Below are 72,089 nucleotides of genomic sequence, written 5' to 3'. Positions count from 1 at the left end.
GATGATCCTACAAGGAGTTATAATTTAATTCCTTGCGAACACATTCATAAGGACCGAAAATTCCCATCTGCATCTTTTAAAGATTCCGAATATTGTATAAATTGAATGGGGTACCCCATTTCAAACCCAGCGTCTTGGAAAATCTCATCTAAGGGCACTAGATAATGATTAAATTTGTAGCTATTAGATAAGAATACATGGATTTCTGGCGAAAACATTTATAACGGCCGAATTTAAAGTTTGTCTTGGCTGATAGAAAAATTTTCACAATAAAAACTGAAACGCAAAAACGCACAAACGCATAAAGATGTTTATTCAGGACAATAACTTTTATACAAAAAAACAGCAGAAATATATATGAACTACCATCAATGAAGGTTGTAAAATACTATAAGTGATACTTAATGCTTTACGTAATGTTCTTTTTATCTTTTTTTTTTGGTCGTTAAGAGCAAAAATTGCACAAAAATAAATGAATCATCCTTTAACGAAAACAACTCTTGAAAAGTCATCGGCTATTCGTTGATGGCTAAAGGCTATTTATTTCTGAAATCTAAATTTTGTTTCGCTGTTCTGAGTGTTCAAGATGTTACATGCAGCTAAAATATTGGTAAAAACAATTGAAAAAAAATACTGGTCTGTATAAAATGTACACAAAAGTGAATGAATGAATGCCGCTGGAATGCAGTCCAGGACTCGGATAAGCACATTTAAAAAAATGACAGCTTACATGAACTGAGTGCCAATAAAAGCGCAAGTCCAACAAAAATAAAATCTATAATCAAAATGATAATCTTAAAAAAAAAAATTGAATATGAAAATTCACAATTCAAACAATAGATCGATATCAAACAAAAATGTTTCATTATCATTTTTCGGCTACAATGGGTATATGAAACATCCAATGTCGAATTATCAACATAAAGTCCTAACAAAGAATGTTTCTGTCATGTTGTGCAACGAAATCTCTACAGCACATGGTAGTGACAACACTAGATGTTTAATAGGATCCCGCAAAAAGCCAGACTTTAGTCCTGGAAGGTAGGAAATTGTCAGTGTGACCATAGCTGACGGCTTTTGGTACACAAAAGATGGTTGTTGGTTAACAGATATTTTTTTTACGCCGGACGGCCATTAAAATATCACCAAAAAAAGGTCGCCGTGCTTTTTTTTAATTTTCACGCAAGCTGATATAGCTCCAAAGGTTTTACCATGAACACCAATGGATACTCGTGTCAATTAGAAAGCCACGCAGAACCAATATCGGAGATGTTTAAGACAAATGCATCGGTCCTGCTGGGCGTTTGTTGCTTTATGTCTCCCTCCATGGCCTATCATTAAAAGATCCCTTTTCCGGAATTTGTGGATTATTTGGTCTACTGTAGAGGGTAAATATACAGTCTACGAGCAATTTCATCCTTGGAAAAGCCTCCTTAAATTAAGCCCCAAATATTTTGTCACTGGTTGTCAGAAAGACCTGGCATATAGTCTGCTGTTTATTGAAGTTTCTTCACAATAAGGGCGTGAAATTCATGACATAAGCTAATCTTTAAGGCTGTAAGGTCGTTGATACAAATCAGAATTAAGAAACTGAATGGGTCTATCAATACACATGCTACGTCAATCTTTAAAGACCCAAATGTTGCAAAACACTTGTCCTACCTCCATGACAAATATGTTGTTGTCCCCGCAGATAACGCCCCAAATAACATCGTTTTTGTGTGTAAATCTCATTACATAAACTGCTTGATAAATGAATTAGGTATTGACAATTCACTTGGAAACTCAACATATACCCTCACGACACTTACCAAAGAGGAAATCCTGGATAATCATAGGTTTGTTCTATGTTCCTTTGGAATTTCAACCAAAGATGAAGAACTGGATCTTCCCTCATTGTATTGGATACCTTAACTACATAAGTGTCCTTACAAACAACGGTATATTGCTCGGTCTTCCAAGTGCTCCACGAAACCTCTTTCTAGATTATTAACTACTATTTTATCAGCAATAAAAGCCGGGCTTCAAAATTATTGTGGAACTGAGTATTCTAGAAGTGGCGTGAATCAGATGTGGATACTAAAAAATTCCAAAGATCTTTTAGAGTACATGCAATCTAAGACTCCTTCATCTTGCAATAGTATTAAAACATTTGACTTTTCTACCCTTTACACAAGTATTCCTCATTCCAAACTAAAAGACAAATTGAAAGAGTTGGTATTGCTTTGTTTCATAAAAAAGAATGGCCAACGTAGCTACAAGTATCTTGTCTTAGGGAGGGATAAATCTTCCTTTGTAAAGAATCACTCTGATTCGAACATAAAATTCTCTGAAACTGACATTATCAAGATGCTTGATTTCTTGATTGACAACATATTTGTTACGTTTTGGAGGACGTGTTTTTCAACAAACTATCGGCATTCCCATGGGAACCAATTGTGCCCCTCTTCTTGCCGACTTGTTCCTTTATTATTATGAGGCTGACTTCATACAGGAACTTCTTAGGAAGAAAGATAAGAAGTTAGGAATATCCTTTAACTTTACGTAAATATAGATGATGTTCTCTCACGAAATAATTCAAAATTTGGTGACTATGTTGAACGCATCTATCCCATCGAACTAGAGATAAAGGATACAACAGATACAGTTAAGTCTGCCTCATATCTTGACTTACATTTAGAAATTAATAATGAGGGTCGGTTGAAAACAAAACTTTACGACAAAAGAGATGATTTCAGTTTCCCAATAGTGAACTTTCCATTTCTATGTAGCAACATTCAAGCATCATCTGCATACGGAGTATATATCTCCCAATTGATACGATATTCCCAGGCTTGTATTTCCTATCTTGATTTCCTTGATAGAGGGTTGCTACTCACAAGGAAACTATTAAACCAAGAGTTCCAAATGGTGAAGTTGAAATCATTCCTTCGTAAATTTTACGGACGCCATCACGAGTTGGTTGACCGTTATGGAATATCCGTTTCACAGATGATATCGGATATGTTCCTTATGTCGTAACTACAATCCCGTTCCCTTTTCACGAATGTGACTTACCGAATTGGACTATTAACCGGGTTTGTAATAACATGAGCAACACGACGGGTGCCACATGTGGAGCAGGATCTGCTTACCCTTCCGGAGCACCTGATATAACCCCCAGTTTTTGGTGGGGTTCGTGTTGCTGAGTCTTTAGTTTGTATATTGTGTTTTGTGTACTTATGTTTGTCTGTTTGTCTTTTTCTCTTTTTAGCCATGGCGTCGTCAGTTTATTTCCGATCTGTGAGTTTGGCTGTCCCTCTGGTATCTTTCGCCCCTCTTTTCCTTTACATGTCGAAAGTAAAAGCGAGAAAGTCATACTTGAGTTAGAAAACGTTCGAACTCGAATTACGTCCGTTCAAATAACCCTGTACTTCACATCTGTCCAAAAATCTATCAAGCGAAAAGTATTCGACATTGGTCTTAAAAGTCATTTTTAACCAACTATACATAGTTCTAATAATATTAACTAGAGGCTCTAAAGAGCCTTTGTGATCACCTTTGTCTATGATCATATTCAACAAAGGACACTCTCCAACATTGTAAACATGAATAGAATTAATGACAAAATCTGTTTTGTTGATCTTGTATTGCTGGTAATGTGCTGTTTAGTTTCCTTCTATGTTCTTACGTTTTGCTCAAAACACAAAAGAGGATAAAAAAATCCTTATTTAAGGGCAATAACTCCTATAAAGAGTCACAGTCTACTTAACTATGTCGACAAAATTTTACTTGTTAGTAGATCTTGACTTGCTGATCATTTTTGTGATTTAAAGTGTATTATCTATTATAATTGTCTATAATATATGACAAAACGCAAAAAAAAAAGGTGAAAATCGTCTTTAAGGTGGTATGGGAGTATAGATTAAAAATGATAGAATTTGTTCAGACTTTGCCAAAGCGTAGTATATATTGTGAAATGTTCAAAAATATAATAGATATGATAGGTCACCGCGCATTTTCTCAAGCTACAAGGTTGTGACAAAATGACACATTTTGTATGGATTATACGGGGAAAAACAGCATTATGTGATCAGAAGCTAAACTAAATGATAGAATTGAAAACAAAATGCGAGAAGATAGCTTTTAGAAAATGCTTTGAGAATATCAATAGATAAGATAGGGTCACCGTGCGTTTTTTCCTGCTAAAATTTAAAAAAGCAAAACTCTTTCAGAAAATGCACTATTTCAGAGTTATCTCCCCTAAAAATGATAATTTAAAAACATTAAAAATCAAACAAATAAAATCTACGATTGTAAAAATATTAATATTTATAAGTTCAAATCTTATAAATTTGTTCTTTTAAATGAAAATTCACATTAGTTATCTGCATTTCTGCATCAAATTTTGCTACATTGATTAAAAATTGGACCTTAGGTTCTCTGTTATTTACAATTCAAGAATGCGAAAGACACTACATTAAAAGGCAATAACTCCAATAAGAAGTCGCCTTCATATTGTCTTTATTGTAGATTTAAGATATAAGGCAAAAAACGCCAAAAAAAAGTCAAATCATCATCAAAGGACATTCACTGTAAAAAGGAGTCGATTAACGATTTCGACCATGTTGTCTCATTTGTAGAACTGATCTTGCTGATCATCATAAAGTTTTTCTGTATCTATTATAATTTTCAAGATAGTAGGCAAACAAGAAAAATAAATGGTAAAATTTGTCATTTAAGGGCAATAAATCCTACAATAAATGGGAAATGAGTCCATGGGACACAGATAATGCCCCCGCTTGCATATAACTTTATAAAGGGACATAACTTAAAAACGGCAAAAGTATAACCTATTACCATATACCAATTTTTTGAAGTTTTCCTGGACTGTTTGTTTTGAAGCAATTAGTTCATATCTGTACGCATGTTTTGTAAATAGCGCTTTAAATCGGAATTTTCATTTGATTGATATCCAAAATTGTAAGAAATAATGCCATTCAATCATCAATTAGTATACCTTACTTAAGGCAGCAAACAAGTTGGTACAGCCTAGTAGTTTTTTTCCCTTTTGCCAGAGGTGCTTTTTATATTAATTTCAACATTTTTTATTTGAATTTGTATTACTTTTTAACTTTCCATTTAAAGTTTTTGATATGATGTATACAAATATTAACTTTTACGAATTTTACTTTTTATAGAGATTTATGTAGAGGTTATCAAATTTTTTTTGGAACCCCTTATCATAAGAAGATAAGACGGAGAAATTTTAAATTTTACTACCTTGTAGGATCTTGTAGATTACACCTACCGGAATCCAAAAAGGACTTGCATATACTAGGTATAACATTTAAGCTAAAGTGAATGAATTTTCAAGTATATTTAGCATTAATCTGGTCATTCAAAAATTTAATAGTTTCTCTTTAATGGCATTTAATACAGTTTCGATCCCATGATAGTTTTTTTTTTACGAAAATTTGCATACAAGCTATAGTTTTTTACCTAAGCAATTCAATTATGCAATAAAAATATACCTTCATGTTCTACTTTAAGAGATAAAAGGGGTCAAAATTTCGGTTTTTGGGACATTTCTATCCTTTTGATAGACACACCTAACTTCTTTTATTTCAACAGATAAAGACAAGCGGATTTTTGTACAAAAATTATGAAAAACTCGTATGTTCAACAATTCTTTGAAAATAGTTAATGTTTCGGAATCTTAGGAAAAACGGCATTTTTGCGGTATATTTATCAAATTAAAAAAAAAAAATCAATGTTGACTTTTTCATAAAAATTGGTACAAATAATCTTCATACGTAATCAAAATAATGCAATTTTAAAAAAGAGGGGTCCATGTACTCGTTTTCAAGTTAAATCAGTTTAAATCACACAAAAAAACAGTCATTTCCCGATATGTCACAGTTTGAACTCACGAAAAATTACATTTTACGTTAGCAACGCCATTACCTCCCCTGTAATTTTATTGTATGCTTTTAATGGCAGAGGGTAGTCGTGAAAGTATGGATTACTTGTACAATTCATTCAAACGTTTATAACATTTAAAACAATAAGAGGGATTTGTATATTTAAGAACACATATCAATGTCATATCATTTTCACAATTCTTTTCTTACCAATTTGACTATACGTTTTGACTTTTAAGGAAAGATACCTCTGAAGGTGGTACAGAAGACACTTTTCTAAATGTATTTACCGTGTTTTTACACATCAGAAAGATGTATTTTTCTTTCATTAAAACTTTTTTATCAGAATTTTTTATTTCTTATGTTTTGTATTTTAATCTATACATGCAAATACTGTATAGCGGAAAGTTTGACTTCTTATTGACTAAAAAGCAGAAGACATCAGAAATTTCATGCCAATCCAATGGTTTCGTGTAAAACTTGTGTGGTATATTTGCACATTAGATGACTATCCAGTAAAGCCAATAATCAAAAGTGTGATCATTATAAACCAGTTTTCGCTCGGCTTTTAACAGTGAGTAAACCCCATACCACAGAAAAAAAGCTCGCTCAAGCCCTGGAATGATCGATATTTAACGCCAATGGCATTTTCTGAGTTTGCAACCACGAGTTCGTTAGTTTATGCATGAAAATCGTAACAATACTTTTATCTACATATTTTCAAAGTTTCTTTTTTCAAGGGCCATAACTAAGGCAACAAATCACTAGTCTGAAACGAATTCAAAAATAAATTAAACAACTCAAATTAATTAATAATAATTATGCCTCGATACAAAAAAAAGATGTAAAATTGACATTCCAAAGCAATTATTTATTTCAAGACCTTCAACTTTAGCAAAAATTTCTTAATCTGAACGAAATTGAAGGATGCTATGCATTTTCTCAGGATAAAACCATACACAATATTTCAAGCTTACAGATAGATAAGGAAAATGGAAAATCTAAGGTTTCAAGCAGAAATGTTCCATCTAAAGAGGGAGGCGAAGGATACCAAGGGGGCATTGAAACTCAGAAGTCGAAAATGAACTGACAACGCCATGGCTAAAAAAGAAAAAGACAAACACACAAACACACAAACAATTAAAGTACACAAAACATAACATACTGAGCAAAACTGGGGGTGATCTCAGGTGCTCAGGAAGGGTAACATGTATGTTTTCTGTCCCAAGTCAGGAGCCTGTAATTCAGTGGTTGGTGTTTGTTGCTGTTGTTTTTTTTTGTTAATTTATTTGTACAATAATTAGGCCGTTAGTTTTTCGTTCGAATTGTTTTACATTTGTGATTTCGGGGCCTTTTATAGCTGACTATGCGGTATGGGCTTTGCTCATTCTTGAAGGCCGTACGGTGACCTATAGCTGTTAATTTTTGTGTCATTTGGTCTCTTGTGGATAGTAGTCTCATTGGCAATCATACCACATCTTCTTTTTAAAAGCAGTTCCTGCTACACACGTGGCACTCATCGTGTTGCTCATGTTAGTACAAAGCCGGTAACAAGTCTAATTCGGTAGGCCACATTCAGGGAGAAGGGGGCGGGATTGTAGTTAAGACATTTGAAACCTATCCGCTATCATCTGTGAAACAGATATTCCATAACGGTCAACCAACTCTTGATGGCGTCCGTAAAACTTAGGAGGGATGATTTCAACTTCACCACTTGGAACTCTTGGTTTAATAGCTTCTTTGTGAGCAGCAACCCTCTATCAAAGAAATCATGATTGGCAAATTGGTATTATTGTCGGCAAAATAGGGAAACGCGAGTTTGGAGAATACAGTTATACATCTGCATGGTATCTTTCATGAATGATTTAATTATCATCCGAGATACAGACCAATAACCACCAATACTTAGAATTGACCAATGAACTATGAAACTGAGGTCAAGGTCAGATTGCCACTTCTTGTCGGATATGTAAATCATACATAAATTAAACGGAGTGTCTATTCGTCCGGCTAGCCGGACGAATAGGTAAACATTTCTATTTGTCCGGCCTTCCGTTTGCGGATGCGCAAATCTTTAATATCAATAAAAGTGTCATGTGGCGCTGAAAGTGTCCCGGATGAGGTGTCGGATAACAAACGTGCGTATGCAATGGACGTTTTGAGAATTGGAGATCGTGATTTATATTTCAAGATGTCATAAAGAAAACTAGAGAGAATGTGATTGCTTTAAAACAAATTTTTATATATTAGTGACTCCAGAACAATAGCGTATATAGTATGTAAACTGAGAGGAATAAAGCCTGACATCAAACTGAAATTGCTAATTTACTACATGGAGGCAAAACGCATTCTGATAATGACTAAATCAAATATGCTTGGATGCATTATTTCTAAGTTCTACTACAACGGCGATCTATGAACACGCACTGATGTACCGTGACTATGAATAGGATACCAGGGTTGGGGTAACCCCCCTTTTTTATTCTGTTTAACTTAATACACATTTTTTTCTATATTTTTCTATCGTAAACACAATCTTACTTTTGGGGAAGGTTACACGTGCCTACTGTTCTCTCTTATTTCCTATAAGTTAAAAATCCCCGAACATTTTAAATAAAAAAAATCGTGTCTGAAAATCATTTGACGACCTGATTTGAACCAAACTTCAAGGAAACAATAAATTCGGAATCTTCTTTTGCAATCATAGATGTCTATTGAAGCCAATAACCATTGGTCATACTCTTTACCTTACATGAAATTCATAGGTAGAACAAATAAAAAGATGAGAGTCTTTTTTGCCCCTCCCCCAAACTCCTTTAGAATAAAAAAAATCTGAATAAAATGTATACTTTGTAGTCTATTCATTTGCATTTTGATTTGTTTTAGTGAATGAATGGAAATAATTTGCACATTTTTTTGCCAAGACACTAAGTAACTAATTCAAAAGTGTATTTGCTGCATATATAGATGTTGATATACAATTTTAGACAATATTTCTCATAACTACTCAGCGTTTATTTATCTCCTTAAAGCACGATGTTATATCTTCACCATTATATTTTTGGCCGGACAAATAGCAAAATACCGTAAAAATGCTATTTGTCCGGCTTGCCGGATGAATAGACATTTTTGACTATATGTCCGGCTAGCCGGACGAATAGCTACTGCCAACAATTAAATCTAGCCTTTATCGAGAACTTATGATTGATCGATAAATGACGAAAGTAAGGACAGTGTCAGTTTACATGCATTTAGACATCTATTTATTGCAATCATCCAATACAACCAATATTGTCCACCTATTGTATTTTTTATCTAAGATACCACACTCATTAAGACAAACAAATAAACCATAAAAATGTATTAAATTTCAGACATGCTGTTTGCGAATAGTATGTTCACATTACAATCATTTCAGAAAATATACTTGGTCTACTATGAGATTATTAAAATAAACCCACCAAAATCTATTGAAAAATAAGCATCGACCAATAGCACATGAAAATAAGGTCAATGTTAGATGAACTCCGTTCAATATTCTAGTAGAAATAACAAGCCCTGCATACGCTAATTGTAATTGACCCATTGCTTAAAAAGCATCAGAAAAAAAACCGAACCATAAAAATAGAACATTGACAAAAGATAAGTTGAAACCTACCGGTCGGACATGTCCACCCTACAATCAGCCTATACACAAACGAAACAACGAAAATTAAATCGAGGACAAGCTCTTCTCAGGCGAAACTAAATGTATGTCAAAATTATAAATGATCATAAATGCTCATAATAACAATCTTCTAAAACTTTCCAATGAATCATTTTAAAAGTAAGTGAGCGGTAAATTCAGAACATATTGATCATACTAAATAGAGAGTTGTTTCATTGGTACTCATACCACATCTTCTTATATCTAGTGAAAGAAACGAAAATTTCATGTACAAATCATTTATAAAGTGAGTATGGTCTGTATTTAACTCCAAAAAAGTCATGGTGTTTCGAAGTTCAAAATGAAACCTGCAAAAAATATACACATTTTTATATCGGACATAAAGCAAAATCAGCGGATAAAAAGCAAAACGGACCAAAAGCAACGGACAAAAAGCAAAAGTGTCGGACAAAAAGCAAAATTATCGGACAAAAAACAAAACGGACAAAAAGCAACGGACAAAAAGCAAAAGTGTCGGACAAAAAGCAGAATTATCGGACAAAAAGCAAAACGGACAAAAACCAACGGACAAAAAGCAAAAGTATCGAACAAAAAGCAACGGACAAAAAGCAAAAGTGTCGGACAAAAAACAAAATTATCGGACAAAAAGCACAGTATCAAACGTGGCTAACTGGGTTATTTCTTACTGAATAATACACTTTAGAAATTTCACCCGTTGTCCCTCAATAATATCGCACTATCATAGTCGTCAATCAAAACAACTATTTTGCAATTTAGACAAAAATATGTTATGTTTATAAACATCATCTTTCAATCTTTTTTTTTCTTTGCTTCGGTAGGTTTCATATTTACAATAACTTGTGAGGCGTTGGACAAAACTATTTAGTATATAACTACAATTTGTCATGCGGTAATTGTTATGTTTCTCTCTGAAATATCACTTAAAATTGTCGATAAAAATAAAATGTAAACGAATCTTCAAAAAATATGTCCGTGTTGCATTTAACAATGCAAAATGCTTGTTGTGAGTACTTTTTGAGACATTTAAAAAAAACAAAAAAATTAAAACAATTTTCCTCTAGTATTTCTTGACGATTATCGTAGAAGACAATATTATAAACCATATCTCAGATACATAACACCTTCGAAAATTAATTTCAAAGACCCTTTTCTATCATTAGCTACCTGTACTTCACAAAAGTTCTATCGAATGTCGATAAGTCTGGGCTTACCCGGAGTAACAAAACATATAGTGAAAAATGATATTAAAGGAATTGCACCTGTTTAATATCAGCTTTGCCAATTCAACAAAAACCCGTTTAATTCCATTGGAAACAAATAATTTATTAATTTATGTATTAATGAAATGCACCTCTTTACCCCGAGATATTAACGGCATATAAATAAAACTGTTACGATACAAATGTTTTGAATATTTACCAAAGGCAAAAAATAAAACTAATCGTTCAATTGAAATAAGCTAGCAATCCCGAAATATATGGCAAAATGTAATTAAAATATAGTTCTCTGATTTCGCTTTACTTCATTCGAGTATGAAGTATAACGTAATCAGGGAACTATATATTAAATAGATTTGGATGTTATAACTTGTTAGTAAATGTAATATGAACAGCATGCAGAATAGGTCTTATTCTTATGCGAATATTTCATTAGTGCATGGCCAACTCTTGATGAAGGGTACTAGGGACATATTAAAAATGTCAATGACCAATCATTTTGTTTGTTACACTTAAAACCTAAATAAAAGCAACAGTAGTATATCGCTGTTCAAAAGTCATAAATCGATTGAGATCAATCAAATCCGGGTTACAAACTTAAACCGAGGGAAACACCTCAACTATAAGAGGATAATAGCTATCAAAGGAACCAGGCTTATAATCCAATACTCCTGTTCCTGACTTGGTACAGACATTTTCCTATGTCGAAAATGGGGGATTGCACCTGATTTTATAGCGTGAAACCTCTCAGTTTTACGTTAAAATTAAAGAGCATTAAACCGAGCTCAAAAAAAGATGTGACAAATACGGCTAATATAGAAAAAAAAAGAAGTGGTATGATTGACAATGTGACAACTCTCTACAAGAGACCAAATGACACAGAAATTAACAATTATAGGTCACCGTACGGCCTTCAACAATGAACAAAGCCTATACCGCATTGTCAGTTATAAAAGGCCCCGAAATGACAATGTAAAACAATTCACGCGAGAAAACTGTGGGCAAATTTTTGTTAAAAAAAATGAACGAAAAACAATAAATGAGTTATGATTAACTATTAACTAAAATCCAATGAATGGTTGATGATTCTTCCATTGAATATATTTATAGGTGGTGATTTTTAAAATACTTAGTTAAACATAAAATTGTTTACATTTCAGTTTGATGTTAAACAATAAACACTGAATTTATACAAACACCTAATCGAAAGCTGGAAATTATAAACCCATTATTATCATATGCAAGGTACAATGTACTATATGCCAGGGATATGAAATCCATTAGTTTTTCGCATTCTTTATACTTTTGCAAACAGTGAATTTATAATAATGACAATTTATTTGATATTCATGTGGGCTAGTGAAACCCTATGGGACGAAACTTCACAAGCAGTGGCATAGACCTAGTGGTGTATATAGTTATTAAAGGAACCAGACTTACAATGTTATATGCCAGACGCACGTTTCATCTACATAAGACTCATCAGTGACACTCAGATAAAAGAAGTTAAAAAGTCAAACAAGAATACATTTGAAGAGCATCAAACCGAAATTCCAAAAAGTTGTGCCAAATACGGCTTATGTAAAAAATGGCTCGCATAAGAACATCATTCGTATTTCGAATAATTTATACTTTTGCAAACAGTCAATTTATAAAGATGACAATTTATTTGATATTCATGTTAACACTCAAGTGCTGACTACTTGGCTGGTGATAGCCTCAGGGACGAAACGTCCACAAGCAGTGGCATCGACCCAGTGGTGTAACCGAATTTGTTCTGCTTTGTATACAATATTGATATAAAAGATTGGATGTGAAATACCTGTACGTATAAGATGTGGTGTCTTCAACATGGTTTTTCGGGTACAGACGTGCATCTGGAAATCTAACCCAAATTCATATATAGAATGATTTATCAGGCGGTACTTGTAATGTATCTCTTTGAAATATCACTTTAGATTTTCGATTAGAATAATATGTAAAACAATCTTCAAAGATTATGTCCGTGTAAACAATTGAAAATGCTTGTTGTGGGTACTTTTCTAGACATTTTTAACACAAACATAAAAATGTATTCTCAAGTATTTTTTAAAGGAATAAAGTAGAAGATAATATAATTATTTCCACATCTCAGTATCTTCAAAAACTATGCCTGTCTGGAATTAAACAATTGAAAAATGTTAGTTGTGAGTTATTTTTTTTTATACATTTTTTACAAATTACATAAAATTATTAATTTTCTTCTCATGTATTTCTTGATGAATATATTATAAGAAAATATTATTTTTTACACATTTCAGATACTTAACTCGAAAAATAATTTAAAGGTCCCTACCAATCATTACCTACCTGTACTTCACAAAAGTTCTATCAAATGCAGTTTCGTCATTGGTTCCTGTAATAAGTGTTCTACAACTGACCTTTCTGTCCTGTTGACTAGTTTTCTGACAACGGCTACTTACAAACTGAATATATTTTGCATTAAAGCAGATAAGAATAATGATATTCATTATTTCTGGAGTGTAACAAACTCTTTTGAAGTTTAAGATACGGTTAATGGTCCTTACAATTGAATTGACAGTTCTGACTTTTTTACTCTGTTTTAGTCAAATATAAATGTACCAACATAACCAAGGAAATCATTGATTGATCAGCACAGAAACGAGTGTGATGCGTATATGGTTCAGTATTTTATTCATTGGACTTTTTTCAACCTTTGTCTTGTGATGTATTTGAAATAGTTGTAAAGAAAATAGGAATATACAAATAGGCCAAGCTTATTACAAAAATATGTCAAAATTAATAAAAGCTCATTTGGTATTATACATTTTGTAGAACAGACACTCCTCAATGTCTCCATTTATGAGGAACCCGGATTATTTAGTCCCCATTCCGACTGCATGAGGAAATGATAACAATTTACAGAAAATTCTTAGTTGTTTCCCTTCACGAAGAATCAGATTTGTGTCCCAATTCCGACTGCATGAGGACATGTTAGCCATGAACAAAAACTTTTTACATAGGTCCCTTCATGAGGAATCAGATTTTGGGCCCATTCCGACTACACAAGGACATGTTAGCCATGAACAAAAACTTTTTACTTGTCTCCCTTCATGAGGAATCAGATTTTGTCCCCATTCCGACTGCATGAGAACATGTTAGCCATGAACAAAAACTTTTTACTTGTCTCCCTTCATGAGGAATCAGATTTTGGGCCAATTCCGACTACATGAGGACATGTTAGCCATGAACAAAAACGTTTTACTTATTTCCCTTCATGAGGAATCAGATTTTGTCCCCATTCTGACTGCATGAGGACATGTTAGCCATGAACAAAAAGTTTTTACTTGTCTCCCTTCATGAGGAATCATACTTTTGTCCCAATTCTGACTGCATGAGGACATGCCAACCGTGAACAGAAACTTCTAACTTGTCTCCCTTCATGAAGAATCAGATGTTCGTTCCTATTCTGACTGCATGATGACACGTTAGCCATGATCAAAAATGTTTAACCTGTCTCCCTTCATGAGGAATCAGATTTTGTCCCCATTCCGACTGCACGAGGACATGTTAGCCATGAACAAAAACATCTTAGCTGTCTCCTTCACTAGGCATATGATTGTGTTCCCAATTCCTACTGCGCGTGTCTGCGTATTTAAACATCCCACATTACCAAACTGATAATTAATGGGTTTACGAAGATGGGATGTGAGAATTCCATGGATAATAACATTTGATACAGAAGCAATATTTTATAAAAGAATTTTGTTTACTGTTATAAGGTTCTGAATAATGTGTCGACCGGAAATTTGGGATTGCCACTGCAAAGATTGTTCAAAGTTCTCTCCCTCACTAGGCATAAGATTGTTGTCCCCATTCCGACTGGTTCAGAAATATGAACCCATGTTGATGAACTGGTTCTTTGTTGTGTAGAAAGTGTGTAGACGAGGAGCACAGCCACTGTCGACTACTGTTGAAATTAATGTCCGCCAACAAAAAAATTGTTATCTCAAACTTTAGAGGACTTTTTTTCCGTACCATAAATATTTAAAAACATCACTGGGTCGATACCTCTGCTGGTGGACTGTCAGTCCCCGAGGGTATCATCAGCTCAGTAGTCAGTACTTCGGTTCTGACATGATTTAACAAACTTTACTAAAATTATTATGAAACTAAGGTTTCAACTCCCTCAGGCAAAGTTGGCTTTAGATCAATTTGGCTATTTATTTTAGGTATTTTTGACATATAGCTCTTCAACGGTTTCGGTACTTATACATCTTCGGATTTCAAATGTTTGGCTTTGAGTGTTCCTGATGAAGGTAAATCCAGAAAAGCGCTTCGGACGCAAGAAATTATTAAACGTGTTGTTTTCAATTTTTTACATTACTGGGTCGATACCTCTGCAGATCATACCAATCTAGCTAGGATATTTATTACCCCCCACCCCCACCCCCCCTCTTTATTTTCAGAACATACCAGACTAGGATATTTATTTCCACCCCTTTATTTTCAGAACATCCCAGACTAAAATATTCATTACCCCCCTCTTTATTTTCAGGACATACCGGACTAGGATATTTATTACCACCCCTCTTTATTTTCAGATCATACCAGACTAGAATATTTTTGTCCACCCCTTTATTTTCAGATCATACCAGACTAGGATATGTATTACCACCCCTCTTTATTTTCAGATCATACCAGACTAGGATATGTATTTCCAGCCCTCTTTTTTTTCAGGACATACCAGACTAGGATATGTATTACCACCCCTCTTTATTTTCAGATCATACCAGACTAGGATATTTATTACCACCCTCTTTATTTTCAGAACATACTAGACTAGGATATGTATTACCACCCTCTTTATTTTCAGATCATACCAATCTAGCTAGGATATTTATTTCCACCCCCCTTTATTTTCAGATCAGACCAGACTAGGATATTTATGTTCACTCCTCTTTATTTCAGATCATATCAGGCTAGGATATTTATGTTCACTCCTCTTTATTTCAGATCATATCAGGCTAAGATATTTATTTCCACCCCTGTTTATTTTCAGATAAGACCAGGCTAGGATATTAATGGCACATGTGGATCTGGATTTGGTTACACTTCCTTTGCAACTGTAAAAACTTTGCAATACTTTGAAGATATCAGTGCCAAATGTTTTATGAATAATCAGTAAACAAAATTGTTTACAAATAAAATTCAAAGTTGTCAAATTGGACGCATTTCCATTAGCGGTTACTCGGATGATCTTTCGGTCGACTATAACCGGTTAATCGGTAGTTCAGTTGATGTTTAAATGCATTAGGTACTGAGTCTGAGTACTCTACAAATGCACGATTATATGATACGATGAATTGATGTTTGTCTTTGGGCATTCTTGGCTTGGGGCAGTGACATTCCCGGTGAAGTTTTACTTTTGATCCAATCATACTATATCTACTATGATATTTTGTAATAACTTCAGATTGAGAAGATGAAAATATTTTTAATCACTGTGAATGACAAAGTCTGAAACCAGTGATTGTGTCATTTCTTCTGGTGTCTCAGAAACCCTATATAGTGTTTCAATTTGAGATGATAAGGGTGATATTTGTAGCTCCCGGTTTACATTAAATCCATTTACATAATGTTTTAATGATTTCAATACATATTTATATCAAATATGTTAAAATTTAAAAAACATCCGGTTAACCTTTTAGTGTTTTAAGTATTCGATATTAGGTCCTTCCGAAGGTTAACCGTTGGCAACACTGAAATAAAACTAATTGTTCGGAATATAGAGTGGTTTGACAAGGATAAATGACGATGTCGTGTTTCCGGAAATAGTACATATGTGTTACGTCTTTGATTTCTTTTACATGTTTTATACACTCATGATTAAATCCGGCATGTTCGCCAATTTGTCAAAGCTCAATTGTTTTCTTTGAAATTTTGTAATTTCATGACACCAAAACGTAAGTTAACATGCAGTATATTTTTCATGGTTCTATTCTTGAAATAAAAGATGACTTAAGTTTTACTCATGAGTTCATATGTACACAGGTTTCTTTTATAGCAAATGATAACGAATGACTGTTATGAAGTATTTTTCGTGGCTTGGTACTTTGAATTTCATTTGAATGTGTAATTCTATTCATAAAGAATAAAATTTCATATCCAGCAATTAAAACACCTTAATTGGCATTCACAGAAATCAACCTTAAAATAGAGAACCATGTGTATTTTCTTTTGAACGGAAAATCATTTTTTCATTCCTTTCAATCTGGGTTTTGATTTCTACCTACACTAAATCTGACTGATAACGTTGCAATAGTTTACAAACATTTCTGCCCATTCATTAAATGTCTACATTCCCCTTTTCAGGAGGGGTAGCTGTTGAATGCGGGGGAAAATACTATTGCCCCAAGTCAATAAATTGTTTTTGATTCTGTCTCTTTTGAATCGTCCCTGTGTATGTTGCTGCTTCTGAATCTCCCAGTTCCGGATCTTGTCTAACATGCCTAGGCTATATAGGAGGGTATGGATGGGGTATACAGAATAAAGAATAATGGACAATAAAAATAAAGAATAGGGAAAAATGGAAAAATAAAATAAAGAATAAAGAAGAATTAGGTGCTAAAACATAATGTGCAAATGTGTATAACAATAATATTAAGTATGGTTTAAATATACTGATAACAACACATATCTTTTTTATCAATAAAAAACAATATTCAACGATTAAATTACAGTGTTGAATTGGTAACAGTCTTGGACAAAATTTTCCAAAGATTTTCCGATCTGTACAAAATCTAAACCTTTATACTTTATTCATTTGGATGATGACTAATGAAGATCTTTATATTTGTGTCTGCTAGTATTTTTTTAAAAAACCTTATTATTAAATATAAATGTTACCTCTCACTTAATATTCATGACTATGGTTAGCATGTATATGTTACATGTAGATAAACAGTGATTTTTGTGAAGAAACATAAAACAAGAGTTATTCCCCTTCATACAACTTGCTGTCTATACCTCCTGTTGATTTTGGATTTGATGTGTTTTATGTACTTTCACGTAGTGTTGTTAATTTAGCTGTAAGTCATTGTCGTATAAACTAGAGGTTATGTAAGACATAAAACCAGGTTCAACCCACCATTTTATTCTTAAAATGTCCTGTACCAGTTCAGGAATAGGGCAGTTGTTATCACACAGTTCATTTCTATGTATGTTTGCGTTTGCTTTTGTTGTAGTTTAGTGCTTCTTGTGTTCCGCTGTTTTCCCTCTTATAGTTGATGAGTTTCCCCCGGATAATGTTTTGCTCTATCGAATATTATGACTAATTGAACAGGGTATACTACTGCTGCCTGTATTTATGTAATTAAAATGAGTCTTAATTAGTTATGACTCATGATAATGGTTGAAATTGTTTTTATTTTCCCCAATATGTGATTAATATTTATTGAAATGCTCTATGTGCATAATGAAATACATCATGATCAACTTCAACGTCGGAAAAGATGCCAAGTCAGTAAACGCTCTTTTAAAACTTGCAATCAGAACCGTTAAGAACAACAGTTTGAAGCAGCCCATGAGGATCATTTCTATTATATTGGAACATGCTATTTATGCGTGTAATTATAATTATTTATCAATTGATTGCGGTACCTTTTAACTGGTTGTTATTAATTGGGTCTTACTGTTAGATTGAATGTGTATGATAATCAACAATAAGGGGGGCATTTTATTTTCCTATGAACTTGTTCATTGGTTACTCTGCCTGTCCTTCCCGTATGAAAAGTTTTCAGTAGTGAAAAATGGACTAGTACGCATATGTTCAATAACATAAACGGTACCAATTTTTCTGCACCAGATGCGTATTTCGACAATCAATGTCTCTTCAGTAATGCTCGAGGCCAAACTATTTGAAAATTCAAAGATGATGTTATCTTTTTTAAATGCATGCAGAATAAGAGTTTTAACCCAAATTTCATCGTTCTATTAATGTGTAATTGTGAAACAAGGAGTGGTGTCTGATGCACTACACATTACTTGTTAGTGCCTTATGTTTGAGATAATAAATCCACGTTCCATGCTGAAACAATACGTCAAAGGAATAAAACGGGCAAAGTTTGAATATTGAAAACTAATTCAAAGATATTTCACATGTAATTACAAAGACTTAACACTAATTTCTAAATTTGCAGTACATCTAATGGAATCTAGTCAAATAGATATAAATAAATGATATGCAACATAAATGAGATAGCAGTCCAACGACTCAAGGCAACAATAGATCTATAGACTTCTTTAAATCAAATTAAATGTTATGATCAATGACAAAAACATATTTTTCCTGTTCACTGTGGCACCTATTATTCTCGTCACGTTTTATATTTTTTTATAAAAACAATTAACGGTCACCTTAGTATATTGATTGAAATAAAAATATTTTGAATGTAAGCAAAGTATGCACCCAAAGATTTCTTGATATGTATTTTCAAATGATTTTATAATTAAACTACTACAGAGATTTACCCAGCGTGTCTAATTAATTAAATCGTGCTTGTCAACGTCTTAATATCAAAACACATCTTTGAATATTCAAATGAATGATTTTTTATCAGAAGAAGATTATTTAAATCATGTTCTTTTGTTTCGGCAATTTGTATATTAAGAAAGGCTGGTGAGGCGTTAAGAATATTCAAACGATAAATACGGTTTGTCATGCGGTAATGGGATTCTCTTAAAACATTAGATAGATTGTCTGAAAGAATATAATTGTAAACAATATTTACCATGTTACGTATAACAACGTATTTGAATTTTGAGCCGTACTCTATATAGCACCAACAGTTAGAAAACTTCATTGAAAGAGATAAGTTAAAGGGGACGGGTCAACTTGGTTCTACTAATGATGAAATAAATTAAAAAATAATAGTTCTTATTTTTTCATATTCAACTCTTGAGCAATAAGAGAAAATATTATTCAAATGAATAAATAAGCCGACTATTTGATGTATTTATAGTTTATTATTTCATCGTATAATAGATTTGTGTACACCGTTATAGACAAAAATCCACACGAATAATCAAAGTGACTTCCTTAATATTAACTATTAGTTGAATATAACTACCATTGTATATTTAGATTTTTGTACTTTTGAAGTTTCAACCTTCAATGAAGTACAATAATATAACACACGTCTACAAATTGAATATATTACAGAACTGAATTGTTTGCTGCAGATCTGCAGCAGACTTGCTGCATGTTTGCTGCAAACAAAAAGCTTGCTGGAACCCTTGAAATAATGTTTGCTGAGGTGTGCAGCTAGCTGCACACCTCCTGCAAACATTGCAGCTCTTTGCTGCAAGCTTGTGGCAAGTTTGCAGAAACAATTATGGTAGCAGTTAGATTGCAGGAAAAACTAGAATATGAGGGATGTTCGCAGCTAGATTTCAGAAATCTTTGACAATTCTATATGTTTGCAAGAGCATTGCAAGAACTACATAAAATGACTGAGCTGCATGCCTAGTGGTAACTTCCTGGAGGATACAGATTTGAAATATGGTGTTTGAGTCATATTATATATTAGTTTTCATGGAGGGACTTTTGATTGGAAATTAAAAGTTTATTTTTTAAAGACATTATTTGTAAGTACAAAGTCTCCATAGAGTGTTAACTTACGAAATTCGTCCCCTCCTAAAATATCTGCATGAAGGTTTGAAAAATATTTTCAAACATGTAACCATGCAATATACAGTACTCTCTAATATGTTTGGAGATTGTTGATAATTAAATGAAAAATCGAAGCGGAATAATATGTACTTATTAACTAATTTTTCTCGAATTAACTAGAAGTATGGGCAACTGTGGGAATATCTGCGTGATTTGAATTGTACAGGGATTCAACTATATGCTAAATAAAACAACAAGTCTTTGATTTGAAAATCGTTCATTGACTACAAACATCGGGAAATACAAATGCTGGAAATTCCTATTTTCTTAAGTTGGATGTTTGCTTGGCTTTCATTGTTTTATTCCCCTTTAACAAATGACAATTTTCTATATATAGACATAAGAAGATGTTGTATGAGTTTCTATGTATGTATGTAATCAATATCGATTTTTTGAAATGATTGGACCGTTATAGACCATCTGTGTCGTAGATGGACACACGTTTGTTCCGTTTGTCAAAGCCACCATGTTGTCCTTCATTTTTCTGGAGGTATAAAGGATTTCGGTTGAGTGCGTATTACTTTATTTGTAGTGTTCAATTTTGTTTTTTTTCTTTTTAAATATTGTTTGTCTTTTAATTTTAATTTGAAGAAAATGAAAACGACAAAATTAACTCCCTATATAGATACATCGTCCTTGTTAAGAAATTTGAAAATCGCAGCGGTATTTTCCTCTTTCTTGCCTCATGTTATATGTTATTTTTCTCACATACCAAAACAATCACTTATTAGCTTAGTATATTGATAGATAACAAAAGATTAAGATAAAGTAAAGTGTGTACCCTACGGCTTACTGATAATATATCTTAAATAAATTATGAATCAAGCAACTATGATATTCAACCTTGTATCTTTATAATTAAATCGTGCCTGTCAGAGTTTTATATCAAATTCCCGCAATTAAGACTAAAGTAGCCCGTGTTAAAAAGAATAATCTTTAAATCATCTTCTTTTGTTTCGACAAGTTTTATATTCAGTTCAGAATCACTGTTGGGGCGTTGAAAACATTTAAATGATAAATACTGCTTGTCATACCGGTACCTGCGACGAAGTTTTTGTTTATATACAACTCAGATAGTCTGTAAGAATATATTTGGTAATTGTTCAAATAATTTCAATGTTACAACAATATTACCAGTTAAACATAAATGTCATTGATATATGCATCTAAACCCTGCTGTGTATATGATCGACATGCTGAGCCTTATTAATAGCATGTTATATCATTTGGTTCTTGGTGGAGAGTTGTCTAATAGGCAATCATACCACATCTTCTTATTTTCATATATTTCAAAGGCAACAAACCGCAAGAAAACACATTCCCCTATACTGACACATTTGTTTGACTCCGACCCGACTAACCTTCTTTACTAAATCCTCCTTCTTAGCGGAGAAGCAGCAAATACAAATGTTCAAGTTTTTACTTTTACCCAGACAGCGATCAAACAAATGATCCCCGCTCTCGAAGAGAGCACACTTACACGAGACCATCGATTTGATTCTTAAATTGGCACATGTAATCAACATTTCTAAAAGTCAATATTATAAAACTTATATTTATCAACAGGCCCATACTTCTCAGATCAACAGACCCATACTTCTTAGATTAACGTACTGATACTTCTTAGATTAACCTACCCATACTTCTTAGATCAACATACTCATACTTCTTAGATAAGCGGACCCATACTTCTCAGATCAACGTACTCATACGTCTTAAATTAACGTACTCATACTTCTCAGATCAACGTACCAATACTTCTTAGATCAAAGTACTCATACTTCTTAGATTAACGGACCCATACTTCTCAGATCAACGTACTCATACTTCTAAGATCAACGTACTCATACTTCTTAGATCAACGTACGCATACTTCTTAGATTAACGTACCCATACTTCTAATCGACGTACCCATACTTCTTAGATCAACGTACTCATACTTTTCAGATCAACGTACTCGTACTTCTTAGATTAACGTACCCATACTTCTTAGATTAACGTACTCATACTTCTCAGATCAACGTACTCATACTTCTTAAATTAACGGACCCATACTTCTCAGATCAACAGACCCATAATTCTTAGATTTTACGTACTCATACTTCTTAGATCAACGTACTCATAATTCTTAAATCAACGAACTCATACTTCTTAGATCAACGTACTAATACTTCTTAGATTAAGATACCCATACTTCTCAGATGAACGTACTCATACTTCTCAGATCAACATACTCGTACTTCTTTGATTAACGTACCCATACTTCTTAGATTAACGTACTCATACTTCTCAGATCAACGTACTCATACTTCTTAGATTAACGTACTCATATTTCTCAGATCAACGTACTCATACTTCTTAGATTAACGTACTCATACTTCTTAGATTAACGGACCCATGCTTCTTAGATTTACGGACCCATACTTTTCAGATCAACGTACTCATACTTCTTAGATTAACGTACTCATACTTCTCAGATCAACGTACTCATACTTCTTAGATTAACGTCCTCATACTTCTTAGATTAAAGTACTCATACTTCTTAGATTAACGGACCCATACTTCTCAGATCAACGTACCAATACTTCTAATATTAACGCACTCATACTTCTTAGATTAACAGACCCATACCTCTCAGATCAACGTACTCAAACTTCTTATATCAACGTACTCATACTTCTTAGATTAACGGAACCATAATTCTCAGATTAACGTTCTCATACTTCTGAGATCAACGTACTCATACTTCTTAGATTAACGTACCCATACTTCTCAGATCAACGTACTCATACTTCTTAGATCAACGTACTCATACTTCTCAGATTAACGTACTCACACTTCTTAGATCAATGTACTCATACTTCTTAGATTAACGGACCCATACTTCTCAGATTAACGTACCCATACTTCTCAGATCAACGTACTCATACTTCTTAGATCAACGTACTCATACTTCTTAGATTAACGGACCCTTACGTTTTAGATCAACCTACTCATACTTCTTAGATTAACGGACCAATACTTCTCAGATCAACGTACTCCTACTTATTAGATCAACGCACTCATACTTCTTAGATCAACGTACGCATACTTCTTGAATTAACGGACCCATACTTCTCAGATCAACGTACTCATACTTCTTAGATCAACGTACTCATACTTTTTAGATTAACGGACCCATGCTTCTTAGATCAACCTATTCATACTTCTTAGATTAACGGACCCATACTTCTCAGATGAACGTACTCATACTTCTTAGATCAACGTACTCATACTTCTTAGATTAACGGACCCATACTTCTCAGATTAACGTACTCATACTTCTTAGATCAACGTACTTATACTTCTGAGATAAACGGACCCATACTTCTCAGATCAACGTACTCATACTTCTCAGATCAACGTACGCATACTTCTTAGATCAACGTACTCATACTTCTTAGATCAACGTACTCATACTTTTCAGATCAACGTACTCGTACTTCTTAGATTAACGTACCCATACTTCTCAGATTAACGAACTCATACTTCTCAGATCAACGTACTTATACTTCTTAGATTAACGCACCCATACTTCTCAGATCATACAGACCCATACTTCTTAGATTAACGTACTCATACTTCTTAGATCAACGTACACATACTTCTTAGATTAACATACCCATACTTCTCAGATCAACGTACTCATACTTCTCAGATCAACGTACTCGTACTTCTTAGATTAACGTACCCATACTTCTCAGATTAACGAACTCATACTTCTCAGATCAACGTACTTATACTTCTTAGATTAACGCACCCATACTTCTCAGATCATACAGACCCATACTTCTTAGATTAACGTACTCATACTTCTTAGATCAACGTACACATACTTCTTAGATTAACATACCCATACTTCTCAGATCAACGTACTCATACTTCTCAGATCAACGTACTCGTACTTCTTAGATTAATGTACCAATACTTCTTAGATTAACGTACTCATACTTCTCAGATCAACGTACTCATACTTCTTAGATTAACGTACTCATACCTCTTAGATCAACATACTCATACTTCTTAGATTAACGTACTCATACTTCTCAGATCAACGTACTCATACTTCTTAGATTAACGTGCTTATACTTCTTAGATTAACGGACCCATACTTCTTATATTTACGGACCCATACCTCTCAGATCAACGTACTCATACTTCTTAGATTAACGGACCCATACTTCTCAGATCAACGTACCCATACTTCTTAGATTAACGTACTCATACTTCTTAGATTAACAGACCCATACTTCTGAGATCAATCTACTCATACTTCTTAGATCAACGTACTCATACTTCTTAGATTAACGGACCCATACCTCTCAGATTAACCTACTCATACTTCTTAGATCAACGTACTCATACTTCTTAAATTAACGTACCCATACTTCTCAGATCAACGTACTCATACTTCTTAGATTAACGGACCCATACTTCTCAGATTAACGTACTCATACTTCAATTCACCCAATTTTCTTTGGTCTCTCATTATTATGCCATGATTATGTGCTTAACACTCTAGCATTTCACTTTGCAATAAGTGCGAGGAGTGATAAAAATTAATGCATGCAGCTTCCTCACATTACTTCCTCCATTTTTAACAACTGCTACCCTTGAAATTTAAATAAAAAAATTAGATCACTCAAATGTTTGCGTTATATCGTAAAGGTTCGCGTTATAAGTAAACGCTGACATAGGCAGAAACATAAAACAAGTTTGCATGGCGCTAATACGTTTTCGTACAAAACAGTATTAAAGTTGATCTTTTGTTATTGGTTCAATAAACATATATTGCATTGCATTGATTGGTATTGTATTACATACTAGATACCCGTATGTTGAAATGACTTGTCGACAATCGGTAATGTTTATAAAGGAAACGAAAATGGAAATTATTTTTAACCAATAGGACTATTTTTAAAGGTAATTTTAGTTAGTTCTGTTAAATACATATATAGTTCGGTATTTTTTTCTTTTACTTTTCATTATTCAAACAGTAATTTAAGTATCGTAAAATCTATATTTGTGTGTTACATTAAATGACCTTTATGAGAAAAAAATATTATTGTAGATTTTCGTGAACATGGGCGTATCAGGGATGCACTGATCTTATGTAAAAAATATGTGTTTTTAGTTCATTTCTTTTTTTAAATTTTTGACCGCCTGTTTTTTTTTAATCTACTCCTTTGTATCCTCCTCCCGTTATGAAAGTCCTGGATCTGCCACTGGTGAAAGATATCATATGTTACACGTATATAAAGTCCTGGATCTGCCACTGGTGAAAGATATCATATGTTGCACGTATATACAGTCCTGGATCTACCATTGGTGAATGATATCATATGTTACACGTATATAAAGTCCTGGATCTACCACTGGTGAAAGATATCATATGTTACACGTATATAAAGTCCTGGATCTACCACTTGTGAAAGATATCATATGTTACAAGTATATAAAGTCCTGGATCTGCCACTGGTGAAAGATATCACATGTTACACGTATATAAAGTCCTGGATCTACCACTGGTGAAATATATCATATGTTACACGTCTATATGTCCTGGATCTGCCACTGGTGAAAAATATCACATGTTACACGTATATATGCCCCCTTTGATGACCTCATTCTGAAATATAAGAAGACAACTTTTCAATTATAACTATTTTACCAAGTTATTAAATTCAATTCATAGTAAACCAAATAGAAAAGCTTGACTTCATAATACAAATTTTCTAAGCCTTGTAAGATGCACTCATTTATTAGTTTAAAATAAACTTGTTGTTGTGTTACATATTTGTTTTTCGTTCATTTTTTTGTAGATTAATCAGACCGTTAGTTTTCTCGATTGAATTGTTTTACATTTGTGATTTCGGGGCCTTTTATAGCTGACTATGCGGTATTGGCTTTGCTCATTGTTGAAGACCGTACGGTGACCTATAGCTGTTAATTTCTGTGTCATTTTGTCTCTTGTGGAGAGTTGTCTCATTGGCAATAATACCACATCTTCTTTTTGTCGAGCCTTCTACTTTAGTCGAAAAAGCGAGACATAGCGATCCTACATTCCGTCGTCGTCGTCGTCGGCGGCGGCGGCGTCCAAAAATATTCACTCTGTGGTTAAAGTTTTTGAAATTTGAATAACTTTCTTAAACTATCTTGATCATACGATAGCATCCAGAAGTAAATTTTGTAAAAATAAAATTCCATTTTTCCGTATTTTACTCATAAATGGACTTAGTTTCACTCTGTGGTTAAAGTTTTTAAAATTTTAATAACTTTCTTTAACTATCCTGGGTTTGTACCAAACTTGGACAGAAGCTTCTTTATGATCATAAGATAGTATCCAGTAGTAAATTTTGTAAAAAAATAAATCCATTTTTTCCTTTTTTTTACTTTTAAATGGACTTAGATTTTTTGCCAGGAAACAACACATTCGCTCTGTGGTTAAAGTTTTTAAAAATTTAATAACTTTCTTATACTATTTTGGATTTGTGCCAAACTTGGACAGAAGCTTCTATATGATCAAAAGCTAGTATCTAGAAGGAAATTTAAAAAAAAAATAAATCCTTTTTTTCCGTATTTTACTTTTAAATGGACTTAAATTTTCTGCCAAGAAACAACACATTCACTCTGTGGTTAAACTTTTTAAAATTTTAATAACTTTCTTATACTATTTTGGATTTGTACCAAACTTGGACAGAAGCTTGTTTATGATCAAATGCTAGTATCTAGAAGGGAATTTTGTTTTCTTCCAGTTAACATTACATTCAGTCTGCAGTTAAAGTTTTTAAACATTTATTAGATTCATAAACTATCCTGGATTTTTACCAAACTTGGACAAAAGCTTCTTACAATCAAAAGATAGTATCAAGAGGAATATTTTTATTGATTTATTTCCTCATTTTTGTTGAGCCTGCGATTAACAGAAAAAGTAGGCGAGACACTGGGTTCCGCGGAACCCTTACGAATTTTTTATATTATAAACAAGTCTTACAGGTTTTTCAATCGCCTTTGTTTATCGCTCCGTAACTAGCAGTGCTCTTTCAATGGGTAGCTAACAAAGATAAATCTATTTAAAGGCCCATCTAACAAAGACTACAATAGAATACAATACAATACAATATTTTTATTTTTCTAAATTAAAGGGCCCACTAAGAGCATAACATTAATAACAACATGACATAAACATTACAGAGTGATTAAAGAAACATAAAATAATAGTTCAAATGCATGAGGAAAGGGTCAGTGGTCAAGGGGAGATAATTTTGCTATCTATTAGAGTTTTAACTAATTTTCTGATTTTCTAAGTTGCAGGCCTTTGTCAAGGTATGCACATAAAATAGATAAAAAACTGCTATCTTCATTACTCATGATTCATGTAAAAAGATCATTTCTGTTTAAATTAACTAAACTGGGGTATTTTTTGATATAATCAGTCATATCTCTTCTGAGGTTATTGTAAAGAGGGCATTCCAGAAGAAAGTGCATTTCATTTTCAATAGAATTTGAATTACAATATAAACATATCCTCTCATGTCGAGGAAATATTTCATATTTACCACATACATTGATAAATCGTTCATGTCTGCCAGTTTCTATTTTTAAACAGTGATTGCTGAGTTTGTATTCTGTAAACAAATGTTTTTGGGGGTGCTTTAAATCTTAATAATTTTCATAGTCAAATGACCTCTTGAATGAAAAATAAGTGTCCAGTTTGCCTTGATTCTGTAAATAAAAATCTCGCATTTTCTCCCAATCATTTTGAAAATTTAATTTGAGCTGTTTTTTTAGGAAATTTTTAAATTTATTTTTGCATAAATTTTTACATATATTTAGGTCAATACCCAATTTTTCGCTGTAGAAAATGATATAAGAGAGCCATGACTTATTGGAGCTAGTTGGAGCTTTACTCTCAATCATTTTTAACTCAGCATAAGCACTTTTCAATAAATCATTTGGGGAATTCTCTAGTCTATGCCAATACATAAACATATATGTTAGCAAATTTATATAAAGAAGATATCTACCCAGTTCAGACAGGACTGCTACATTTGTGCACATCTTTGTAATACCAATAATATACTTGCAAAATTTTAAATTTAGCCTCTCAAACTCCCAATCTTTAAATATGTCATAAAGGGATAATTTTTTCCTTTTCGGAGTAATGTTAATAACACACCAATTTTCACAACCATACGTAACAATTGGCTGTATACAATGATCAAATAAATGCAAAAGAGTTTTAATTGGAGGATTTGATGATTTCAAATCTTTATAAAGTTTAAAACTGCCCTTTTGACCTTTTTGGAATAATTGTTTCCCTGGCTTCATTAAAGTTTCCAGTATTTTGGATGACTATGCCAAGATATTTGTATTGTTTAACACATTCGATAGAATTATTTCCTACATTGAAATCGTCATTAAGGAGTCTACCACTCCTATTGAATATAATAATCTTTGTTTTCTTCACATTTATTTCCATACACCAATCTTTGCAGAATGTGCACAAAGTATCAAGTCTCTTCTGAAGCCCTTCTTTTGAGTCAGATATTAATACAAGATCATCAGCATATAGTAGACATGGTATCTTTTCATTATCTAAATTGACAGTATCATAATTGTTTGACAATATATCTGGCAAATCATTAATAAATAGTTTTAAAAATGTGGGACTCAAAACGTCACCTTGTCGTACACCAACATTATATCTAAAAAAATCAGTTATTTTGTCTTCTACTTTGACACACACTTTGTCATTACTATACATAGATTTCAATATGTTATAAAAAATACCATTATTTGTATGTTGTAATAATTTGTATTATATACCAATATAAATAACCATATCAAAGGCCTTGCGAAAATCTACAAAGCATACATATAATTTACCTTTGCCTCTTTTAACATATTTTTCTATGAGACTCTTTAGTACAAAAGTGTGATCCGAAGTGCGTGCTTTCTTAGAAAAACCAATTTGAGTTTTATTTATGATATTATTATCAGATAGAAATTTATCAAGTCTGTTATACAGAATGGTATTGAAAAGTTTGCCAAGACCATTATTGATGGCAATACCTCTGTAATTTTCAGGGTTCTGTTGGTTATCAGATTTGAATATAGGAGTAATGTAACTCTCAGACCATTTGCTGGGATAAATGCCAGATAGAAGTATGGCATTAAAAAGTTTAAGTAAGCAATCTTGCATATAACTCTGTGAAACTTTTAACATTTAATTTGTAATAGTGTCTAAACCTGGACTTTTCCCAGATTTTAATTGCCTCAGGGCTTTTTGAAGTTCACCAGGGGTAATTTTAAAGTCAATTTCACTGAATCCAAAGTTTTTATTTTCTAATAGTTCAAGTTTACTCTTTATCTCTTTTATCCTTGACTTTATATGTTCAAAACATGTAAATTTACCGTTGCTATTACCACACATACGCCCATTCAAGATACGTAATTGATTACCTATACAAAATTCTAGCAAGTTTTTCCCTTTGGAATCTGTTATTAAATCTTTACTGACCCTTTCATCTGCAAAACAGTCTATATCATAATTTTCATCAAATATAGGAACATGGGAGGTGCTGTCACCATCAATATAGTCTTTTTCTGAGCCAGTTCTGGCATTAAGATCCCCTACTAGCAGGATGTCCCCCATAGACCCAAAACTATCAGTTATATCCTTTTCTTCATTCTCCAATAGGTCTGTTTGGCTTTTGGGGGCATAGTATATCAAGCACAGATATATATCTTTGTTTAAATTGAAAAATTCTCTCTTCAATTTTAGCCATTGGTATTTTGAGGTCCCATTATTCAAAAAATTCACACCATTACGAATTTCTTTGCGTATACTTCCTTATTCATTGTACACGCACATGTACCATTGATTATACCATTTGAATGATCCAGTCAGGTGGCCTAGACGTAAATTATTTTCCTGAATGTGACCTACCGAATTAGACTTATTACCGGGTTTGTACTTACATGAGCAACACGACGGGTGACACATGTCAAGCAGGATTACCCTTATGGAGCACCTGAGATCACCCCCAGTTTTTGGTGGGGTTCGTGTTGCTCAGTCTTTAGTTTTCTATGTTGTGTTTTGTGTACTATTAATTTTCTATTTAGGGATCAACGACACTTGACCCGAGAATCTGCGACACTTGAACTATTGACGTCAAACAACAATCACTTTTCCTTTGTGGCGTCAGACATTTTCTATTGTGACGTAAAATTTTACCGGAACCTAAGACTATGTGATGTCCAGTAATGACGACAAAAAGCGATAACAGTAAAGGTGTATTTATTAAGAGCGGAATTTTTTTAACGATTATTTGTTAAAAAATCATATAAATCGTGAAAAACGATGAGAAACTGTTTTGACGATCAAAGTGCAGCGTACGCCCTCCACGTACCCTTGGATGAAACGGTATGACTGTAACTTGTGACCTGTCTGACTTATAATCTTATCATAAAGAAAAAATTCCTGAAACAAGTCCTGAAACGAGTTGTATATTATGCGTAATAGATATTTGTTCCCGCCGCCTGTCAAAGTATGTTTCCTGTTACGATTGTGAAAGAAATGGTAAGAATAGACGGTTTTTGTCAAACATACTCAAAGATATATCCAATATGTAGTCAATACACAAAGAAGTATGTTAAAATAAGACGTGCATGTTGAAATGTTGGTCCCAGTTGTTCCTAGTTCCAAACAACAGTGAAACACAGTGGCTTGTTTTAATAGTGGGTCAGACGAGGTTTTACTGTAAATGGCGGTCGCTATCCTATATAAGATACCACTTAATATAGGATAGCGACTACCACTTTAATCGTCTTTATATAGGCCTAGATAGCGACCGCCATTGTCATCACCTGACCCACTAAACAAGCCCCTGTGAGTGAAATATTCACATTTGATAGTTATAGAATAACTAATCGAAGAATTCAAATAGAGAAAAATATTCAACGAGTGACCGAACAACACATTAATTCACGAATGCGCGTAGCGCATGAGTTAATTATCAGTGTTGTTCGGTCACGAGTTGAATATTTTTCGATATTTGAATTCTTTGATTAGTTATTCTTTTTATTACATTGGCAAATGGCTTTTTTTACTGAAATTAATGTAGAAAATGTAAGGAACTATGTCTTTTTTCTACGCATTCACAATTTGTTTTGATCCGACGTTATCGACGTCTTGACAACGCCTATTGTTGTATGACGTCAGAGAGTGAAATAACCACGTTTATTTCACATGTGAAATTATCGGTTTTTATTTGACTGGGAAATCAATGTAATTCAATGCTACCAATGTAATAATCAAAATTAACTAGTATACATACCTGTCAACCTCTGAAACTGAAAATGCAGGTCATGATCTGCATTGAAGAAGAAAATCTCAGGTCATAACGAGTACAAACTTTTTCGGTCCAATTTTAGTATTGAGAGTTTTTTTTATATACGATAACATATGCATGTAGCCTAAACCATCAATATAGTCTAAATAAACTCATCATAGATACCAGGATTGAAATTTTATATTTACGCTAGACGCACATTTCGTCTACATCAGTGACGCTCGAATAAAAAAATGTTAAAAAGGCCAAATAAAGTACGAAGTTGAGGAGCATATAGGACCAAAAATTCCTAAAAGTTTTCCAAATACAGCTAAGGTAACCTTTACAAACTTACTTTTTAGCTTGAATTTCTTCCTCTAATTCATCAGCATACATTTTCATCGCTGGTCTCTTTTTAGGAGGAGATTTCAATAAAACTTCTAATTCTTTCTCTATTGATATTGCTTCCTGATTAACATGTTTGTCCTCAAATAATCGTTTATCAGATCTCATGGAATCATGATAATCATTATCATCAACATCCTCCTCAGAACTTGCCCCTAATTCTCTTTCATCCATATCCTGCAGTGGTTTGATATTCCCTAGCCTTTCCTCTACTGTCTTCTGATCAGTCACAGATATACCTGTTGTTAGTCAGGAATATTTATAAAATGCAAAAATAACATTTATAATACATGATATATATATATATATAGATTCTACCACTGCATCGAGTGTGATACGATATTTATCCACTCGAGACAGTTAAATTTTCAAATTTAAAACGCGAGGCTCGCCGAGCGTTTTAAATATTTAAAATTTAACTGTCGAGAGTGGATAAATATCGTATTACACGAGATTTGGTGGTGGAATCTGTTTCTCTAATGATTGTCAAACAATATGCAGGCAAACTTATTCCGTCTTTTCGAATGATCTGTAAAAAGATGTGTTCTTTCTATGTGACGTCATCAGGCATGGTCGCCTTTTTCATGCCGTCGCAATAGGAAATTCAGAGGAAAGCAAGTAAATTCGACGTCATAATCGGATTTTAACCAATGAAGCACTGAGATCAAACGAACCACACGTTGATTAAATTTTTTTATACAATGGGTACAGAAAGGGATAAATTGACGAAGAATTAGAGAAATATATATGTTTTCCACAAGAATGTCAACTACTTATTCCTTTTCTCGATATGCATCATAAAATACAATTGTGTTGGTATTAAATAAGGTTGCCACCATGCCTCATTTTTAACTTAAAATTCTAAAATGGGAGTTAAAAAATTATTAATGAAGGTCCAAGGAAGGAAAAGAAGAATTATATGAAAGATTCTTGTAAGGCCTGTCCAAGGATGTTATTTGCCTTTTATATTGCATTTGTTTTGATGTGTATGATGTAATAATACTTAGTCTGTTTGACTGTGTTGATAAAAGTGTGGTAGGCCAAACATCCAGATGCAACAGGAGTGGGGGTGTACAGTACATCCAATTTAAAAGAAATTTCAATTACTGGTACAACCAATTTAACCATGTCAATCATTAAAGAAGAGAAATGATTTTTGTACTTTTAAAGGTTGCCATAGTGGATTCTATTCAAGTTTTGCTTTGTTCTAACTCCCACTGTTTACAGATGGATTGATATTGTTTAACACTACTTGTAGCACTCTTGGCTATATCGTGGCAGCAAGTTTTGCTTATTTGTTCTAACTCCCCACTGTTTACAGATGGATTGATATTGTTTAATACTACTTTTAGCACACTTGGCTATATCGTGGCAGCAAGTTTTGCTCCTTTGTTCTAACTCCCACTGTTTCCAGATGAATTGATATTGTTTAACACTACTTTTAGCACATTTGGCTATATCGTGATAGCCAGTTTTGCTCCTTTGTTCTAACTCCCACTGTTTACAGATGGATTGATATTGTTTAACACTACTTTTAGCACACTTGGCTATATCGTGGCACCAAGTTTTGCTCCTTTGTTCTAACTCCCACTGTTTCCAGATAAATTGATATTGTTTAACACTACTTTTAGCACATTTGGCTATATCGTGATAGCAAGTTTTGCTCCTTTGTTCTAACTCTCACTGTTTCCAGATGGATTGATATTGTTTAACACTACTTTGAGCACATTTGGCTATATCGTGATAGCAAGTTTTGCTCATTTGTTCTAACTCCCATTGTTTACAGATGAATTGATATTGTTTAACACTACTTTTAGCACACTTGGCTATATCGTGGCAGCAAGTTTTGCTCCTTTGTTCTTACTCCCACTGTTTCCAGATGGATTGATATTGTTTAACACTACTTTTAGCACATTTGGCTATATCGTGATAGCAAGTTTTGCTCATTTGTTCTAACTCCCACTGTTTCCAGATGGATTGATATTTTTTAACACTACTTTTAGCACACTTGGCTATATCGCGGCAGCAAGTTTTGCTCCTTTGTTCTAACTCTCACTGTTTCCAGATGGATTGATATTGTTTAACACTACTTTTAGCACACTTGGCTATATCGTGATAGCAAGTTTTGCTCCTTTGTTCTAACTCCCACTGTTTCCAGATGGATTGATATTGTTTAACACTACTTTTAGCACTCTTGGCTATATTTTGATAGCAAGTTTTGCTCCTTTGTTCTAACTCCCACTATTTCCAGATGGATTGATATTGTTTAACACTACTTTTAGCACTTTTGGCTATATCGTGGCAGCAAGTTTTGTTCCTTTGTTCTAACTCCCACTGTTTCCAGATGGATTGATATTGTTTAACACTACTTTTAGCACATTTGACTATATCGTGATAGCAAGTTTTGCTCCTTTGTTCTAACTCTCACTGTTTCCAGATGGATTGATATTGTTTAACACTACTTTTAGCACATTTGGCTATATCGTGATAGCAAGTTTTGCTCATTTGTTCTAACTCCCACTGTTTCCAGGTGGATTGATATTGTTTAACACTACTTTTAGCACTCTTGGCTATATCGTGGCAGCAAGTTTTGCTCCTTTGTTCTAACTCCCACTGTTTACAGATAGATTGATATTGTTTAACACTACTTTTAGCACACTTGGCTATATTGTAGCAGCAAGTTTTGCTTCTTTGATCTAACTCCCACTGTTTACATATGGATTGATATTGTTTAACACTACTTTTAGCACACTTGGCTATATTGTAGCAGCAAGTTTTGCTCCTTTGTTCTAACTCCCACTGTTTACAGATGGATTGATATTGTTTAACACTACTTTTAGCACACTTGGCTATATTGTAGCAGCAAGTTTTGCTCCTTTGTTCTAACTCCCACTGTTTCCAGATGGATTGATATTGTTTAACACTACTTTTAGCACACTTTGCTATATTTTAGCAGCAAGTTTTGCTCCTTTGTTCTAACTCCCACTGTTTACAGATGGATTGATATTGTTTAACACTACTTTTAGCACACTTGGCTATATCGTGGCAGCAATTTTTTACTGCTGGAGGAGATAACTAGTGAACTTAGGCAGGAAAACTAGCAATCCTAGTCAACTAAGATGAGGGTGGAACTGCCTAATCCACAACCTCAGTGTTGACAGGCTAGTAATACTGTAAAGGAACTACTTCGACCACTTGTGTTCTTTCTTTAAGACATAATTTGGCAAGGTAACTTTTCTGTCAGATGCAATGATGGTTGCTTAACTAGTGGAAGACAAGTTAAATTCATATCATTTTAGTCAGAGGAGAACTTTGATTGAATAGTGTTTGATTTACACAGCATCAGTGCAAAAAGGTTTTATCACAGCAAGAGAACTTTAAATTATTTAACCACATGTTGACTAATATCCCGAAAATTCAAATCAAATTTATAGGATTTGCAAATTTACATATCAGATATCAACCCGTGTGTATTTTAGACCAAATATCTTAAAATCTAGTTTACTAAAAAGTTTCCCATAATTACCAAAATCAGTTTCTGCAGTGTCTAGTTTCAGATAATCTCCAAATATATCAACATCATCATAAGTGTTTGCATCTTTCTTGGCCCTCACAGCTTCTCTGGCCTCTTTGATTTCATCTTTATACTGTGTGGCCTTTAACCTACGTTTTCTGTAAATATAATATACATGTATAATCATTATTAGATAACAGCTGCCATATATAATAATACACAAAGGATGAATGGATTGTTGTTTAAAATCCAGTGGCGGATATTTCATGTTGTCGGTTCCGGAAGGTGTTTATTTGATATGCTTTATACTAGACCGACAAGCTGTGCTAAATTTATAATGTGGTAGTTCACAAGGTAACAGTCCACAGGAAAACATATAAACCAACCTGACACAATATTTTGACTCCAAGCCGACAAGAAATTGCACTCCTAAATGCTCCATAAATACTTCATGCTGAGCAGAGAAGTGGCTAATACAATTTTCCAGTCTTTGGGTTGACATAGAGAGAGAGTATAGACCCATGACTTTCACGGAGGGGAGCAAGCTTTGATATCACCAAGGCCGTTCACAAAGAAGGATGCCTGTTGTCCAGTGGTTGTAGTTGTCTTCATGTTTAGTTTGTATTCTGTTTTGTCATCTTGACTTAAATGTTCATGAATTATCAAAGATCTTTACTAGACACAAAAACATGAAGGGTGTCTCTAGTGGAGGCTCATGATCACATTAGGATTTGATGGGGCTTGTGTTGCTCAATTAGAACAACAAGTTGTACACAATGTCATTCAAAGTATACCTCCACTGGTAAATGTAAATTCAGAAATGTTTGCATACATTTAAAACTGCTGTTATTTAGGAGATAACTGTATTGTATTTTAAGCTCCGACGGCATCAATTGGTGAGTTGATGGTCGCAAATTAAGTTTACTGGCGACGCATTAGCGGAGACAGTAAACAGGTATTTGCGACCATCAAATCAACAAATAATACAATCAGATTCTGCATTTCGCATTAATAGAAATATTGCAAAAATTTCAGAATTTATAGTATTTGAAATTGAAGAAAAATTTAATGCTCAGTGTGTATAATTTGGAAAAAGTCAAACGAAAGCCCTGCAGATCTATAAACCATCTTGTAAATATCAATGGTAAGAAAATAGTAACTTACTTTGAACTACTAATGATTCCTTTCATACCTGTAAGAATATAATGTATACAGATTATTATCAATTTGTCAGTTTTACCTTAATTCATTACATTTTGTTCGTCTATTTAACATGTATAAATTGATTTGAAACTCAAATACCTGTTTTTAACTGAGATGATTATTAAAGACTGAGCAATATATATAAGTGATACAAAAATATAATGATTGAAAAAAGCTTCACAAAACGTTTTATACAGTTACCTATAATTGCTTACATCCACCGTATTTGAACTTTGGTGGATAGTTGTCTCATTGTCAATCATACCACATCTCCTTATTTATATGAACACCATTATTTACAGTCATTTCCATTAATGTTAAGGTAAACAATAAGAGTTTGAAATAAATTTTAATCCCAGAGTTGAAAGTCAGTCATAGTTTCTAGGTTTATAATAAATGGAGAATGTGTCCCCATGGACACAGATGATGCCCCCGCTTGCATACAACATTATAAAGGGACATAACTCAAGAACAATAAAAGTGACGCTACCCAAACTTGTACTTGATCTGAGTTTTGTGGTAATACGTATTGTGTATAGGTTTCATAATGTTTGGTTGGGTCAAACTTAAGTTACAGAACGGAAACTAAATATTTTGCAATTTTTCCATTCATAAAGGGGCATAACTCGATAATGATTAAAGTGACGCCACCAAAATTCAACTTGATCTATGTTTTGTGGTAACAAGCATTGTGTATAAGTTTCATAACATTTGGATGAGGCAACTAAAGTTAGGGAACGGAAACTAAAAATTTTGCATTTTTTTCCATTTATAAAAGGGCATAACTCGAGAATGGTTAAAGTGACCCCACAAAAAATTCAAACTTCATCTTTATTTTGTGTTAATAAGCATTGTGTATAAGTTTCATAACATTTGGTTGAGGCAAACTTAAGTTAGAGAACGGAAACTAAATATTTAGCAATTTTTCCATTTATAAAGGGGCATAACTCTATAATGGTTTAAGTGACGCCACCAAATTCAAACTTAATCTGTGTTTTGTGGTAATAAGCATTGTGTATAAGTTTCATAACATTTAGTTGAGGCAAACTAAAGTTAGAGAACGGAAACTAAAAATTTTGTAATTTTTCCATTGATAAAGGGGCATAACTGTAGAACGGTTAAAGTGACGCCACTAAAATTCAAACTTGATCTGTGTTTTGTGGTAATAAGTATTGTGTATAGGTTTCGTAATGTTTGGTTGGGTCAAACTAAAGTTACAGAACGGAAACTTAAAATTTTGCAATTTTTCGGTTTATAAAGGGGCATAACTCGATAATGATTAAAGTGACGCCACCAAAATTCAACTTGATCTGTGTTTTGTGGTAAAAAGCATTGTGTATAAGATTCATAACATTTGGATGAGGTAACTTATGTTAGAGAACGGAAACTAAAAATTTTGCATTTTTTTCCTTTTATAAAAGGGCATAACTCGAGAATGGTTTAAGTGACCCCACCAAAATTCAAACTTGATCTTTATTTTGTGATAATAAGCATTGTGTATAAGTTTCATAACATTTGGTTGAGGCAAACTTAAGTAAAAGAACGGAAACTTAATATTTTGCAATTTTTCAATTTATAAAGGGGCATAACTCTAGAACGGTTTAATTGACGCCACCAAAATTCAAATTAATCTGTGTTTTGTGGTAATAAGCATTGTGTATAAATGTCATAACATTTGGTTGAGGCAAACTTAAAATTTTGTAATTTTTCCATTGATAAAGGGGCATAACTTTAGAACGGTTAAAGTGACGCCACTAAAATTCAAACGTGATCTGCGTTTTATGGTAATAAGCATTGTGTATAAGTCATAACATTTGATTGAGGCAAACTTAAGTTCGAGAAAAGAAACTTAAAATTTTGTAATTTTTCCATTTTAAATATAAAGGGGCATAACTCTAGAATGGTTAGAGTGACGTTACCAAAATTCAATCTCGATCTGTACTTTGTGGTAATAAGCATTGTGCATAAGTTTCATAACATTTGGTTGAGGCAAACTCAAGTTAGAGAACGGAAACCAATTTTTGAAACGTACGGAAGTACGTACGTACAGACGGACAAGGGTAAAACTTAATGCATCCTCTGCTGCAGCGGGGGCATAATAAAATGTTTATTTTGAGCACTTTTTCAAGTGTTACAATAGAAAAGAAATACCAGTATTGTGTTTACACAATTGGGATCATCAGTTGGGGAATTGAAGGTACCAAATGCAGTTTTAAATTTTTCCTACTGGTCTGTAGTGGAAAATGATTCATTATGTTAAAAGGAAATAAGACACTGTGTTATCATCAGGACAGATATTTCAATGTTTAAAGAAAAAGGGACACAAGATTTTTTTTTATATTGTAAGTGTTGATGATAAAACATCAAAGTACAAACACATCATTACTAAGTTGATAAAAACTTAACCAATTTAAAGGCAAAAATGACCTAAGATGGATTTGGCTATTTATTGGGGTATTTTTTGTCATAAAACTCTTCAACTGTTTCAGTACATGTGTACTTATACATCCTTGGCTTTCAAATGTTTGGCTTTGAGCGTTCCTGGTGAAGGTAAATCCTGAAAAAGCGCAAAGGACGCATGAAATTATTTAACTTGTTGTTTTCATTTTAAAAGTGAAATGGATTAATCTGTGGATAAAAGTCAATCAATGATTTTATATTTAAGCATTACGCAACAAAGTCCACTCATAATTTTTTTTTTTCAAACAGATAATTACAAACTCCAGGGTGAGGAGACAAGACATAAAAATAAAATCAGTATGTTAAACCTTGTAATGTACCACTTACCATTAAAATTAGGATTCCCATATTTCACATAATTTTTCACTCCTCTTCTCTGCACCAGGAAGTTTTTTATCAGCTGCGAAAAGAAAATTTTTACAACTGTATACATCTTTTCCTACTTTTATTCCCTAGAACCATTCAGTCGGTTTAATAAGAGTTACTTCCCATTATTGTCAGTGTTCTCATTCTATAACATTAGTTCAACATTTTATAAATCTTTTTAATGCCTTGATACAGTAAATTCAGACTTTGTTGTCCCTTTTTTGCTTTCTGTTTTGTCTTTAGATGATGTATCCATTTCCTGTTCAAATCAAAATGGTTACATTCATGTGTACAAGTCTATTTCAAAGGTGTATTTTCTACTTGGATAAACGAAGAACCTATAGTGTGAAGGCTCACAATTTTTTTAACTATACTTCGTAGTAAGCTTTCAATCCCATACATTGTATTTGATTTAGCATGTTTTCTATAAACCTCTTTTTGGCTTCATTTTTTGTAACTATGGCCTTAACCTTTAAGTCAATAAGATCTATTCATTAAATGAGACCATATATCTAAGTTTCCATTCCCATACAAGTCTTTAAGCATCCAGAAACCACTTTCCTGCACAAATAGTGTTTTAGTTTTTAGTAACTTTGACCTTGATCTTTGCAGAATTGACCTTAAAATTAAAAGGGATCTTCCTCTCATTATGTGTGACGATTTATCAAATGAGGATGCGCTGAAAAACCTTCATCACTTATGCTCAAGACATAAACTCTGAGGTTCATCTATAGATCTGATGCTCAAGACATATACTGCCTGAGGTAAATCTGAGGTTCATCTATAGATTTGATGCTCAAGACATAAACTGCCTGAGGTAAATCTGAGGTTCATCTATAGATTTGATGCTCTAGACATACACTGCCTGAGGTAAATCTGAGGTTCACCTATAGATCTGATGCTAAAGACATAAACTGCCTGAGGTAAATCTGAGGTTTATCTATAGATCTGATGCTCAAGACATAAACTGCCTGAGGTAGATCTGAGGTTCACCTATCATGCCTATAGATCTGATGCTCAAGACATAAACTGCCTGAGGTAAATCTGAGGTTCATCTATAGATCTGATGCTCAAGACATAAACTGCCTGAGGTAAATCTGAGGTTCACCTATAGATCTGATGCTTAAGACATAAACTGTCTGAGGTAAATCTGAGGTTCACCTATAGATCTGATGCTCAAGACATAAACTGCCTGAGGTAAATTTGAGGTTAATCTATAGATCTGATGCTCAAGACATAAACTGCCTGAGGTAAATCTGAGGTTCACCTATAGCTATCATGCCTATAGATCTGATGCTCAAGACATAAACTGCCTGAGGTAAATATGAGGTTCATCTATAGATCTGATGCTCAAGACATAAACTGCCTGAGGTAAATCTGAGATTCACCTATAGATCTGATGCTCAAGACATAAACTGCCTGAGGTAAATCTGAGGTTCACCTACAGATCTGATGCTCAAGACATAAACTGCCTGAAGTAAATCTAAGGTTCATCTATAGATCTGATGCTCAAGACATAAACTGCCTGAGGTAAATCTGAGGTTCACCTATAGATCTGAGGTATATATCTGAGGTTCACCTATAGATCTGATGCTCAAGACATAAACTGCCTGAGGTAAATCTGAGGTTCACCTATAGATCTGATGCTCAAGACATAAACTGCCTGTAGTAAATCTTAGGTTCATCTATAGATCTGATGCTCAAGACATAAACTGCCTGAAGTATATCTGAGGTTTACCTATAGATCTGAGGTAAATCTGAGGTTCACCTATAGATCTGAGGTAAATCTGAGGTTTACCTTTAGATCTGAGGTAAATTTGAGGTTCACCTATAGATCTGAGGTAAATCTGAGGTTTACCTATAGAGCTTAGGTTTACCTATAGATCTGAGGTAAATCTGAGGTTTACCTATAGATCTGAGGTAAATCTGAGGTTCACCTATAGATCTGAGGTAAATCTGAGGTTCAAAAAAAATATTAAACCAGGGTTTTTGATATCACAAACTAGTCTAAACATTTACTAAATTTTATCATCGGTACAAGGACATCATTCGTAAATATAAATCAACATGCAGACATCTTATACGTTCAGGTATTTCACATCCAATATTTTATGGTAATATTCTTTACAAAGCACAAAAATGTCGGCATTCACCTCAAAAGCTAACCAAACGATACTGTTGTCAAGTCATTAAGGAGTGTATATTTTGGTATTTATATTGATTCACTCATAGGGTCTTTGCATCGGAAATAAACACATTTATTCTAAAACCAGTTGTTTGCATAATACGGGTTATGTTCTTCTCATATATTTTATGATGGTATGATACTAAACCCCTAACGGAAGGGATTGTACTTGATTTTCATATGATGAAGACATAATCTTTTAATCAGTTTAATTGAGGTCTGGAGCTGGCATGTCAGTAACTGCTAGTAGTCCTTTGTTCATTTATGTATCATTGTCATTTTGCTTAATTTCCTTTGTTACCTATTTTGACATCGGACTCGGACTTCTCTTTTAAACTGAGTTTTACTGTGCGTATTGCTATTTGTTTCTTTATTCTACATTGTCTAGAGGTATAGGGGAGGGTTGAGATCTCACAAAACATGTTTAACCCCGCCGCATTTTTGCGCCTGTCCCAAGTCAGGAGCCTCTGGCCTTTGTTAGTCTAGTGTGTTTTTTAATTTTAGTTCATTTATATGTTTTGGAGTTTAGTGTGACGTCCATTTTCACTGAACTAGAACACAATTTAAGTTAGGGGCCAGCTGAGGACCACCTTCGGGTGTGGGATTTTCTCGCTGCAGTGATGAAGATGATGAACTAGAAGATTGTGACTTTTTCTTTGTCTTTTTTTTTGACTTGTGATTTCTGTTTAGATGATTTAAGTGCCGGTGGTTTGGGTATTTCATCCTTCTTTTTATCATCAGATTGCTCACTGGTATCACCTAATAGATCAAGTTTGAATTTTGGTAGCGTCACTTTAACCGTTCTAGAGTTATGCCACTTTACAAATGGAAAAATTGCTGAATTTTCAGTTTCCGTTCTCTAACTTAATTTTGCCTCTTCCAAATGTAATGAAACTTATACACAATGCTTATTACTACAAAACACAGATCAATTTTGAATTTTGGTGGTGTCACTTTAACTGTTCTAAGAGTTACGCCCCTTTACAAATGGAAAAATCGCTGAACTTTTTCGTTTCCGTTCTCTAAGTTAAGTTGCCTCAACCAAATGTTATGAAACTTATACACAATACTTATTACCACAAAACTCAGATCAAGTACAAATTTGGGTAGCGTCACATATAATGTTCTTCAGTTATATCCCTTTATAACTTGATATGATATGCAAGCGGGGGAATCATCTGTGTCCCATGGACACATTCCCCATTTATTTATGGCTGCCCTACATGCCCTATAAACACATAAAAAAAATCATAGCTCGGATTTTAACAAAACTTGATATTTACTAAATGCATATATCATATATATATCCCAAATTTTTTCATGGTGTCAAAATTTTGAAAATTGAAACCCTTTTAAATGTATTACTTTGTTTATGTCACTTATAATTATTTTTTGTTGTGCCTCACACAAAAATATGCAAACGTGGCCCTTCCTGATATTGTCAGTTTTCTAGTTTGTTTACTGTAAATTCAGAAAGTTTTGCAATGTTTTTTATTATTGAGAAAATTACATCAGAACAGTTTTGTTCTCAAACATAAAAGCTTGCATTTTAAATTTTGATAGCATACTTAAGTTCCAAGATTGTCTGTTATACAGTTTCTAATTTTATTTTACACACATAAGTCATTTGAAAACGTCAAAAATATTTGCAATGTTTGGATCGATACTAAAGTGTCTGTATGAAAATGTCAACATATGGGCGATGTCGCCTCACGGCTAAGGTTTTCATCAGGGTGAAGGGTCAAACTATATCAGCATAGTTGACTTCTCTAAGTGGAAATCTAATGGAATATTTACATTTACTTGATTTCCCTGTGTAGGAAAATAGGCATGTGCATAGACAATTGTCACGTGATACAACTTTTTCAATCTCCACATTGAACCAACGACTATCCTGGAACTCTCCTAATAGGATGCAGCATTTCCTAAATGGCCATAGTTAATTTTGTATTTGTGTCCTTTATTAAACAATCGCAATAATGAATGGAAGCAAAAATTTCTCAATTTATAGTATGTTATTTTTTAGATTAAATCTTCATTATGGAGAAGGTCGAAGGCAAAGGGACTGTAAGAATGGTTCAATCAGAGGCTAAGTTCTCTGGGCTTCCAACTGATCCATATAAAGCTCTAGAAATATCACAATCGGCCAGAACACTTCTCCATGATATAGAGGATGATGAGGAAATGACGGAGAAAGATCATGAGTCACCACATCATAATGTATCCGAATGTTCTAAAGTTTACTTGGATCTGGCGCAAGCAGAACATTCAGATCAACGTCTTGTCAACAACATGGATCAGGATCATCTTTTTAAGAACGGAAATGAAAAATGTATATTTTTATCAGGAAATGAAGATTTAAACAATTACACATTGAAAAACTCAGAATCTGAAGATCCGCATACAACAGAAAATACTGATTGGTCCTCCAGTCTACAACATCTTACTAGTCAACTTAAGGTCAAAATTGAGGTCATCAAACAATGTACTGGTGATTCTCATATTCAAGCATTACATGACATAAGTTTATTAGTGGAACAAGCTTGGGTCATGCCAACCAAGGATGTAGCACATAGTTTATGTGACACTCTTCGTGAGGAACAAGCTCTAGACATTCTGATAGGAAACTGTGCCTCTCAAAACAAAGAACTGATGATAGCTTCAGGAAGATTACTTGAAAACATTTTAATAACAAGAAATAGACAGAGAGTAGTACACTATGGACTAGAAATACTGGTTAAAATGGCTGTTGATACAAAGGGGGAGTTTGATATGGCTCGGTTTTGTACTGGAATATTGGAGAGTCTCTTCAAAATTTCAGAAGAAATTTGTAGAAAGTTGACTGTCCTGGGGGGACTAGATGTTTTACTTTATTGGTGTAGAAGTAATGATCGTCTGACATTACGTCATTGTGCAATTGGTTTGTCAAATATGGCTTTGTATTGTGGCCCTGAAAACCAAGAAGAGATGGCAAAACACAAAGTCCCAGAATGGCTCTTTCCTCTAGCATTTAATGATGATGATAGTGTAAGATACTATGCCTGCTTAGCAATTTCTGTACTGGTTGCAAATAAAGAAATTGAATCTGCTGTTTTACAATCTGGTACCCTAGATCTTGTTCTTCCATTTATTGCTAGTCACTCTCCAAGTGAATTTGGGAGGATGGACCTGTCTCATCGTCACGGTAGATCCAAGGAATGGTCGAAACGTCTGGTTCCCTTATTATCCAGTAAAAGGGAGGAATCTGAAGCATTAGCAGCATTTCATTTTGCAATGGAGGCAGGAATCAAATCTCTTCAGAAAAATACAAAAGTAAGTTATACGTTGGTACATCATGTATATATGAGCTGTGTCGGATAGAAATCCACCTTATGCAAGTGCACATATATATTATGTACATGTATACATTGTTAGACTTTTATTGATTTAGGAACATTCAAATACGAAATAAAAGATGAATTTTGGTCTGTTTTGTAGGGTTCTTACATCAACTAAATTTTCAAACAGTTACAGACTTTGCATAGAGATTTTGTCAACTTGAAATAGGTTAACAGATGTATTGTTATTCATTTGCATAAGGTTGATTTTTATCTGACGCAGCTCATATGTTATTTTTAGGAATAAATTGGGCAACATATTGTTGGTGCTTTGACATTTTAAGTACAATGTACTGTAAATCAACTTAAACATGTTTTATTCCAGAGCTATTTATTTAAGTGACTTGAGCTAGTAGAAAAACAAGGCGAACATAAATAGTCACGAATATGTCAAACTTGGATCTTCTTTTATATCAGTCTGTTATAAAAAGCAAACATTTCATCATTTCATCTTAAGAAAAAAGTCTTAGAAAATTTGTACATTGTGGAACATTTAAAATCACGAAATCCACAGAATTTGCTACCCCACCAATAAGAACATGAATACTTAATCCACAGTAACATAAGTAATTCATTGTTCCAATTTTGAATTTTAATTATTATGAACCATTGATTTTAAATAATTTTTTCAGATATTTTATGAAATAGGAGCTATAAGTCCATTAAAAAGGTTAGCTAGTAGTCAAAATGCTACAACATCAAAATTAGCTTGTGAAGCTCTAAGAATTATTGGAGAGAATCTTCCGCACAAACTGACAGCACAAGTTCCGGTGTGGACAGTTGAAGATGTGAAATTCTGGGTATCACAGGTTGGTTTATAACTCCAGCACATATATGACATAGAGGTTAATGTATTCAACGACAGAAATTATGGGGTTGTTTTTATTAATGCAAAAATGTGATAATATCAGGTTCGCAATAATCAAAACTCCCATTCCTATTGTCAGTAGTGATTTTCCTTCACAAATGTTTTTCCATCTCATTGATCATGTTGATTGTATCTCACAATTTATCCATTAATCAATGATTTGCAATAATAATTAAACGCACACTTTAATTTCTGAATTTACAGTGTTAGTATCAGAGAACATAATTATGAAATCATAATAACACTTTCATGATTATAACTACATGAACTATACTAAATGGGATGGAAGAAAAATTGTGAAGGAACTTGTTTTGTAGAACAAACTGTCAGTCTTTCGAATAAGGTGATGAATTTTTATTTAAAACATCAAACACTTTTAGTTTATTTGTTGGTTATCTTCCTTTAATGTTAATCATGTACATGCTGATTGAACCAAAAGTTGTAGCGGAGGGGGCATTAAGTTTTACCCTTGTCCGTCCATACATCCGTACGTCCCAAAGTTGGTTTCCGTTCTCTAACTTTAGTTTGCCTCAACCAAATGTTATGAAACTTTATCACAATGCTTATAACTAAAACACACAGATCAAGTTTGAATTTTGGTGGCATCACTTTAACCATTCTAGAGTTATTCCGCTTTACAAATGGACAATTGCTGAATTTTTCGTTTCCGTTCTCTAACTTTAGTTTGCCTGCAACCAAATGTTATGATAACTTATACACGATGCTTATAACCACAAAACACAGATCAAATTTGAATTTTGGTGGCGTCACTTTAACCGTTCTAGAGTTATGCCCCTTTACAAATTGAAATATTGCTGAATTTTTCGTTTCTGTTCTCTAACTTAAGTTAGCCTCAACAAAATGTTATGAAACTTATACACAATGCTAATTACCACAAAATACAGATCAAGTTGGAATTTTGGTGGTGTCCTTTTAACCGTTCTAGAGTTATGCCCCTTTACTAATGGAAAAATTGCTGAATTTTTTGTTTCCGTTCTCTAACTGAAGTTTACCTCAACCAAATGTTATGAAACTTACACACAATACTTGTTAACACAAAACCCAGATCAAGGTCGAATTTGGGTAGTGCCACTTTTACCGTTCTTCAGTTATGTCCCTCTATAACTTTATATGATATGCAAGCGGGGGCATCATCTGTGTCCCATGGACACATTCCCCATTTATTTATGACATACAGTTAAAAAATCTGAGATTTTATTCTTATGCATACATGTAACATTATAATTTAAACTGTGACTGAATTTAGAAATAATTTTAACTACATGTTTTGATATGATTTCATTGCAACAAATATATGCTCAATATTTAGTTTTACTTCGTTTTATAAATTCTTATTTTCACTTTGACTGATAAATGTTTTTAAACAATTATATGTATTTCAAAAATTGTTAGCCATTTTCTTATTTAACTACCAGTATATCAGTAATTATTTGATTCTTTTATGTTGACAGTGTACATTTTCGTAGTACTTTTCAAAAGTAAATATTAAATTTCACTCTTCACAAAGAACTGGCAAAATAACAAATTCACTATATTGCTGGTGCCAGCAAAATAGCATATTTTCTTTTTTGCTGGAGCAAATATAATGACATCGATTCCGGATAATTGCGATATGATGAATCTTTTTGAAGAACATCATGATGGCCTTATAGACGAAAAAATACTAAGTTGACGCATTCTGCTCAACTTCTTTGCACAGGTACAAGACGAGATTTTTTAAATATTTGTATATATAATGAATAGTGTTTTCAGTATATATACATATATTAACAAAACCTCGTCTTGTACCTGTGCAAAGAAGTTGGACCAAAAGTCAGAATTCTTTCAGGTTGGACAGACTGTATCTGTCGGTCAATTAACAAACAATTTTAGAAAAAAATGAATTCAATTTACTGCTAAAATCAATCCAGCTTTTGTTGTAATAAAACACTCTTACAAATGTGCTCAGGACGCAACATAAACGATTGTAAATGCTTTTGAACTTTTGAGTTAATGACGGCAAGGGGGCAGACAATGTGTAACGAAAGAGAGGAAAAGAAGCTTTCCCCAGTAGGCAGACATGGTGTATGATTCATGTTCATTTACATGATTTATAAATGAATCCGCCCCGGCACTATGTCTACTTTTATTATACATATCGCAACAAAGTTGCGTAGGGTATAATGTTTTTGACCCGTCCGTCTGTCCTGTTCTTTTTGTTAATATCAAATTTATTAACACTTAAATTTTAATCTACAGAATGGATTTGAGGAATTTGCTGTTAATTTTGAGAGATGTAAAGGAGATGGTGACCTGCTGTTAACATTAACAGAAGGGGACTTGTCAGGCAGTCTGCATATGAAATGTAGAATAGCACACAAAAGGTATATTATTGTTTCATTAGCAGACATGACAGAAAATGCCCACTTATTTATTAGGTGTTATTCGTATTAACAAATAATGGCCACGTATTAATAAGGTATTATTCACAGTAACAGAAAATGGTTACAAAAAATAAAGAGGAAATTAAAAATCAGTTCAGGAACACTACGTTGTTATATATTATTGGGGTAAAAAAAACACAGTCCTGAACAAGTAAAAAAAAATACAATTGGTTTGCAATCTAATTAAAATATAGATCTCGGATTTCGTTATACTACGTTATACTACATACGAAGATCTAACAAGTACCCTACAAGGTTTCACTTTTGTGACCTTATATAACGTAATATTTGACCCCAGAAAGTATTTATATCGACCAATCAGAATGCTCCTTATAAACGCGACCTAGGAACATGTTGAAGATGGCGACGTAGAAATGGAAAAACAACATAGAAAATGCATTAACTGAAATTTTGCCTTAGTACAAAGTGAAAGAATTGAAATTTGAGAAGAGACAAATTTTGAAAATCAAAGATTGCATGATCAGGCTTCCAACATGCTTCAAACGGGCTATGGAAAGAGTTTACATACCAGATATCTGCTACCCGATAATCAACAAAGGTAAATTCTCGAAAATAGAGTATTAAAGGTTGACATTTTTCTATCATTGGGCAACTTCTCGAGTGTTTATTAAAAAAAATCTTTGTGGAGGATTCACAGTGTACTTTAAAAAAACATGACAATATCCCAGAAAATACATTGCAAGTCTTCATTCTCCTAATTCTCCTACCAAAAAATTATAATTTACAAAGTCAATGAAGATACATGTATGGGATCAGATAAATCTAAATTCATTGGTAATAGTATATAAATCATATTGTCATCTTATTAATGATATTCTACTGTGTACTTGCAAAGATATACATGTATACTTATGCCAGCACATGCAGAAGAAGTTTTAATATCAGCATACTTTTTTTACTTCTGTCACACACTGATACATGTTGATATCATGTGGTGCTCCAGATAATTGTAAGGGGAAATTTTCTGCCAAGAAAGAAATTAATTGTTCACTATTCTTGGACTCGGCTACAGTGGGTCAGAATGGCAATTAGTGTTTCAGTGTTCATTAAATATTAGTTTAATGCTGTATACTTATGCCAGCACATGCAGAAGAAGTTTTAATATCAGCATACTTTTTTTACTTCTGTCACACACTGATACATGTTGATATCATGTGGTGCTCCAGATAATTGTAAGGGGAAATTTTCTGCCAAGAAAGAAATTAATTGTTCACTATTCTTGGACTCGGCTACAGTGGGTCAGAATGGCAATTAGTGTTTCAGTGTTCATTAAATATTAGTTTAATGCTTTGTGAGAAAAATAACTTCATCCTGTTTATGTACATATAAAAAAGAAGATGTGGTATTATTGCCAATGAGACAACTCTCCACAAGAGACCAAATGACACAGAAATTAACAACTATAGGTCACCGTACAGCCTTCAACAATGAGCAAAGCCCATATCGCACAGTCAGCTATAAAAGGCCCCGAAATGACAATGTAAAACAATCAAACGAGAAAAACTAACGGCCTAATTTATGTACAAAAAAAACGAACGAATAACAAGTATGTAACACATAAACAAACGACAACCACTGAATTACAGGCTCCTGACTTGGGACAGGCACATACATACAGAATGTGGCAGGGTTAATCATGTTAGCGGGATCCCAACCCTCCCCTAACCTGGGACAGTGGTGTAACAGTACAATATAAGAACGAACTATAAAAATCAGTTGAAAGAGGCAAAAAGTGTTACTTTAACCGTTCCAGAACAAATGGTAAAATTGCTGAATTTTTCGTTTCCATTCTCTAACCTTAGTTTGCCTCAACCAAATGTTATGAAACTTATACTCAATACTTATTACCAAAAAAACTCAGATCAAGCACAAATTTGGGTAGCATCACTTTTACCGTTCTTCAGTTATGTCGTTTTATAACTTTATATGATCTGCAAGAGTGGGCATCATCTGTGTCCTATGGACACATTCCCCATTTATTGTAGTCTTTTATACTCAAATATTTAGCTTTAACTACATGATTGAGTAACTTTGCAGAGGCGGATTTAGAGGGGGAGCTCAGGGTGCTCAGGCTCCCTTTTTTGGAAAAATTTGGTTGTTTATATAGGGAATCACTGAAGCATGGCTGTACAGGCCCCCATTATGAAGAAAATTTCTGGGTCCGCCACTGCTTTGTTTTCATTTGTAACATTACTAGTATAAATAATTTTGAAGACTTGATTAAGTACATGTAATTATGCTCTTGACTGATAGAATACTCTATCTTTAAATTCAACATGTCCAATACATATACTTGATCAATATATAGAACAAGACAGACGAGGCTATCTCTATCATAGTACATACATGTATGTTAAATTGTTCAGAAAACAACCAACCATCAAACAAAATCAATAGGTATCTTATAAGATTAATGTCTGGAAATGATGATGCTAAAAAAAAAGTAAAAAATGTGAAATGAAATGAAATACAAGTTTAAAGATTTGTGTACAGATTCTGATAATAAATACATGTACGTACAAATTTGATTAGGGAATCCACACCTCAAGGACTAATCCCAAAAAGGATTACTCAAGGGCCAGTGTTTTTATTTCCCCAAAAAATGTTCAAAGATAAGAAGATGTGGATCCTAGAAATGGATTCACAGTGTCAATTTATAAATTTACGTTTAGATAACCTACATGTATATCTGTAAGTAACATTTATTTAATAAAACATTCTGTCATTAACCAGAGGAACATATCAATTAAAATGTGTTTGAATAAACACTAGTATTAAGTAACAGGGTATGTACATGTAGGTAGGGAAAACCTAAACAAACATGCATGTACATTTTTTCTTCATCTTTTAGTCTGGAAAAGCTAGTAATAATTATTAAAGAAAACAATTAAATGAGTTCCTCTGAAACGGATGTTAAATAATTTTAAATAAGCTTTATAATGGAGTCAGCATTGTTTTGAAATCAGAATATTCCATAAATATATTTAAATTGATATTTCACATGTTTCAGGAGCAGACATTCTTCCCTGGTCTATATAGCTTCATTGAAAGGAATCAGACACAGAAAGTTTGGGGAAATGAAATTGAGAGTCACTGTGAATAATTCACACACATGCTAGACATAACGAAATGGCCAGACACAGGCTCAGCTATAGAATCTGTATCAACTGGAAGCAACAGCATTTTCATCAGAAAACTAAAAAGGATGTGAAAAACATGAAACATGCATTTGGAAATGTTCAGCTGCCAAACAAATAGATATGCCAGGAAATGCAAATTGTTTGCTAATATAAATGTCAATGATGTCTGTACAAAAGCAAAGATATAAAAGCCTTTTTCATTTATATATGTAACAGTCATATACAATACCGATTTAAGACCATCAGACAATCTTTAAATCTTTGGAAGCCACAGTACCTAGTCCAAGACATTCCACATTTTCAACTCGTTATGAAGACATATTTGACCAATCTGGTTTCCATTTATAGAAGTTTTAAAATAAGTTCTACATGTACATGACATGATGATCACCAGCAATGAAGGTGATATAGGATATAATATTCAAAGTAGAGAAGTATAAAGTGAATTTGAACCTCCCACCATAATAGCATTCTGCACATTTTGGATCACATATGGATCAAGCTGTTGTACTTGTGAACTAAAAGATTGTTGCTTGGTTGTTGTCAGGTACATTGTACATGTTGACAGTGCTATACGTCTATTAAATAAAATGCAGTTCAGAACAGTTATATTTTAGTAATAGATAGATTTCTTCTGTCTTTATTTGAACGGATAAACCAGATAATTAAAAAAAAAATTTCTGACAACTATGTCTGTTCTGGAACTGAAGACTACCTTCACTTTTTGTATCTTCCTTGTTCATTTTCCTCCAGATAAATTACTGACTATCACCATGAGGCTTATAACATGTATAAGTAGGCTTAATTCCTCCAAGGTCTCCAGTTATGTCCTGTCTGTGACAAAAGTTTCAGAATACAAGACATGCAAGACATGAAATGCTAATCGGACAACAACATTTACTATTTATATGAAGTTTTATATTTCAGAGGGTAGAAATCATGGATTTGTCATACTTAAAATCATAATCATGATAATGTATAAGGAATCCTTATGTTTAGAAGTTTCTGTCAAGACATATGTCCATTGTCCTTATTCCATTTTCATTGTTCAGTGCTCCTTAAAAAACTACATGTGTAGTGATTTTATCAAGTGAATTTGTGGCATATTATAAGTAATACGATATTTGGTATACATGTATGGGATCAAAGGTTTACATGTGTTGTCAGACGGGGTTCAACTTGTCTCTCAATTTTTTGTCGAGCCCCGGGTTCTCATTAAGGCGAGTCCTGGACTCATCATAATCAGTCTGGACTCATCATTTTCAAAACTTGCGAGTCCCAAGATGCATGAAAATTGTAAAATGTTGTATCAACTGAGCACATACATGTATATCACCATTTTATCACAAAAGTTAAAAAATAATCTAAATTTTGTGTAATTAGGGATAGTGATGCGGCGGCGTTAACTCACTTCTTAAAAGCTTAATATTGCAGAAGGTAGAAGATCTGGATGCTTCATACTTTGTATATAGATGCCTTTCCATCTGTCATATGTCTATTGTCATTGACCTCATTTTCATGGTTCAGTGACTACTTGAAAAAAAAGTTCAGATTTTTTGTAATGTTAATTTCTCTCTTAATATTATGAGTAATTGGATAACTATATTTGGTATGTGCGTACCTTTCAAGGTCCTAATGCCTGTCAGACAGTTTTCATTTGACCTCAACCTTGTTTCATGGATCAGTGAATAAGGTTAAGTTTTCATGGTCAAGTCCATATCTCAGATACTATAAGCAATAGGTCTACTATATTTGGCGTACATGTATGTAATGATTGTAAGGTGTACATGTCCAGCTGGCAGGTGTCATCTGACCTTGACCTCATTTTCATGGTTCAGTGGTACTAGTTTAGTTTTTGTGTTTTGGTCTGTTTTTCTAATACTGTATGCAGTAGGTCAACTATATTTGGTGTATGGAAATATTTTACAATGTACATATCAGTCTGGCAGGTATTATTTGACCTTGACCTAATTTTCACAGTTCATTGCTCAATGTTAAGCTTTTGTGTTTTGGTCTGTTTCTCGTAAACTTTAAGCAATATGTCAACTATATTTGGTGTAAGGAATGATTGTAAGGTGTATGCATGTATGTATGTCTGGTAGGTATCATCTGACCTTGACTTCATTTTCATGGTTCATTGGTCCATATGGAATTTCCATGGTTTGGTCTGTTTGTTTTATACTACAAGCAATAGGTCATCTATATTCTGTGTATGGAATGATTGTATTAAAGGTGTACATGTATTTCCGCCTTGGTTTATCTGACCTTGACCTCATTTTCTTGGATCATAAATGTTAATGTGATACTTGTAGTAAAACTTTATAAGTAGGACTATCAACATAAAATCAATGGTCAGTATAGTAGGCGAGACATTTCAGCGTGTGCACTCTTGTTTCAACTTATAAGTCTATAGATATCTAAATAAAAAATTAAGGTATATACATTAGGTAAAAATATAATCAAACAAAAGACGGTGTTCATGTGACCCCAACCTCATTTTACCCATCAGTGATTAAGGTTATTTTTTTGTGCAAATTAATATATATTGTGGTTAATTCCATTTCTCAGATTCTACACAATGTATATAAAGCAGTAGGTCAAAGTTTACATATGAACAAGAAGAGATACTATACATGAAACCTTTATATATATGTTAATGATGATGGATAGCTGCTTACAGTCCAGTGGCAAATTAATATGCATATTCAGGACAAGAATATGTTTATGTGATGTGAATAATAACCCTGCTTTGTTATAGACCGACAGCAACTAAAATAGCAAAAAATAATTAAATGACATCTAGAATGAAACCTACATGTATATATAAGGCTTCAATAGAAGGAAAGGCAATTGTCTATGCAATATGTCAAGCTCTACTCTTTAATGTGTCTATAAAAGTAGTGAATAAATTCAGCAGAAATATCTTGTTCATTGTGTCTGTGATAATCATTCATGTACATGTACATCACATCACTGCATGTACAAAAATGTACCACATCTATTTTATATAGATCTGTCATATGCATTTAATACACAATTCTAAAAATAAAAAAATAAAAACTATAGGCCATGCAACATGTACTACAAGTATACAACAGGGTTTATACTTGGTACAGGCACATGAAATGTGATTGAATTTAATGAAATAGTTTTTGTGTCACCTGAGACCATTGTTGCAAAATGTGACACTTAGGGATTACAATCAGCATAATCGTGCAGCAGCATAAACTATTTGAATAAAGTTTGATATTTCAGAAGATAGATGACCTGGATGTTTTATACCTTGTACACAGATACATTTTTGTGTACCTTATATGTGTAGTCACTAAGTTTCTGTCAAACAAATGTCCATTGTCCTTGACCTAATTTTTATGGTTCAGTGACTGCTTGATTAAAAATTATGCTTTTTTTTCTCATTTGAAATTTTCACTTTACAAATGTATTATGGTCAAGTCTGTATCTCAGATTCTATAAGCAATAGGTCAACTATATTTGGTGTATAGAATAATTGTTAGATGTACATGTGCATTTTGGACTAGCAGTTTTTATCGAACCTTGACCTCTTTTTCATGGTTCATTCTTTAGTTGTTGTGGTTAAGTCTATTTCTCAAACTAGCAGTTAGGCCTCTACATTTGGTGTATGGAATGGTTTTAAGGTGAACATGTCCGACACAGTCATTTTTTTCTGACCTTGACCTTTTTCATGATTTATTATTTGTGATTTTGGTCTATTTTGCAGACACTTTGAAGCAATAGGGCCACTATATTCTGCATATGACTTCTGCAGCCCTTCTATGTCAAGTATATATTGATCTTAAAAAATGACAGGTTATTGATAATTTAGTATATTGCTTTCAAATTTAAAAATTTGATTAAAAGGTAAAAAAAGCTAGAATTTTCATTTTGGACTAAAGGAGCAACCATTTGATTTTTATGGGGAGTGGGTGGGGGGGCTAGGATGAAAAATTTTGTCCTGCATTTTTTTTAGTGGTAATATCTGTTCTGCCTTTTTATTTTTCACTCTATTCGGTCCTGCATTTTTTTTAAGTTTATCCTGATTTTTTTTTTTACCTAAATTGTCATCCTGAGGCCATAAAAAAGAATATGTTTGTTTGCCCTAACCCTATCTACCCATATAATAGCTGCCTACTCAAAATCTTTTATTGTCCTGATGTGAAAAAGTTTTTTTTTTAATCAGATAGGCATGAAGACTAAAAATCATCTGACACTTCAATTACTCTTTAGAGAAAAAAAAGAAAATGCCTACCTACCTACCCACTGTCTCTACCTTTGGGTAGGGTTTGGGCAAACCAAAATATCTTTAAGTGTGGCCTGACTTTTTTTTTGCAAGTGTCTCATCCTGCCTTTTTTTTACTCAAAACTCCTGTCCTGCTATTTTTTTCAAATTTCATCCTAGCCCCCCCCCCCCCCCCCCCCCCCCTAAAAATCAAATGGTAGCTCCCTATATAACTTTTTTCAAATTAACTTGGATTTTAATAAAACTCTACAGCTATCTCAATCATATATTGATCTTACAAAATGCAAGGTTATTTGGAAGTCAGGTTTATTGCTAACTGTAAATGTAAGGATTTATTTAAAAGGTAAAAAAGCAAGAATTTTCAGTTGGAGCTAAATTCGCAGCTATCTAAATCATATATTGATATCACAAAATGCCTGGTTATTAGTCCCCTACCGTCAAAGTCGAAGGGGACTTTAGGTTTGCACTCCGTCCGTCTGTCTGTCTGTCCATCCGTCAGTCTGGCAAATCAGTTTTCCACACTTTTTTTCTTCGTGCTTGAAGATATTGATTTGATTTTTGGTGTATTGTTTTATCATGACATGTTTTATCATGACAAGTTACAGATCAAGTTTTATTTATCAATTATTATGTCAATGATAGACTAGGATTGGTTTTTTGTATATATGTATCTGCTACAGCATGGGAATTGTATAGGAAATACACATGTATTTAAATATATAGCCTACTACCTAAGATTTTTTTCTTACTAGATACAAAATAAAAGAGCCCCCCACCCCTGACAGTTCACAAAAATTCGTACAGTAAGGCACCTCTCTAGTAGACTCGACCAACTGAGCTAAAAAAAACTTCACCAGAGCAACTAATAGAGGACAGTTTTTTTTTCTTGTATGCAAGCCGAGGGGGTGCTTGTGGCGCTAAACATATATATGTATGCTTAGACTTTTTACATGTCCCATTCAAACTATGCATAGTTTGCACCCCCTTATCAAAATCCTTGATCCACGTCTGGCAGAGGGAAGCAGTCAGGGGCGGATCCAGCCATTTATAAAAGGGGGGAGGGGTTCCTAACCAAGGATAAAGAGGGGGGGTTCCAACTATATGTCCCCATTCAAATGCATTGATCGTCAAAAAGAAGGGGGGTTCCAACACCCGGAAGCCACCCCCCTGGATCCGCCACTGGCAGTGCTATAGTGTACAGTTTAACAGTGTTTACTGTACTCTTTAATTTCCACGATTACGATCCGACCTCAAGTCATAAAGCATATGAGGCACATCTGAAAACTTTGACAAACGTCACATATTTCAAATATTCATGGCTATAGTTCCAATATGACGACGAAAGAGATTTAAAAACTATTTCCAAACGATTAACAATCGAAGCGATAAATTTTAAGTCCCATTGTTTTTATTTTTGGATACTCTCGGGACCTTTCAATGAACCTCATTCAAGTAAATATGTTCCGCGTGCGCTGTTCAGATTGGATAACTAGAATTCTGATTGGTTGAAAAAGTCACATGCAAAATCCTTCAGAAGTGAAACCTTATACGGGTAGTTGTTAGATCTTCGTATGTAGTATAACGTAGTATAACGAAATCCGAGATCTATATTTTAATTAGATTGAATTGGTTTGAATTTTGTCAAGTGTGTGTAGGGATTTTGTGTCATTAGCTATTTATAAACAATTTTTGTTTGAAAAAAGTCTGTACTATATTTTGACAGATTCATGAGAGAATTAAAAAGACTCAAAATAACAGCAGACTATGCGTCTTCAGATCCGACCAAACTGGATGATTTTTTGATGGAGTTAGGGTCAGAGTTCAGTCAATACACATACTCCATGTTACAGGCCGGTGTAGATATGCATTATCTACCGTACCTCACCGAAGAGCAGCTCACCAATGATTGTGGTATATCTAGTGGTATACATAGGAGTAAAATATTACAGAAAATTAAGAGGTATGGCAATAGGGCTTTATACATCTTGATGATACAAGGGTCAAAGTTGAACTATTTAATTTTTACCTTTTATTACAAAGAATGCAGGTTAATGCATGCATGGAACAACTGTCTTGTAAATAAATTAAGAAATACAGATTTAATGAATTTTCCCCACATTAATGACTCTTTCAACAAATTATTATTACAAAATGTTCAACAAAGATCACTTTTCCCTTTCTACTATATTGTGGATACCTTTTTTTTCTCATTTATATCAATCGTCATTGTTGGAGAAGAATGTGCTATTTCGAGGGTACTTAATTCTTTGGTGTCATTATTGCTGCAATAAAAGTAACCATTTTTTTTTGTTTCGTTGAGTAGTTCAATTTGTGGTTTCTATCCATGAAGACCAAGAAAATTTTTAATCCACAAATATTAAGGACTCTATGTTATATCAATTTCACAGGGTTGCACAGCCAGTAAGTTACTGGGCAAAGACTTTGGAATACTTTTTGGCAATCTTCCTATTAGGGCTGTTCCAAAATTTACTGGGTGACGGATTGGGGGCACTCAGATTAATTGAATGTTGGTGGATGCATTTTTCTAAGAATTATGAAAGAATTAGTAAAATGAAATTTTTTACCTGCATCACCAAAGGGGAAAGAAAATCTAGTAAAGGCTAACCTCCGTCAGTCCGTTCATCAGTCCTTCCAAAAGACCTTGGGTCGAAAAGTTTTCTTGGTTTCTATCAAGGGGAATGTTTTAATATTTGGTCTGCAGCTCGTAATGTTTAATTGTAGTGAGTAAGCAATTCTAAGATGACTACCTATTATCGCCAACCAGTATAATCAAAGTATATCTACCTTTAGCGCAAACGCATTAATGCACAAAATTGGCTGTTCCGCTTTACGCCCCCTTTAAACGACCTACTTTCTATTCGATTACAAAAAAAAATGAAATTAATTTGTAAATTATTGTTAATTAATAAATTGATGGGGACTTCATTACTATTGTTATATTTGGTATGGATGTACAAATCGTCTGTAGAATGTGAAAGCAACAACATAGTCAGCTTTGAATGTGTCAAAACAATGATTTATACTGCAACTAGTTGTGTTTATTTCCTAAATATAGTAACACCTATATTTTGTGCAATGTCAATTTCATCATGGAACACTTTTTCCACAATCAGGGGTTTATTAAGGGATGAAAATAAGTTTGAAATTTGTGTTACAATTTAAATTATAGCTATCAAAGGATTTATTTAAGTTGAAGTATAAAAACAATAGTAGGTCAATGTCATAAAAATATATATTTTTTTGTATTCGGCACAAAACTGGGGAAGGGCTCGGTAAAACCTCCCCAGTTTCTCAGCCTCATACAAAAAAAAAACTATATTTTTCTGACATTGACCTAATATTATATATGTACGAATTGTAAAACATTAAAAAGGATTTACAAGTTCATTATTATTATACTGCATAAATTGACTGACTAGAATTATTAAAATTGTTAACAAATATCAATAACGATAAAAACATTATATTCCAGTATTCTACTATGCAAATCAAAGGAAAATAATTATTTGGTTGCAGCAAGACCAATATTCGGCGAATTTTTCAACAAAGTTTGACGTACTCTGTTCAAATAATAAACGTTATGAGACTAGTCAACAATTGAATAAAATAAAAATCAGGGCGAATGGACCCTGGGCAAACAGGTATTAGGGCGAACAGCTACTAGGGCGAACGGACCCGGATTCCTGACTACACAATTGATTTTATGTTTGAATTAGGTCACAAGCGTTTATTTCTTATTAGTATTAAATGAATGTTCTTTCAAACATTGTTGTGTTGATGAAGCCTAAATAACTATTCCTTTTCTATTTCAGATGAATGTGCACACTCAATACAATATTCAAGCACAAAATAATGAAAATTCTGTTTTTAAATACGGGGGGGGGGGGGGGGGAAATACGGAACAGCTAAACAGTATCATGTGTATAGGGCTTTCACGGTTGACAAAATTACCGTAATTGTTCTATTAGAATCGAAATAATTATTACATCAGACACAAATTCACTTCCTGTTTTCCGATAGTTTGTAATTTTACAACACTCATTGTATGAGAAAAATATTCGTCAAACGTTTCTTGCCTCCTATTGAAGGGAATGATTTAATATTTAGTCTGCAGCTTTATAATGTTGAGTTGTAACGATTAAGCAACTTTTACATCCACTGTCCAGCCTCTTCCTGTTTGCCAATAGTTTGAAATTTACAGCACTCATTACTTACAGGGAAAATTTTCCGCAAACTTTTCTTGGCTCGTACTGAAGGGAATGATTTTATTTTTTTGTTTGCAGCTTGATTATGTTCAGTTAAATCCGCTTGCAGCATTTTCCTGTTGGCCGAATGTTTGAAATTTTACAACACTCATTGTAGAAAAAACTTTTTTGTCACATTTTTTTTTTTGTCGTTAATGAAAGGGACAGTGATCCGTTATGCTTCAGTAGACATGTAACCTCAATCAATTGCATGCAGCGACGCAGGTCCAGACCAGTGTTGGTCTTGTTTCATTGGTGGTCTTCAACTGCAGCCCATGCGCTCATGCGTTTAATTCTGGAACAGCCCTTATTAAATTTTATAATCACATCTATCATTAAAAAAAATTATGATGTATATCAGTAAAAAAAGGTGTTTTTGGTAAATTGTGAACATTTAGTAGTCAATCATGCAATGCAACTAATTCACTGGATTGATGACCCAGGTAAAAAAAAATTGAGTATTATGCAAACAAACAGTTATATTGTTGGGAACACAAGTATGCTAAATTATGCATACCATTATAAGGTGGTGTACAAGATCTTCTTAACATATCTAGATGAATAGCAAATTATATGCGTCAACAATTTAATTAAGATGTTTTTATATACAGTTTTAGAGAACACAAGACGGAAGGTGACGCTGGAGATATTATTGATGGACGTAAGGTGACAGATGTTTTTATAAGTTATAGAAGGGTAAATGGATCAATGTTGGCAAGGTAAAGTTATTTTGTTGTTAGTAAAGGAATTCAGAAATATAATGGACATTACAGAAAGTTAAGAAGTAACAGAAGGTCATTTATATCTTTATTGGCAAAAACAATAAAACGTCTTCAAACATGGCATGTAGTTAGAAAATGATGACTAACATATATCATTTGTGTGTCACATACAGGGGAGGGATTTGTGCTCTCTTTTAACACATTATTTTTAATCTCAGACATGTCAGAGGCATTTATATTACATTGACATACAATTCTTTATCCTGCATCCAGCCAACTATTGTACAAATAACAGGTATACAAATAATGTTTTGCTTTATTGTACTTGTACAAGTAAAGTCTCATGTTACCCCACTTCTATGTTGAGCAAGCGGTAATGTGAAATTCTTTTTACGTAACAGTTCATTTTGGGGTCCTCCCTGTTGCCCGCGTCTGAACTATGTCGATTTCTTTTAAAAATCAGAGACAACTATTTGAATTTGAACAATGAAAGCTTCAAGTGCCGAGTGTAAATTGTAGGATAAAAGCAAAATCTGTACATTGTCAGAAATGTAAAATTTATCTGTGCTCGTTACAAAACAGGAGAAAATCTACGCAAGCCTCGCTTTTTGTCCTGTTTCTAAAGCTTGTACAAATGAATTTTATATTTTCCGACAATGTACATATATTGTATATTTAGAACTGTTTACAATTTGTTTAGCGATTGATTATATGTTATTTTATGGTTAGTCATGTTTTTTTTCAGGTGGCATCATTTTAAAAAGAAAGATAACTCTTGTATCTTTATTAAGCATTACAGTAGTAAGAAATAGTAATGAATAACATTTTACGTTAGAAAATGCTGACAGATAAACCATCCTTAACAAATATTCTTGTACTTCAAATACAGAGATAACTAATGTTTAAAAGTGCTAAATCATACTTTATATTCTAAGTTATTTATTATAAATACAGAATGCCTACCATTTATTAAAGAATATTTTTTTTTCAGTTTATTGAAAGTATTTCTGCAGTTGAGGGGATTTACAGTATTTTTAGACATAGAGAAATTAAATGCTGGTAAATTTGGTGAGGGGTTATTGAGCAGTGTGAGGTCCTCACGTAACTTTATACTGGTACTGACACCAAATGCCCTTGATAGATGTGTAGGAGATAAAGAAAAAAATGACTGGGTTCACAGGGTAATTTAGTTTTAGTTTTTAAATCGCGTGCAACATTTTGAGTGCATTACAGTAATATATTTTGAGAGTCCTAATCTGTTTTGTGTCTTTAATGCTTGCGACCGACAGATTACCTAGTTTATGTGTAAATCTGAATGAATAAGTTTGTTTTTTCATTGCTATTTCATTCTTATAATCAAGATAATGTTGATTGTTGAACTATAATTTTATTTTTATTAAGTGTTGAAAATAAATTAATTCTCTTATGGTTTAAAATGAACGAATACATAGTTTTCACTGACGTCACATGATTAGGATAATTCCCTGGTTATCCGTCATCTTGTAGGTCAAGCGATTTGAAGTGAGACTTTGTTTATAATTTTACCTTTGACATTCATTTATGGATTTTTACCTGGATTGAAATGCAGAGGTCCTAGAAATAGTAGAATAACAGTTATTTAAATGTAACTCCTATGGTTTTCCATAATTTATAAGATGCATAATACTGGCATGACTGGTAACTGTGTGAGTATTTGACAAGAAAAGCCGTTTCAATATCAAAAGAATTGCTGGACAGGAGAAAAAAATGATAAAATAAGTGTATTTGCTTTGGTTCCGGATGTAGTGTTATGCTGTAAGTTCCTCCTGTACATAGATGTCTTTTATCATGTAATAATGTAAATGATAGAATCATTTACTGTTTATCCTGAAGATCCTGAAGATTGTTTATATGTATTGTTAACTTTTTTCCAGGAAATAGTAGCAGCATTAGAAAGTCAGTGTAATATTATACCCATTATGGACAACTTCAAGTGGCCATTAGGTGACCAGCTACCTGAAGATATGAAACAGATCACATTCTTTAATGGTATAAAGTAAGAAGATTTTCTAGTATCTTAGTATAAAAGTATAAAGTGTGATAATATTAAACATCATAGGTTTCTTTAATACCAATTTATTGGATAACTTGTTAGTGCAATTAAAGTCCTCATTTGAATATGCAGACTGGCACTTTTTAGCTCACCTGACCTGAAAGGTCAAGTGAGCTTTTCTCATCACTTTGCGTCCGTCGTCCGTCGTCCGTAAACTTTTACAAAAATCTTCTCCTCTGAAACTACTGGGTCAAATTTAATCAAACTTGGTCACAATCATCATTGGGGTATCTAGTTTAAAAAATGTGTCCGGTGATCCGGTCAACCAACCAAGATGGCCGCCATGGCTAAAAATAGAACATAGGGGTAAAATGTAGATTTTGGCTTATATCTCTGAAACCAAAGCCTTTGCTCTGACATGGGGTAAAATTGTTCATTAGGTCAAGATTTATCTGCCCTGAAAGTTTCAGATGAATCGGACAAACCGTTGTTGGGTTGCTGCCCCTGAATTGGTAATTTTGAGGAAATTTTGCTGTTTTTGGTTATTATCTTGAATATTATTATAGATAGAGATAATCTGTAAACAGCAATAATGTTCAGCAAAGTAAGATCTACAAATAAGTCAACATGACCAAAATGGTCAGTTGACCCCTTAAGGAGTTATTGCCCTTTAAAGTCAATTTTTAACCATTTTTCATAAATTTTTGTAATCTTTTACAAAAATCTTCTCCTCTGAAACTACTTGGCCAAATTTAACCAAACCTGGCCACAATCATCATTGGGGTATTTAGTTTAAAAAATTTGTCCGGTGACCTGGCCAACCAACTAAGATGGCCGCCATGGCTAAAAATAGAACATAGGGGTAAAATGTAGATTTTGGCTTATATCTCTGAAACCAAAGCATTTAGAGCAAATCTGAAATGGATAAAATTGTTTATCAGGTCAAGATCTATCTGCCCTGAAATTTTCAGATGAATCAGACAACCCGTTGTTGGGTTGCTGCCCCTGAATTGGTAATTTTAAGGAAATTTTGCCGTTTTTGGTTTTTATCTTGAATATTATTATAGATAGAGATAAACTGTAAACAGCAATAATGTTCAGCAAAGTAAGATCTACAAATAAGTCAACGTGACCAAAATGGTCAGTTGACCCCTTAAGGAGTTATTGCCCTTTATAGGCAATTTTTAACCATTTTTTCTTAAATTTTTGTAATCTTTTACAAAAATCTTCTCCTCTGAAACTACTTGGCAAAATTTAACCAAACTTGGCCACAATCATCATTGGGGTATCTAGTTTAAAAATTGTGTCCGATGACCCCGCCCGATACAAGATGGCCGACATGGCTAAAAAATAGTACATAGGGTAAAATGCAGTTTTTGGCTCATATCTCTGAAACCAAAGCATTTAGAGCAAATCTGACGAGGATAAAATTGTTCATTAGGTCAAGATCTATCTGCCCTGAAATTTTCAGACCAATCAGGCAACATGTTGTTGGGTTGCTGCCCCTGAATTGGTCATTTTAAGAAAATTTTGCAGCTTTTGGTTATTATCTTGAATATTATTATAGATAGAGATAAACTGTAAACGGCAATAATGTACAGCAAAGTAAGATCTACAAATAAGTCAACATGATCAAAATTTTCAATTGTCCCCTTAAGGAGTTATTGCCCTTTATAGTCATTTTTTTACAATTTTCATAAATTTTGTAAATTTTTGTAAATTTTTACAAAATATTTTCCACTGTAACTACTGGGCCAAGTTCATTATAGATAGAGATAATAGTAAGGAGCAAGAATGTTCAGTAAAGTAAGATCTACAAACACATCACCATCACCGAAACACAATTTTGTCATGAATCCATATGTGTCCTTTGTTTGATATGCACATAGACCAAGGTGAGCGACACAGGCTCTTTAGAGCCTCTAGTTTTCTAGGTGAGTGAAACAAGTTCAAGTTTTAGATGAGCCTCTTATTTAGCTATCATTAACACTTCACCCTGTTTGGCAATAAACAATATTTTTCATAGTAATCTACTGGGTGATATTTAATTCTAATATTGCCTTAAAGACATTTTTCGTTCGTCTGTCCACCCATCCGTTCTTGTTAGTGCTCTCACGTGTACATTTCTTGCCAGATTTTCTAAAAACTTATATCATAGGTTTATATCGATAGGATTGTTTCGGACAAGTTTAAAATCAGTGCTGATCAACGATTGTTATAAGAGTTATGCACCTTGGAAATATTGATTGTATGGGAAATTGTATTTTTACCCTCTCTCGTGTACAATTCTTGCCAGACTTTTATGAAACTTATATCATAGGTTTATAGCAGCAATGTCATGGAAAAAATTCGAAAATCAAACTTAGCCCTTAGACTGCTGCATTCATTTATATTGTACTTGTGTGTATTGCTGAATAAATAATTAATCACTGATGAAATAAACATGTTGATTTATAATTGCTATATCTTTGTAAATATTGAGTTTTCATCAATAAAAGTTATATAAAAAAGTATTGTCAAAATCTGTATTATGTATTTCTTTTATTTTTTTTGTGTCTTTTGTAATTTTTTACCTGTACAGGTGGTAATAGAGGTAAACAAAAGTATTTTTTTTTTATTTTATTTTTATTAACGAATCCATCAACATGATCAATGTAAAAATTTTACGAACGTATCCGTGACTGCAGAATAGTTGACTAATCTTGTTGAAAATCGCTTTTATCAACTATTTCAATTGTGATTATCAAAAGAAAGAAGCGGACTGCTTTATCGGAACGACAATAGTCGCGCGTAGCAGTCTAAGGGTTTATATTGACTTTCTCATTTTTATTCATTTCTTTTAACAAAACTGCAAAACTTTAGAATAGAAAAAGAGCTACCTATTTATCTTTTTGTTTGTTGTTCCTTTCTGGTAGTATTTTATATTGTGGAACAGGTAAAGCTTGATTTATCATACTTAACGGCTGGAGATAAATCTTCTTCTTTCAGATGGATACATGAATATCAGGATGCCTGTGTGGACAAGTTAGAACGATTCATGAGAGAAGAGGTAAACATAAGCAGTAAAAAAACAGGATTGTTCCAGATGAATTTTTACAACAACATAAAGCAAAATATAGCTCTTGTTCTAGTGATAACTCTCCCAACTCTGATTGTAGCTAGTTCCAGTTCTCGCACCTTAGAGATTTCATTTGTCCAAATTTTCTTTTTAACTCCAATTGTAGCTTGTCCTAGCTCTAACACCTCAGAGATTTGTTTGTCCAAATTCTCCCTACTTAATATGTTTATGAATTTCCCAACCTCCAATAGTAGCACTAGTTAAAATGTGCCTTATTATAACTGTCTCATGTAAAATTTTACCCATAGTGATATTATAAGATTATTGTTGATCGAGATCAATTAACCTGTGACAAAAAACGTACATTAAATATTTTTACCTATTTAGGAAGAAGTTAGCTCCACAAATAACTTGCATGAATTTAAGATGCATTTTAATAAGCAATTAGTTTTAAATGCATGGAAAATAAATCATGTGAATCTCATTATCAGAAAATTGGTTTACTGTCAATTTAGACATAGGTTTTCGGTTATGAATTTTATGTGATTTTTTGCAGTTCGAATAACATGTGTAATGTTGACTGAAACACATGCTTTTTGTATTTTTTTTCACTAAAAATAAGAAAAAAAATCATTTTGGTCAATACTTTTATTGTTAAGTTAAAAAAAACTATAGGTTGATATATGCAGATAATTTGAAAACACATTACAATGAGTACAACTTTTTAGATTGTTTAGAACTTTACATACATTTAGACACTTGCCTGTTGTTTAAGACTGTCCATGTCTACATGTTTTTATTTGAGTTTGTGTTGATGGATTGCTGTCTCATTGATGTATACCATACAACTCTTTTCATTCATTCAATAATTTGAGAGTAGTATACACATGTACTGTGAATATATGGACAAAACGAGATGTAGGGTGTTTCCATGTGAGACAGCAAAATGAGAAACAGGATATATGTCAAGGAGACAGCAATCTATCAACACAAAGAAGACATAAAGAAATATATTTTCTTGTTGTTAGAATTTTACTTAACTTTTTCCGAATTCCACAAAAGATGCAAACAATTTTGAATTCTGAAATGAATAGCAAAACTATAAAAAAGGTTCTACTATTAAAAGATTACATTTATTTATAGAAGCTGAATAATAGTATGCAGGGCAGGGAACCAGATTTCCTATTGCAGAAAATTACTGAAGCCTGAGAATAAGTTATTTCTTCCATTAATATCAGATTTAGTTTTTGTCAGGAATTTATAATAAAGAGGGTCGCCTGTCTCGTCCGAATTTGAAGAATAGTCCTGAGAAAAGTAGGATAATGGCCTTATATAGGTAATTATCAAACAGGGTATATAAAAACGCAAATATTGTGTACAATAGATATTTATTTGTAAACATGTTTTTAATCTGAGAAGAAAAGTGAAGTGGTGATACTTAAACAGTGCATGATTATTCCCACATTCCATTATTCTATAGAGTTATTTCTCCATGTCTGGTTTTAACAAAGGGCGTTTATAGTAACAAATATTATGTATATTTTTCTAATGCATTGAAATGGTGTTGAAATATTTTCTCATTTAAAAATAAAGGACACAACTCTGATAATGAATACTGTTAATTCAGAAATTACTGTGTCCATTTATTATTGTGAATCCTTGACCACTTTCAAAATCTAATTAATGAGAATACACAAGTTTTATGAAGGAAAATCACTCATGAAATTATGAATGCAAGATTTTATTATTGCAACCTGAAACTGTACCATTTTTGCATTAGTTTCTGAATTTGCAGGGAATGATTTTTGAAACTGAAGGTTATGTGGACTACACCATCCTCTTTCAAAAAGTAATATAGACAGGGTGAAGTTCAAATGTTCAAAAAAAACAGAAATTTGTATTACTAAAATTAATCACAAATACATTTATGTTTTTCATTATATTCATTATTATTGGTTGGATGCCCATTTTCATAAATTTCTTTGGCACAGTGAAATTACCAATTTAATTCTCAATAATATCAAATGTTTTAATGACTTTTGAATGTTACAAATGATGAAACCCTGAAATAAGCTAACATTGAAATAGCGAATTTTTCTAAAACCCTGAAAATTGATGTAAATAGATTAATCCATAGTTATTCATGTTCCACAGACAAATAGACTAACTATGATATTGTCCAACATGAAATGAGGAAATATAGAAGATGAAGTGGCATGTGGGGAAAAATGCTTGAAACAGATAGTTTCCATTGATTTTCTTAGTGTTGGATCTTAAGGTCAGCAAAAGTATGCCCCCCCTTTTTTTTAGAGTTGATCTATGCGGAATTTTGCCCTCTAGCATATCAACAAAAAGAAATAACTCTTAATTCAATTTACAACAATGGAAAACTATCTATAGGAAAAGATAAACAGAAAATAGTGCAATAGTAGAATAGAGTTACAAATTGCTTAGTTAAAAGGAGGCTTTTGTCTATCCCAGCATTAGTTGCATGTTAAAATGTTTTTGTTGGTCACCCTAGCTAAATTATACATAATGTTATAGCAGTTTGTGATATGTTTTATTGTACAGTGTGTGATATATTTGTTAGAATGATATTTTTAACCCAATATCCCTTTTGGCTGTTATTTTGGAATTGATTTTGTAAGTTTTCAGCCCTTTTGGCTGTATTCTTAGATTTGTAATCAAATTTTGCAATGTTATTGAACAATTGTTAGATATTATTTCTAAATATATGATAGAATGTAAAATATATACATGTAGTTATTGGTGTTTATGTATCGATATACAACTACAGTGTAACCTGTATAATATGGACTCTGTTTAAAGCCGATCTAAAATCTGACTAAAGTGAACTTTTGTATTAAGACAATCATTTCTTAACATCTGCGATTAAATCCAATTTTAAAATAACAGTATGGATCTGTGGTATCTGTAGATGCCACTAGCGACTGTGATTACAATGACACAACACAATAGCAAACATTTTGTGCATGTTTTAAGAGTTTTTATTTCTGTCAATTAACTTATTAACAGCTTCATTAATGCATTTAACTAATGAATAAATAGTTTGAAGAGATAATAAGAAATAACTAATTATACAAAATTAAGTCAACCAAGGAGAATGAATGTCTGAAAAAGGGAAATAACTCATCGAATGAAAATCTACTACACTGAACTGTGAATTATGGTCACTATTACAAAATTGCAAAATAAGAAAAAATATACTAGCATTGATTTATGTTGGAAATGTAAATTTCAGATGATTAAATGGCAAGATATAGACTTTATGTGGTTTATACTAGATATTTTATGAATTAACTGTCCATCTGTAATTTTTTCAATGAATTATCTGATTTGAGTATAAATATTTTTGAAAGGAAAAACCAAGTTAAAATCATTGTTAAAATAGTTTAACAAATCATGCCTACCTATGTACATAAACATGTGTAAACTGAAACACTTTTTTAAAACGCCATAATCAACACCCTTTACTATTTTGCAATTCTTTCCGTAAATGTTTAATGTACTTAAAAAAATCATTGTCAGATCTGGTACAATATACCATGCTCTTACACTTGCTTTGGCTAAACAGGGATACAGTTTGTCTTATCAAGGTGTAATCTCCTTTTGCATTTTTTTTAAAAATTGGAAACAAAGTCGGAAGTTTGAAACTATTCAAACAAAATCTTCGGTTCAGTTTAGACAGACATTTTTGTATTATTGATGGCATTAAATTGATTTATATGAAACATAAAAAACAAATTAAGTTTAGAATGGATAAATGCTAGCCTGGCATCCTGTCCAGATCTCTGCTTTGTGTCACTAGAACTAGAGACATAATATGTTTTACATGTATCTGGTAGAACCAGATGTGAGAAAAGCCATGTCGTCCTATTGTAAAAATCAATAAAGATGTTTGATACATGTAGATGCACTTAAAAAAAATATTATACTTCAAGTTAAAATGCCAAATTTTCATTGGCTAATACGAGGGAGATAATTTACTCCATCCCATGGTTCAGCGGGAGAGAATATTTTAAATGTCACCCTCTCGTGCAGACCAATTAAAAATCGATAAATTAAAGGACAATGAATTGAATTAACATCAATAAATTAAAGACAATGTTAAAGTTCTACGTTTTTGCCTCAGAACTTTTTCATAGACTGTCAAAATAAAAAAAAATATCTTACATCACTTTTGTTGTTTTTCTAATAACTGTAACGTTATGTATGTGACATTAATTTAAAACTTAACAGTAAAAGACATCAATGAGAGAGCATTTACTATAATAGATTAAATAACACATAGCTGAGAGGGTGACAGAGCAATTTGGTTCCACTGGAAAAAATATTGTCAACCTTGGCTTCGCCCTGATTGATAATGTTTTCTTGGGGTAACAATCTGCTCTACCACCCTCTCAGATATGTCTTATTTATATAATGGTATTAAACTAAAACTTTAAAAATGATTTTTTTTCTTTTGTGTCAGGCTACGTACTCCGAACATACGTCAGGAGTTGAAGCCGACTAATGAACCTAAACATGTGGCTCTTTTCTTACTTGCTCTATTGGCCAGCAGTAAACCAGGATTCCAGGCTAGATTATGTTAATTATAGAAGTCAGGTGTACACAGGTTTATTTTGTTGTAAAGGTGGCACCCCTCATTTAGTTAAAAAAAAATGATGCCACTATTGTATTATTTGGTTCATATATAGGTAAATTGTTCTTGTAAAGGTTGCAGCCCTTGCTTTATTATGATAAACTAATGCCACTTCTGTATTGTTTGTAGTATGTATTTAATATTATATACTGGTAATATTTTCTTTTTGTTTTGTTGACTATTGGATTTCTATAATAAATGTACTAACTTCATTCTGCACCACCCACACTTCTGAAACAACCTTTATCAGGCAAGATCCAGGCCAAAATCAATTAATAAGTCAGTTGTTCTCTTGTTACTACTCTGGCTTCCTCCACTAATAAAAATGAATAGCCATGATACAGCATAGGTTGCTAAAAATAGAATTAAACACCCAACTAGCAAAGCAAAATGACATCTGGTGTTATTACTACTCAATAAAGACCACCTATTAAATCAGGAAACTATTTTTGCGATGCTTGGGTTATCTAAATTTTGCAGCATTATTTGTTTTTCAGATAGATGTGTATTTTTAAAGTCCTTTGTTACAGTCAATAGGAACATATTAATGCTAATCAGAAATTTGATTAGCAGTCATTTTTCCCAACATTACTGAATAATTTGTGTGCAATGAATTTTGGAAAGCACCTGGAATAACCCCTGGTTGTCTCGCCTTGACGGAGTCAAAATGTGAGACAGAGATATGATGTTTCCGGCGTCGGCGGCGTCAACAATGTATTAGTTTGTGATTAGGTCTAGTTTATGGTGAACCACAAGTGCAAGGTCAATTTAATAAATTTACTGTTTGCAAAAGAATGATTTATTCTAAATACTAAGGATTTTCTTATCCCAGACATATACCTTAGCCGTATTTGGCACAACATTTTGGAACTTTTGGTCCTCAATGCTCTTCAACTTTGTACTTGTTTTGGATTTCGAACTTTTTGGATCTGAGCGTCACTGGTTAGTCTTTCGGATTAAATTTTTGTTAGCTATTATTCGTATGTTTCTCTGTCCTGTATGTTCTCCCATTTATTTGTATTGTAGTCCTGTCATGTAATGTTGTCATTTTAATGTTATATTTAACATTGCCATAAAAGCGGGAGGTTTGGCTAGCCACAAAACCAGGATCAACCCACCATTTTTTTCTTAAAATGTCCTGTACCAAGTCAGGAAAATGGCCATTGTTATATTATAGTTCGTTTCTCTGTGT

General features: G+C 33.1%; 1 protein-coding gene across 1 annotated transcript; it reads left to right on the top strand.

Annotated features, from left to right (window-relative positions):
• Positions 1-25,391: 25,391 nt before the first annotated feature.
• On the top strand, positions 25,392-71,109 carry LOC127707366 (NAD(+) hydrolase sarm1-like). The gene is made up of 10 exons (XM_052211865.1): positions 25,392-25,503; positions 44,076-45,361; positions 46,059-46,235; positions 48,554-48,678; positions 57,881-58,117; positions 61,034-61,141; positions 62,136-62,325; positions 63,058-63,179; positions 66,165-66,225; positions 67,378-71,109. The coding sequence occupies exons 2-10, from the start codon at positions 44,090-44,092 to the stop codon at positions 67,441-67,443; spliced, it is 2,358 nt and encodes a 785-aa protein (XP_052067825.1). The 5' UTR covers positions 25,392-25,503; positions 44,076-44,089; the 3' UTR covers positions 67,444-71,109.
• The last annotated feature ends 980 nt before the right edge of the window (positions 71,110-72,089 follow it).

The sequence above is a fragment of the Mytilus californianus genome, unplaced genomic scaffold, assembly GCF_021869535.1.
Source record: "Mytilus californianus isolate M0D057914Y unplaced genomic scaffold, xbMytCali1.0.p SCAF_67, whole genome shotgun sequence".
NCBI classification, from domain to species: Eukaryota; Metazoa; Mollusca; class Bivalvia; order Mytilida; family Mytilidae; genus Mytilus; species Mytilus californianus.
The sequence above is the reverse complement of the archived record's forward strand: the minus strand, read 5'-3'. Positions and strand labels throughout refer to the sequence as shown.

Bases quoted from the DNA above. Each gene is read 5' to 3' on its own strand.
- LOC127707366 (XM_052211865.1), top strand. From the start codon at position 44,090: ATGGAGAAGGTCGAAGGCAAAGGGACTGTAAGAATGGTTCAATCAGAG. The intron at 45,362-46,058 runs GTAAGTTATACG...TAATTTTTTCAG, and splicing joins CTCTTCAGAAAAATACAAAA to ATATTTTATGAAATAGGAGC. The intron at 63,180-66,164 runs GTAAGAAGATTT...TTCTTCTTTCAG, and splicing joins ACATTCTTTAATGGTATAAA to ATGGATACATGAATATCAGG.